Source organism: Xiphophorus maculatus, chromosome 3 (genome assembly GCF_002775205.1).
Source record: "Xiphophorus maculatus strain JP 163 A chromosome 3, X_maculatus-5.0-male, whole genome shotgun sequence".
In the NCBI taxonomy this organism is placed as follows: domain Eukaryota; kingdom Metazoa; phylum Chordata; class Actinopteri; order Cyprinodontiformes; family Poeciliidae; genus Xiphophorus; species Xiphophorus maculatus.
In genome coordinates, this window is record NC_036445.1 from 5,249,624 (window position 1) to 5,310,571 (window position 60,948).

The following is a 60,948-nucleotide window of genomic DNA, read 5'->3' on the forward strand; positions in this document are numbered from 1 at the left end:
AAAAGCTACAGCAGGTATGATATGTAATTATAGGGTGGTCAGAAAAGCAAACGAGAAAAAATATGGAGCAGGCACTATACACAATTAGGTTATGTTTTCCTTCACATAAAAATAGCTATGTTCAAACAAGTCTTGTATGGGGGAATTTAATTGCCAAAGTTTGTTGATTTTTGGCAGCTAAATTTCCCCACAGTTCAGCATCATATTTGAAGGAGCTTATATTTAATAAAGGTTTAAGTTCTGTGATAAGAAAAGAAGTTGCAACACTGATTAAATGTTAATATTTTCTCAACAATGACAGAATTGTTTCTGTAAGATTAATCGCTTAATGATCAGTATCGGCTATGCTGTCAGCTCAACACCAGTCGGTGTCCTCTTAGTGTATTGGTTCTAACACCAGTCTACATTTAATCAGTACCTGGCTTTCACATATGATACTTGAACAAACCATGAAACATGCTGCACAAATTATTTGTGCTTTTGCAAAACACAATGTTTTTATCAAAATACGTCTTGGGGATTTGTGAAAATACAAAATCTTAAATATTTATTTTGGTGAGCCAAGAACTGCCTCTTGTTTGAGTGACAGAGCTGAGTAGATACCATCAATGGAGAGACGGATATCAAAGGAACTTAAACAGAGAGTTGGAACTTCTGTGAAATCCCAGACTTGGACACAAAAGAAGAACAACAAACAGTACATGAATCTTTGTTTTCTCTAAATTTTTTCCAGCTGTTATTTGGGGGGACCGCATATTTTAAAAGCCAACATTTATCATATCAAGAAGACTTGAAGACCACAAAGGCCTCTTACACATCACAAACACAGATCTGTACTCATGCTACTTACAGTATTTTAATAAATTCCTATTTTTATGGAAAAAATTAAGATATTTTCATAACCACAAATATAGTAACAGTCAGAAACCTGTGCTTATATTATTTGGGTTTTCTGTGATAGACTAAGAAGTGGCCCAAGTAGTGGAAAAACAATGATACTTGTAGTTTGTTTTTTATATTTCTTCCCTTTTACTGTGATGCCTCTGAAAAAAATCCAATGCAAACGGTAGTATGTAAAAGTCTGAGCTGAGAACGGTGTTCCTCTCTGTGTAATTTATTCCCAGTATGAGTACTGCTGTAGTGTGAGGGCCTCAGATGTTTGTCAGAGAGCAGTAGTGAGCAATCACCATTATGAAGACCAGACAGGTAGGTCTGGTAAGGATGAAGCTGTAGAGAAGTTTAAAGCAGGGTTAGGTTATAAAAAATTATCTTAAGATTTGGCCAGCTCAAGGAGCACGGTAAAACTCATAATCTAAAAATGGAAAGAATATCAATCAGTCAATTTTATTTGTATAGCACATTTCAGCAACATCACAGCTCAAAGTGCTCTACATCAGCAAAACACACACACCAACAAAAATACAAAGTTGTAGAACACACAGTCGACAATAGTCAAGTTCCATCATTAAACACAATTTGTCAAGTGCCATCATTACACATCAAAATGTTTCAATGATTATGTTTCAAAAGCACAATTGGAAATATACCAAAAGGCAGACATGTGACTAAAATGCCAGTAAAACAAAAATAAGTGGTTTCTTTATGCATTGATGTTGATGTGTGAGGCTTCTAAGTGGATGGATAAGACTTGGATAAAATCATTTTTCATTAGATAGTATCACTACAAAACATCATACTGTATTAGTTAATGTTCCATTAGAAAAGCATAACTCCATTGATCAAACCATATAGGAAGCAGTGCCGACTATTTCCAAGCTCCTGCAATGTGCAGACGTGTAGATCACACATGCTAACTAGTCGTGCAATTTAAATATTTTTGCCCCGTTTAAAGTGCTCCTGCATACACAGAAATAGAAAAATTACAGCATTGGCTCAAAAACAATAAATTAATTGTAAATTTGGATAAAACCAAATTTATGATATTCGGAGACAATAAAAAACAGGAAAATAATCCAATTAAAATATCAATTGACAGTGTTAATTTAGAAGAAGTACATGAAATAAAATTCTTGGGTGTCACATTAGATAATAAATTCAGCTGGAAAACACACATCGGACAAGTAAAATCTAAAATAGCCAAGAGTGTTGCTGTTATAAGAAGAATTAACTTCGTACTAGACTATAAATCTTTGTTTATTCTATATAATACACTCATTGCACCACATCTGACATATTGTGTGGAAGTTTGGGGGAATACATACAAAACAAATTTACAGCCATTATACCTCTTACAAAAACAATCCATCCGAATATTACATAAAGTGGGATACTGGGATCACACAAACCAGTTATTTATTAAATCAAATATACTGAAATTCTGGGACCTGGTAACATTTAAAACTACACAATTCATGTTTAAGGTCAGACATCAAAAACTTCCACACAGTATACAGGAAATGTTTGCTGACAGAGAGGGTGGTTATTATCTAAGAGGTGAAGGATATTTTAAAAAACAACATATTAGAACAACCAGGAAGAGTTTTTGTTTATCTGTGTGTGGAGTAAATGTCTGGAATGGATTGAATGATGAGTTAAAACAAATTACAAATGTAAACCAATTTAAAAAGTTGATTAAAGCAGAGCTCATTTCAAAATATGCTGTATAAGATGTTTAATATCCAATAGGCTATAATGTAATTGATGATATAAATAGTACTTAAAATAAATTTGTATAGTTATACATGATGGAAAAATGGAAAAAATTTTCTTTTTGATGTTATGACAGTTCATTGTAAATACATTGACAAGTAGGAAAGGGGCAGGACATTATAAGATGTATCTTCTACCTGCTCCTTTTCGAACAGAAAATTTTGCATGTCACATGGGCATAATAATTTGTTTCATATTTTATTTCTTAAGTTTGTTTCATTACATTTTATTTTATTTTCTTTTTGATTGTTTTAAAGTCTGTTCGAAATAAATAAATAAATAAATAAATACATTTTTTACCATCTTCAGCCCTTCCAGCTGATCCTTTCCAGATGTGCATTGTGTGCGAGCTGAGTGAGGAAGTAGCAATTACCTTTTTCTGCTAGAAAATAAAAAGCCAAGTGAATTACATTTCATTTCATTGTTTTCCTGAAATACTATGAGAAGAACAGTTAACTTGTTTTCAAAGAAATAAAAAAAACAGGAGGACGTATCCCTGCAGCAACTGACTAACCACAGTCTGTGCGGCCAGCATAATCACTGTCATGAACAATACTTACATGCCCTTTTTTGATCGTTTACAGAAAACGTCTGGGCTTACTGCTGCATTCTTGAAAACATTCTATTTCAGCAGGCTCCCAATCAAATGAATAGTAGGAAAGTCAACCTAAAATTGGGATAGGGAAAACTCGTGGCTACAGGAAAATAGTCTTAACATTTTCTGCATGAGGATTTGTTCTTAAAATTCCTTTCACTGAAAAATGTTTTGTTGTTACACAAACAGCACATATAATGGAGTGGCCAGAATGTACTCCCTTTTTTGTCTATTGTTGTAAGATATAACCCGGCTCCGACATCATGAAGAGGAATAGATGAGTGCAGGAATGGACACAGGGAAGGTTCAAAATACTTCCAGGTATAAACTTCTCTGGCCTAGATAAAGCCCAATACAAGTACAGGTCATTTAGTAATGATCACATCAAACTTATTATTGACCCTTGCTGCGAGTTTTAACATAACTCAATGTTAAACAGCCAAAAGATTCTGCTGCACTTGTTTGTGTCTCTTTGTGTGTCCATTTTCAGTTAAAATTTTTGATTATTTTCCAGATTTTTAAAAATCTCTGGTTTCAGACAATTGCTCAACATTCATATAATTAAGTATTTATTTAAAAGGTAATAAAATAGTTATCAAGTAGACAAAACGATTATGAGTGTGGTGCTTTTCATGTTAGATGTGAGATTAACTACTGTCCATATAAGTCTTTCTTTTTTTTGATGTTCAGTGTATTACCACGAAGGGGAAACGTTTCAAAACAGCATCCAGAATTGAGAGAGTGGAAAGAGTGGTCAAAGAAATCTCACATCTATCGACAGCAAACTCAGTGGTGCACAAAGGATGGAATGTTTTTGAAAGCAGCTGAGGCATGAAAGAGACCATAAATAGGCCATCAGGCACAGGATTTGCAAAAAGGTTGAGCGCAACAGACACGGTGAGGGGAAAGGCAGTTCAAGCTGAGTTGGGACCTTACGCTTGATGTCAAAACTGCGGCTTCTGACAAAAATGTTAAAAGCTAAGCCAGTTCATTTAAAATTAGTAGACTTAAATGAGCTTGTCAAAGCTGTAACAGTACTCTAAAATGCATTAAGGGTAATATGGGTTTAAAGATATGGAAGATGGATGCATTCACTGAGTTCTCTATTAGATGCACCTTTCTATGTCAAAGTTGGATTACCTTTTCCCATCACAGCTCCATCAGTTCGTAATGGCATCGATTCAACAAAAGATCGTCAACATTCTGCAGATATTTCGGTCCATATTATCATGATAGCTGTGAACTATCTTGATCCATCATTTCCCAACAACACTTTCGTGGAGCTAAAATGGTGACTGGGAAAGCCATAAAAGGAGTTCTTTGTTATGCTCAAGGAATCAGGAAGAGGTGATTTCAGCATTAGAACCGATTATACTGCTTCAAGGGAGCATCAGGAGATGAATACATCATGCTCATACAACAGGAAAATGGTGATCAACAAGGTCTGTTTTGTGGGCTGTAATTTTTAAATGATGCTCAATTTGTACCAAGTTACAAAATGATTCACAACCACAGGAGTGGCAGCTGGTGTGAACTTCTACTGCGGTAGCCCATCTACTGGAAGGATTCTGACATGTGTTTAGGGATGGCATTAGTTATAACTTAGCTATTTTTTTCTTTCTATCATCTGAGATAAGCTTATCCATTCTCCTCTGACCTCTGAAATCAACAAGTTATTTTTATCCAGCTGACTGCTTTTGATGTGATCCCTTCCCTTTTTTGAACTTTTTTCTGTAAACCAACAACTATGTTTTTCTTTTGACCAGACAGAGGGATCAGTATAGTAAGTGATGTATAAAATTACCAGATATATTACATTCTATTGCATAACTTCAATAAACAACAGATTTTCAGGGTCGCCATAAAAAACATGAGACGTTATTGACAAGTCAACAGATTTTTTTCAGGAGGTATGCCGGACAACTGTGGAGTCTGCTAAATTAGCATTAGCTGTAACTGTGGGGTCTGGTCAGATCAAAATAGGATTGAGAATAAATATTCTGGAGTAATGAGCATGAGGTGTGAAAAGGCACCTCAGGCTCACACTAGGATTTGTTTTTTCTTCCAAATGCCCTTTAAACTTTGTTAGAGTGCTTGGCATCATGAACTATTTAAAATCTTAAGAAATTTTAAATGTTGCCAAGGAAAGTCACAGTACTAATAGAAAGTCTTCTATTAGTAAGAGGGTGTTGTACAAAGAATTGCCAGCAAAGGTGTAAACACATGTGACACTGGTGATTTTCAGAAAGAAAAAAAAGATTTTGGAAATTGGTTTTTCATTCAATTGTAAGTATTAACGAATCTGTCATTGCAGAGATTATGCCATGAGACCATCTCACATCTTTTGGCCTTGTTCTAACAATTTGAACAAACATATCACACATTTTGTGATGAGGTGGGGCAGTAATTTACAGATCCTCTTGGCCTCAATGCCAAATTTGCACCCAGTGGTGAATTGTTCCAGTCTCTTTCGGTCAGGTCAAATGGAAACCATTCAAGAGGAAATACAAGGCACACAAAGAATTGACGTTCAAGGTATTCTTGGAAAATCTGACATTCTCAAGCATGTCCAGGTCATTGTCATGGAAACATATTTTTTTAACATCCTCCCAATAAACCAAACCAACAGATGCTCAGTCAGGTAGGTAATGAACATGAATCTTTAAAGAGTAAAACCTAATTTGCCCAATTCAGTGGACTCAGGGAGTAGAATCAAACACAAAGACAAACATGGAGGTGGAAAAAAGGAGGGCCTGAAAAGAATGAGGACTACATGGGAACTAATAATCCCCTCACAATGGTCTATCCATGTGGGTTCCGATTTGCACCACAGAATCTCTCTAATATCTTGGACATTCCTTGAGACACAGGTTTAGTTCCTCCTGGAGACAGAAGCAGGTTGGCTGTTTCTCCTAAGACCCTTGTCAAAGCCAGTATTTCAGATCTCATATAGCACATGGCAGGGGGCTGACAGACTAACAGCTTTTAATGTCTAGGCAACTTTGAAATTTCAGGGATTTCCACTAAAAGGAGTAATTAAGATGTAAATAATATTAAAGAATTATTCACTCTTGAGGTTCTTCTCTGGGAAGACAACCTTTCCAATCCACTGAGCCGTCTGAATTTTCTAGCCCCATGTCAGAAGAAAGTCTGATGATTTTGTGTGTTTGATAACCATTCCTTTAATGTAAGTAAAATAAAAAACACAAAAATACCCTCCAAAACCACTTTGAATGTATCCTATTACATCTGTACAGTTACATAGACCTTGCAGTTATCATTTTTATTTATGAAAATAATGACAAAGTCCTATGATGTGATGTTACATTACACAGTTATGACCATTTCAGGGGTTTTACAAGCAGTAGAGGTTACATGCAATTTGACTGAGAGCAGACTCCATTCCTTGATTGGTCCATGATTGGCATCACTGCCAATCATGGACCAATTAACAAATAATTAGCAGTGCATAACCAGTAACATTGCAATATACTGGTAGACTTGTCGTCTGCGATCAGAGAGTAGAGCATGATTATGAGTTTAATCTTGACTTGTGTCAAGTTTTGAAGTGATTTCGGACCACATCTCTTTTATGAATGGATTTGCAATGAAGAAACGAGAAACAGTCGGCACTTTGTCAGATTGAAACAATTAGTTTGACATGTTTTGCATTTTATTCTTTGACATTTTAATATAAACAAAATGTATGTGCGTATACCACTTTAAATCTTTTGACTGATTCTAGCCTGGCCATTGACTTCCTGTGCCACTTTGCTTGGAAAAAAAGAATCTCGCTTACAACATAATCTGGGCTTTCTCCACTTAACTTGGATTGTCAAGAAAGAGAGGTTTAATATTTTTGAAAAAAAAATTCACTGAGTGTTTAGTTAAGATTTGATATTTTGTTTTGCTTTCCATCTGTACTCCAACCTTATTGTAAAATAAAGATTTCCTACTGGTGTGGTTATGTCCTGTAAATCATGGTGCAGGAAGGAAAGATGGGTTTTTGATAAATGACTGAAAGAGCAACTCAAGTTTATGATCGAGGTTGTACATATTTAAATCATAGAGGACAACTCCCTGTTCATAAAAAGGTGAAGAACAGGGCTCAGATCTCACTGAAATAAACAAGTGTTAGAGCTATAAATGACACTTTTTTTTATCTTGCGCAGTCCCCATAAATAAAATGCTAGTAATGTGGAGTGTAAACTTAACTCTAATGCTCATTCAGGCAGATTGCTCCTTTAAAGGTAATCCTTGAATCAAAGGGACACTTCCATAGACAAATGTAGCAACTACTGCGGACAAAGATTATTAAAGATCTGAGCTGGTGGGAGACAGACATTAATGTCTTTTTCCATTGGAATCTCAAGAGGGTATTAGGAAATAAGTTCCAGCAATGTGCTGTAAAACAAACATAGCTTCATTTTGCCAAGGTGTCACGGTTGGAAGCAATGGAAAAAGGAACAAACAAAATGATTAGGTCTGAACAATCTTACCTTGATAGAGTTTAGGTACACTGACTTTTTCCTAGATACAAGCGATTAACCATTAAAGTTTAGTCAATCTGAAACTACTCTTTTATTTCTTTTGATTAGAAACTACTGTGGGAAGATTTTATGCAAACTATTAAGTCTTTTAGCTAGACTGGAGAATACAACTGAGATGTAACATATTGTGATCCAGGGAGAAAAAACAGTAGTGGATGTAGAAAAAAAATGCATAAAGCATAACATGTCCAGTATACGAATAGACTGAGTATTGAGCTCAGTATGATAAAGCACATTTCCATCATGTATTGGTATGCACTGAGATGTTTTCTCTTGTTCCAAGAGCCCTGAAAAATTGTCTTTTGACATTGATACCCAGCCACTCTGTGTTTTACCACAAATGTCTCTTTTGTAAGCATCTGGTTTTGTACAGAAGAGGGGTACTGTATCTCCCAAGCCACACCATTGGCTCATAGACAGAAATTCAAATCAAATATTTTACTTATTATTGCCATAACCCTCTTTGATTTGCAGAATTTCCCAAATTGTGACATTTGAACAGCTAAAGCATTTACTTGAATTTGCCGTAGCCAGTGATCTCAAGAGACTTTGGAAATGCAATGAATCTTTCTACAAAATGACTAACCATTGTTTTGTTGCTTGGGGTATAAACAGTAAGGCTTCAAAACAAACAAAAACATTGTGTTTCTGGAACAGTTCTTAACAAAGATAGAACAGTCATGGTAAAAAAAACAACTAACCCCTATTTTATTTCTAGTGTAAGTACACCAAGATATACTATTAGTATTCCTTTAATTATACAAGAAAACCTCTTGAGACTTATGGTTTCATATACAAGAGAGACTTTTGTAAATACATCAACAAAAATAAGATACAGACAACAATACAATCCACCAAACACTCAAAACAATACCAATCATTGTCAATGGAAGTGCCCACAGATGTGTTAAAACAATCAGATTTGTAGCAGCTTTTAAAATGATATAGGTGCATGTTACCCTGCAACCTCGGATGGCTGAGGGTAATGTAGATGGTGATCTTCCCTCAACGTGTAATGCTGTGATATGGAAAAGACGAGACACACACGTTGAGCTCCTTTTAACTTCAACAGGAAGATTTATTCTTCTTATGATGACAGTACTCCATATACAACACTACATATGCAATATCAAATACTTCTATCAAATACTTCAGATATCACTGTATAACTTGCACAAATAACCCTTCGATTCATTACATTACAAATGACTGCAATATCCCTTTAAACCGAACAAGAATTATTTTAACATGCTCCATCATGAATTTTATTGAATGGCAAAATATTTTAGATAGCTTTTAATTATCCAAACCAATTAGCTTTGTTTTAACTCCCCTTTTCCTCAGACCTTTTGTATTTTTAACTGTCAAAATAAAAATACATGGATTTGCTTTTAACTATTTTAATAGCTTTTACAATTTTTATTCTGCACAACATATACTCATTGAGTTTGACTGACAACATTGTTTCTGTGTTTCTCAGCTAGCTCAACACGTGTACAATGTTCGCTCTCATTAGCATTAGTTAGCCTCCAGAAATACATGGACATTGTGTTTTCTACACAATGTCCATCCAAAGCTGTACAAAGTGACCCACCAGTTGACTCCCGAGTCTATGACCTCTTAATTCTTGGACACCACATTTATGCCTCAACATACATTTTTACTGAACTGCGATATGGAGAAGACGAGACACACAGGTTGAACTCTTTTTAACTTCAACAGGAAGATTTATTCTTCTGGTGTGCTCAATCTTTTCTTGGTCACCAACGCGTCAGCGCCCCTAGCGGCCATGTGTAGAATTGCACGGACTAATTGAAATAACACTACAGAACTTCTTACGATGAGAAATTAAAGATACAAAATGAAAAATTATGTTGGGGTGCCTATTTTCTTACTTCTTGGTTTTGTTTACTATCAACTTGTTTTTCACACCTCTACATGCACAAAACTTTCACATTTGTCATGTTTGGGGACCACAGAAAGGTTTTGGCATAGCAATGGAGATCTGTTTGGACAAGACCAGATTGTCTGAGAGAAGAAAAGGAAGAGATTCAAGATGGCTGGGATAATGAAGTTAATGTTCTAAAAATTAAAGTAGAGCTGGCAGAAGTGGAATATCATGTTGATTCGGAGGATCCTGATCAAAAACTGAGAATCCTCAGTTTTTGATCCTGAGGAGAATAGTATTGTGTCAAGGCTTGTTGATAAACTGGAAAGTGGACAGGCAAAGGAACTCAGAGGTACAGGAACAGTGGATGACATCTTCAGACTAATGTTTTTCTGGGGAGTAATGGAGAGCTTCAAGTTGAATTGGAGCAGGGAGAGGAGACTTGCTAGAAACAAAAAACCTTTGGAATCTAATGGCATGAGGATTCAGTAGATAGACTGGATAAGATCTGAGGGAACAAAGAAGACATAAGTCAAAGGAAACATGGAGATGTAATGTTTGGCTTGATTCTAGAAAAAGTTGTCCATATGGCACTGAGAGGTCATCACAAAGCTCCTTATGAACCCTGGTAGGGAATAAGGATATTGTTCTCAAGTACCAGAGCAAGCAGCTGCCTTGGGCACGCGGACCTGTCGCTGGAGGCAGAGATAAAAAATGGCCAGTCACACTCCACACCATGATAACATTGACATTATTTTTTCAAAAATGATTACGCCAGAAAGAAAAAGCCTTTTATGAAAACCTAAGCATATCTTATAATTCAACTGGTTTTAGAAACTTCATGTTTGCTGTGACCAACATGACTTTATCAGTCGCAAAGTTATAGAGGAACTATGACCTGCCAGCCCTTTTATCGCTTTGGTTTTTAGGGGTTTGTGGGAATTTATTTAAGATCAACTCTCTTGAGGTCTTTAACGGGGCTCTTGCAACAACCTGGTTCTTTAACTTATATGTTAGTGACTCCGTTGAAGATTTGTTCAGGGAGGGGCCCTGATTTCAACTGTTTGACAGATGACCTTATGTTTTTGCCTCTAGGATTTTATACACAATGACTGGAAGAGCTTCATGTCATGTGGCTGCAGGTTGTCTGTGCTGAATGTGATGTGTTTAGTTTTTACCAAGAGTGTGAAGTACGAACAGACATCTTCACTTTTGAAAAAAGTTCTGGTAGACTTACAGTTCAATAAACTACAGCTTTGCAAACCTAAATGCTGCCACATTGTTTTTATGGAAGAGACTTTCAATAAACCATTGTTTCAAACAAACTATATTTGGACATTTAAACACTGAACATGCTGACCAATCGCTGTAAAATCTAAGATGAAGCTTTAAAAACCATAGGCTTTAAAAAAATCTGAACACAGAATTATTTTTATTGACTATGCAAAGAATTAGACTCCAGGAGAGACTGGCAACTATTTAATAATGGTTAACTTTGAAAATAATGTTTCCTGCTGTTGAATGATGGCATTTAAATTGCCTTGGAAAAGTCTTACAAATTCTTCATAAATTGAACAGGACAGCAACTGTTTGTTAAGGCTATTACCGGCATTTTGTTAACACATACCTTTAAACCCAATGGCTGAAATACACATTTCCAAGTTGGTCATTCCTGCTGATCCTCAAGTAGAGTTTTTATTAAGAGTCCCTGATGATGGAGAACAGCAAGAGAGTATTTAATTGAGTCCCACACAACTTTTACATTTTGGCTTTATTTTTTGTTTAATAAATAACAACAGAGTATTTTGTTCACTTGAGGTTAAATTTAAATCATATTGGAACCATGTTAAGATCAGCTCATTAGTAGACTGGTAAAAATCAACCATTTACCCTAAGCTATTTGCTTCATACAGAGGGTTTGGGCTCTTGGCTGTTGAGAAACAATTGCTTTCTGGGCTGTGTTGAGGTTTTAGATTTTACCCTAACATTCGCCCATGACGTATGTAATGCACCAGTTCAACGCTGAGAAGCTTACCGGATATTGCCTGTGCTGTAAACAACCATCCTCCACTGCGAAGAGAAGTGTCAATCTGAACGAGGTGGCTGTTAATGTTAATTCAATATTTGGAACATGGGCTGAACAGCTTTGTTCACTTCCTTTGCTGCCATTGATAAAGCTACAGGCAGACTACAATTCTAAAACAGCACAGAAAATGAACCTCATCATTCATAACTTCTTCTTCTGTTTGCTGATTTACCCAGTAAAAATCTTCCGGACACAATCCATGTCAAGCGAAGAAAGCCCTGACTGTGGTGTAAGTGAGATTTTTTTTTTCTAGAGAGGAATTGCACAGGAAGGCAATGGCCAGGCTAGCTACTTTGATGTCCTGATACACAAAACTCAAGACTTGTAAAAAAAAGTTTACTTGCATTTTGCAGGCTTCCAATTATGACTACTTTCTCCTGTCACCAATTTTAAAAAATAATTTTTAATTCTATGGACAATGATTATACACAGGGAATTTGCTGACTGTTTATGGGTGAAACGACTACTTTACCCAGCTTTCAGGGCGGTCTTAGAGGACCTACCAGGATGTTAAGACAAAAGAGTCCAATTGTTAAGCTGTGGCAATCCACCCAATTTATCACTTGTCCACTGGGACTATGGTAGAGTAAAGCTAACTATTAGTGAGGCCAAGCTTTCAGTGTTTTGTTAAATGATTTGTTTTTGAACCAAAGCTTCCTCTACTTTTTTAGCTCCTCATCTACTTATATTGAAATATCTTACTAAAAGCCTAGAGAAATCAGACTGATAGTGAAGGAAGTTCTTCAGTAATGCAGCCCCTTTTCTCACGAAGTTCAGGATGGGAATGAGAGGAGCAGTGCTTCCACTCTTTTTTCCCAGAGTAGTTCTTACTTTTACAGGCCAAGTCCACTACCAAGAGGAGTTCCAGGTGGTCTCCAGGCTGCCTTTGATCCCCCACAAACCAGGGTCCCTTGAACACATCAGTCAATGCAATCACTTGTGTTTCAGAGTGCTTAGGGGAAACAGTAGTGCTCCATTTCCCTTTCATAGTATGACCTCAACAGTGGCAGCCACAGTCTTGAGGTGACACAGACCTCTGTCCAAATAGGCTTCTCTGTTGTCCCTATCTAATTGACAGAACAGCAGATAAAACAAAAGAGACAAGCGGCTTCAGTGAGCCACATGAAAAACTAGAGACGGATGGTGCTGCTCACCTCCAGTGAACACTATTTCAATTGAAGTAAGGAAAATTTTGGCAGAGAAACATTGGCACACAGCCTAACCAAAACTTGTCATGCAACATTTATTTTTAGCTGAACCTTTAGGTTTACATTGTTGGCAACAAACAGCTTTGTTAAGCCAAGGGCCATGTATGCATGGATGTACCCATCTGTGTTGATTTCATCCTCTGCAGTGAGAGGGATTTTGATTAGTCAATCAACACAGAAAAATTTAACCCCGCAAGAAAGTGAAAGGTGTGTTGTAGCAAATATATGCTGACTTGAGCAACAATTCAAAAGCACAATCAATGTCACAAATTAATAAGCCATCAAATCAGAGTCTATTTATGCATCTTAATGAGACATACTACAGATAAGCAGAATGCATCACAATTGAAAATGTAACAGCAGTATATTATGCAGAAATGGCACAAGATTAAGTTTTACATTTGGAAAAATTAAACTTGATAAATGCAATTATCAAGCATTAGTACTTATTTACTATTGCTTGTAGTAAACAAGTACTGACACCACAGCACTCTCTGTGCTTTATTTTAATCTTTTCATGCACACCATATTTTTTGAGTCTTAGTTCTTTCTGCATGGTGTGCTCTGTAAAACAGAAACAGTAGCAGGGGGGATTGTAAAGCTAGTGTCTTCCTACATACATCTGTTTGACTAAGATTAACCCAATGCTTTGTTTTAAGATGCTATTATTCTCCTCAGATGAAACATTGACTTTTGAAAAGAATTAACAGACTTGCTAAAAGAACAACATGTATGATCTTAGGTTTGAGAAATTACAATTAACATATAGGTACATTATTTTAAGATAAACATCAACTAATCAGCACATGATATTCTGATCTCGCCAACTATAATGGAACATCCCACCTTAAAAATAGTCAATTCCTCTTTGAACGGTTTTAAAATCATAGAAATATTGAATTCAGGTGTATTTTAATGTTGCAACTGTGAGACTAGAAGATTTCTGATTAACACCTGGCTTATTGTTCCATTGAACACCATGTAATTACTACTTGGATTCCTGACCTTTAAGTGCAATTCCATTATATGTCCATATTTAGCTTCGATGTCCCTTTCCCAGTCACATTTACTGGAAACAATGAGATATAAACCTGCTCCTGAGTGAACCATGGGTAATGTTTTTCCATTGTAGCAGCTTTTAACATCTTTCTAATAAAATTTCTTCAAACAGTTGTTACTTAGACTTTTAATTACTATGCGCCAGTGAAAATTTCCATCTGTTTAAAAGAGATGCAAACCTTATAAGTGAAAAAAAAAACGACTATGCGAGAGTATTTTTGTAATTCTTTAAGGAAGAGAATCTAATTTTTCCATGGAACTCATCAAGTGGCTAGCTTCAGCTGATGGTCTGGCACAGAGATTACTTTTTTTATTTTATTCACAGGAGAGATGAGTTAGAGTTAAACATAAACTTTGATATACTTTTGTCCTGTAATAATTGTTGTTTTTCAGAGCTTCCTGAGGACATCAATAAACAGTAAGTAGGTCCGTCTCTCCTTTAGCTTTTTACAAAAAGCTACAAGAAAGCCAGATTCACTGAGAATGCCTGCTCAGAACAGTGAGAGATCCATTTTCACCTTATTGCAGCTTATCTCTACCAAAAACGTTGGTTTACATGCCACAGATTAGCACTCATAAACACCATTCATTAGAGCACTCCTCCCTCAGGTCACTGCCAACAGATTATGCATGATTAATGTGGTGTGAAACTTGTGGCCATGACAAGCTGTGAACAAAACAAGTGAACGATTTAGGGTTGGTAAAAATAAACAGAGGATATTACGCATTAGTGAAGCATATTTTGTTAAAAAGCAACAAATTTCATCATTTCATCTCTGGCTTGGTTTTTCTAACAATGTCATTTATCTGTTCTGCCTTGGCTCTCTCTTATATTATTATTATTTTCTTTGCCATGTAAATGTTCTAAAACTGGCAAAAGCATATCTGTGTCTAAATGAAGTGTGGATGTTTTGTGATGACAAGATCCCCCTTATAAAGAGTGCGTTGGCTTTAGGAGTCAAAGCTTTGGCATTAAGCTGTTTATATTAAAAAATGTCATTTCTCTGTGTGTTTAGGTTTTATACAAAACTAATATTTAGAAAGTTTCACTGCTTTTAAAAACGGTAGGAACCACAGTTTTTAGATTGAGTCTGACCACAGACATCATTTTTTAAAAGCTAAGCAGGGTGGTTTGTTGCATTACACAACTTTTCACCACTGACTGAAAACAAATTAACTTAAGAGAGGGCCAGACCAGAATGGCTCCATGATGTTGAGTAAAGTCAGGTTCACATGGTTCAATCAATGACCATCAGAGACAAAATCTTTCATCATGAAAAAACTGTTAGAAAATCTCTGGTCATGACCAACATCAATACGTGTGAGAAAGTTTCTGGGAAAATGTTAAAATGGTGCACAATGACTTATGCTGTCATACTGCTCCCTTGTCTCTATGCTTTATGTTAAAAGATGTGTCATTAAAGTAAAAGACAACGGCAGGCATGGTTTATGGTCGCCATTTCTGTCCATATCCAAGGCAACGCATGTGGACTGGTCCAATGGTGTTTAGTTATCCATGTGGGGTCAATCTTTGTGGTTAGAGATGCATTAGAGATGCACTTCCCCTTTAGACTCCTCTTCTGCTGAATACAGGCAGATTGTTATTGCAGTTCCATCCACTGAGCTACAATAGTTCAGCTGAGCCTCATGTAAAGACAAAGATGGAGAATTTAAATGAGAACACATGAATGACGTATTACTGGGGTTAATGCAAAAGGACCTTTGAGAATAACAAATCGTGGTTAATTTGTTAATATAAAAATTTAAGTAGAAAAGAGGAAGTTGATGAAAATTAAAGCTCATTACTATTTTTTAAACTGCAATTCATAACACTGAACAGAGAAATATAATATCTTCCTTTATTAGTGTGTAAACCCCTTAATTAACTGTTGCTCACTTTGTCCTTATTTGTTTTCAATAATAACAAGCAAAACTGCAAGTGGCCTAGAAAGGATTCATTTGAATGGATTTAGATGACTCATAGTCCAATTGAGTTCCTTTGCATCAAGCCGTTCAATATCTGATATTTCTATTGTGAAGAGTACAATCACATCTGCAGTCATCTGTTGCAGAAGCAGCATCAAAGGCATTAAATTAAAAAAAAAGCTGAACTAACTGATAAAGGAGGCTGGCACTAGCCTGGTAAAAACCAGCCCTTTGAACTATACTTTGCTTCATACAGAGGTATTATCAGTTATTGAGAAATGCTTGCTTCCTTGGAATTTCGTCCCAGTACTCCAGCTAATATTACCAATACTGATTATTACTGTTGTCTTGAAATATTGTCATTTGATTATTTGGTGATTTGACTTCTTTTAATTGATTATTATTATGATAAAAGACAAAGATGACAAAGAATTTGTTTAAAGAAGTGTTCTTTTTTAATTATCTAACTACAATATAGCACAATGTTGCAGAATAGCAATAAAATTCTCTTTTTTACTTTCTACTACACACTATTGTTATTAAGACAACTGAGTCTGTGACTGCAATCTGCATGTGACCTAAATAGGAATATTATCTTCCCTTCAATAGTTATGTCATAAAAGAGTTATTACAATCAGCCATATTTATATTCTGGGTTTGAGGTATATTTACTTAAGTGTAACATGCGGAATCCAATCAGGACTGCATTACATTTGGGTTTAGAGATTATTTCCACCCTGTTGAGTATTAAATGTGTGAAACTGGTCTCAGATGATGCTCGTGAGGATGCTCTCGAGCCATTTTGTTTCAACTCCTCCTTAAATGTTTTGAAAATGCTTTATAAATTTCTTAAGTGCTTCTTACATGCTCTGAAAAATGCCTTGACTTGTGAATGTTTAGCTGACCAAGGAAATTTATCTGCCAGTATAGAATAAAAGAAATAGGCCCTCGTATTGTCTTCAGTAATATTTACAATGAATCCACTGGATTTCTTCCTCAGCATTGTGTACTTCTACTAGATCAGGTTGCCACCAAGGTTTTTTTACTGATATTTTTGTGTAGCCTAAAGTGCTAGCATATATTTGAATATAGGTCAGTGTTGAATAAATTAGTTTGGCACATAAGTGTTGCTTTAAAAGCACATGTATTCAAACTTGTCTTTGGACTTTGGTGCAGCCCGTTTTCTGCAGTACCTCAGGTCTAACTAAAGAGCAGCTCATGACACAGCAGTGGTTAGTAGCCCTCCTTTGAGCCATGAAACATTCTAAGCAGAACATTATCAACAGTGAGGCTATAAACAGGAGCACCCTTTAGGCCTTCATCAATTTCTCTGTTTTTGTTTAGTCAAGCCCATGGGCATCTGCACTCCATCATTTAGTTCCTGTGTTCTAGCTTTGACTTATCGTTTCTGCTCTCGAGTAAGCCACACTGACATATTATTCACAAATGCACAAGTTCATGTGGAAGCTTTAATGCTTTATCGTTGAGCTGTGAAATAGCATTTATCATACTTACTCTCTAACTGATTTCTGTCTCGCTGAATCCCTAAGTAACTTTAACCACTAAAAATCTTCTTCATCTGGTATTTCTCATGGAGAAAATTAGTTTGTAATTTCTGCCACAGCATATTAAATCCTTGCTGTGAAGAAATAATGACCTGATTGTATTGTTTAAAGTGAAACTGTGTTCTTTTTGGGTGCTTTAGTTTTACAACCAACAGCAAATTGGCTTCTGTTTTGTTTTGTTTGATGTTTTTCTTCTGGTTTTCCTAAAGTTGTATTCACAATTTTTTGTTCTTCTCACATCGCCTTATTCTAAATGAAAGTATAATGAGTTTGTTTGGTGAGAAATTTATTTTGATAAACTAAATGTCCAACTGCAACAGACTTGAAAAGGTTGCTGCAAATCTGTTCTCTGATTTACAGTTGATGAATTGTCAAATGTCTCTTCATTGGTATCTTCATTGGTCTTATTTCAAACTAGTATATTTTCACAGTAAAAATGTAATCCCTCACTAAATCCAAAGGAATTTTTCAGACATATGCTTAGGTTATCAATCTGTACAAAAGCAGATATTCTGTTTCATCCAATAAGCTCAACATTTTGGTTACAAGCTGTAACGACTGGAGAGGTTTTCGTTTGCCAGCTGGAAAGAAGAATCAGCTGATGGCTCCATCTAGACAAAAAAAATCCAGAAGAAAGCAGATTCTGAAAACTACATTTCTGTACAGATTATTATTTTATGCGTCTGAAAGCTTCTGGTTTAATTCACTCCCAATTAAACCAGAATTGCATTTTAAAGCAAATCTTTAAACACACTGCTTCATTGTATGACATCATGGACAAGTCAAATGAAATGAGCCAAGAACTCAGGAAGTGAATTATGGACCTTCACTAGTCTGGTTCTTTTTTGCATATATTTTTCAGATGCCTGAAGACGAAACATTAATTTATTCAAACAATAAAATTCAAATATGTCAAATAGTCAAACTGTCCTTCACCCTTTAAGCCAGCATGAAATGTCACGTAAAATTCTCTGACATAAATGACATTGCGCCCTCTTCTGGAGAAAACATAGTACAGCCAAATCCTGCTAATATAAGAAGTGCAGAAAGGAAATACGCATCCTAATAATTTATTATTGATTAAATACAACAGTACGTATTTTTAATATTGTTAATATTAATATTTGCAACCGTTTCTTTTTAATTTCCAGTTTTCTGATTGGCTGGTTCCACCCCTTCCTCTTGTCATGACGTCCTTCCTGCTTCACTAGAGGGACACGTGCAAGTTCTAACATCTCTGAGTCGAGGGGGAAGGCTTCAAACTTCAGCATTTATACTGTCCCGATAGGTGTACAGTTTTTATTTTCTTGTGAAAGGCTTTACCGAATAAGCAGTCAACATGGTAAAGCCTCAGTTTAAGGGGAAGAACTCGATAAACCCTTCTTCATCCAGCTCGAACCCCGGTAAGCTAGACAGTTTGTTTACACCTGTAGCTAACTGCAGCTAATAGCTTTAGCGTGCTCTTCTACTCACTGTATCCTGGATGTAAATGCTGCTGGTTACTTCTTCAAGTAACCATTTAATCCAAAATTTAGCTATGATAGTTTAACATTTTACCTCGCAGCCTTTTGGTTGTTTCATTGAAGTAATTTATTCCAAGTTGCAACCTCGCAGTTTCTCCCACTAGATTCACATGCACAGAGCAACAACATATAACTTATGCAGATGTATTTGCGGAGAGTTATTCATCAAACTTTCCCCTCGAAAGATCCAAGAATTTACATTAAGATATAGTTTGTTAAGGTTCTTCATTATAAAGTTGGAAAGAATGGACACAAGCAGTTGCGATGTTATTTTTATTGCGATGGCGTTATTTTTATTTTATCTTATGTTTTTTTTTTTATTTAAATGTATTACATTTATTGTCTATGCTATTTTTGTATATGTAAAGTTTTAATCTGCATAACAAAACTGTCTTGACCATTGGTTCCCCAGATCGAGCCAAAGGTGCAGGGGGAAACAACATGAGGGACAGAGCCACCATTAAGCGTCTGAATATGTACAGACAAAAACAAAGATGGTAATGACTGATAACATATTCTATGTTTGTAACAGGATTGTTTGTAGCTTTCAGCTTAAATATAAACATAAGTGCTATATTAACACTGATGGGCTGGTTCTATCTACAGTAACAACCGAGGGAAAGTTATCAAACCTTTACAGTACCAGTCTACAGTAGCACCAGGAACAGTTGCAAGAGTTGAACCCAACATCAAATGGTTTAGTGAGTATGTTTTCTTTCTATTGCTGCTAATGACGGAGAGATTATTATTTGTTCTGGCATTGTTTTATTCTGAATATCATTTATTTGTATTTGTGATTGATATTAAACTCAGAATGTATTTGCATGTTACATTTAGAATTGTCTCTATGTTGATATGATTTTAGTTTTACCCAAAAAATGGATAATTGTTCGAGTAATATTTCAGTCGACATATACTTGACTAACATCATTAATGCAATGTATATGATTACAAGTAAATATGCACCTATATTTTCAGGTATAGATAAGATTTACTTTCTAATGATATAATGATGATAGTGATAATAATTGGGGGGAGAGTTTCTGTCAAATATGTAGTGGTTGCAAAGTTATAGGCAATGTTTTAATTTCTGACAGGAATAAATTTTATGTGTTTGGTTGCTTTAGATAAAGTCGTATTTAAATGCCTCCGTAAATGTGATTAATTGCAAAATATTTGAACCAATTGAGCCTTGACTCATGTTTGGGTCTTATGTGTTTCAGCAAACACTCGAGTGATAAAGCAGTCAGCCCTCCAGAAGTTTCAAGAGGAGATGGGAGCAGTACAGAAGGATCCATACCGTGTGGTGATGAGGCAGAGCAAACTGCCCATGTCTCTTTTGCATGACAGAGCCAAAGCTCATGTGAGTAAAGTAGCATAGCCATAACACAAAATCCAAATAACACCAAGTCGTTTTAGTTGTTGTAACATTTAGTACAATCTCTTATGAAAAATAGACATCTTTTATAATCCACTAAAGATACCTTTAATCATCTTAAGAAAGTATTCATACCCCTGGAACTTTTCACATTAGAACCACAAATTGCTTTTCACTGGGGTTTTGGGATGAACACAGAGTCACACTTTATTTTCAAAGTGGAAAAAAGATGCTCTCTTTTCAATTGTTTTATGTTTTCCAAAAGAGTAATAAGAAAAGTGTATCATGTATTCATGAAGGAACACAGATGAAAAATAGGCTTTTGGCATTTAAAGAAATGTTAATGTGCCTTGTCCCTGCCAAATAAATTAATTTAAAAAAATTAATCAGCTCACCTGCCTATAATATTTCTATCAGCTTTGCACATTACTCTTTACAAAAAACCTCAAGCTTTGATTTAAACCACTGTAGCTCTGGCTTCATCCTCCACCCCATTCTAAAGTCTTTTGCAGCCCGTAAAAAGGTTTTATTAAGAGCATAGTCCTTTATTTAGCTCAATTTGCACATTTAAAACCATGCTAGTTGAGTCAGAGTGCTATAAAACATCCTGAAACAGGTAAAGAAACACTTAATAAAAATAATACAATGAGAAAAGCAGTGCTAACTTGATTTTAGAACAGCACCAAACTGTCAACAATATTGTGTTATAAACTAATTAACCATGTTATAAATTTCTTTACAATTTTATGATGTGTTTCTTGGGCTTCCACTTTGGAATTATGGACTACTTTGTGTTGACTCTAATGTGATTAAAATGTGAAACTCTTACAAGCATATAAATGTTGTGTCAAGGTTCTGTATGGATATTTTCTTTCAAATGCTGAGCTTTTCCTGGAAGCTGTTGTGTTTCCATTTTTATATAAAGGCCAGTATTTGATTGCTTAGATGAACTCACTTGTTCCAGAAAAAAGTCATGAATTAAAGGATCTTTCTGATTTCTTTTTAAGGGCCTTTGTTTGGGTTCTTGGCATGAGTATTTTCTGACAACCTCTGTAACCTTATTCTTCTAAAGAAATGTTGCAATAGAGGCATGGCTTTTGTTTCAGAATCACTGGAAGATTTGATTAGCACTGGCATGGTCTCAGGGTGTTTTGTTGGCTTTTTTGCTACATATTTGGGTGCTCTGTTTACTGTATACTTTTGTTCTGTGTTGTCTTAAAGGCTTGAAGGGCTGTATTGAAAATTTGTTCAAATTCGGGGGAAAGGGAGAATATATCTTTCACCAACAGCAAAAACTTTCCTTTATCGTGTCTTATCAGATATCTACTTTTTATCTTACAGCTATATACCATGCATTTTGTTCATTGTACAATACAACTATAAATACACAGCCATGCTCTTCGTATATAGCTTTTGTTATACACAGAATGGGTTGTAAGTGTTTAAGGACAAATATCATGTATGTATGCACACTACTATGTTTTGAAAAGCAAGGTTGTGAGTCTTACGTTCCGAACAATCAGTGGTCTTAATGTGTTTTTCTATACTCCTGTAGAACTCTAAGGTGCACATATTAGACACTGAGGGATTTGAGACCACATTTGGACCTAAGGCTCAGAGGAAGCGGCCCAATCTCCTGGTTGGAGATGTGAAGGATCTTGTAGAGAGAGCGGAGGCTTCAGCATTGAACTACAGTGCCGACAAAGACACAAACTTGGTGACAGAGGACACTGGTGTCCGGTATGATTTTTACTTATTCTAATCACAAAATGGAACTTTTTTAAAGTCTATGTATAGTTATATTTAAAGATAGTGACAGACTTTTGCAACAGGGAGGAAGTGCGTGAGGAGATTTTCAAAAAGGGCCAATCGAAGAGGATCTGGGGAGAACTCTACAAGGTAACACTCCTGTATACTTGATTAATGAGTCTTAGTATTAAAATATTGACAAGTATTTTAAAGAAAATAAAACTCCCTCCCCCCAAAAAGTGGTTGCTATGTAAATGTCTTTTCACCATCTTGGACATTTCATGTAGCTTTTTTGTTTTTCCCTTGCTCAGATACTCTTTTGTCTCCAAGTGCTGAAAAAAAAAAGAAACATGTTTAAATGTTCCTTGAAAAGGGAAAAAAGCAACAGGTGGAGGCTTTACCTGCTTTAGAACATATTGCCCATTAACCTATAGATTAATCAGGCTGCCATGGATTTAAAAAAATAATCTATCCTCTGGCAGCATCATCATAAGCCATCTAATATAAACCTCAGGGTTTTTATCCTCATAGTCTGAGGTCTTTAAAACGGGATGTCAAGCTGTTTGTGTTTCAGTCAGTGATCTAGAGTTAATTGGATTCATTCTGGATTCGTGTTTTAAAGGTGATCGACTCGTCTGATGTCATAATCCAAGTGCTGGATGCCCGTGATCCGATGGGAACCCGCTCCAAAAGCATTGAGACATATCTGAAGAAAGAGAAACCTTGGAAACATCTCATCTTTGTATTAAACAAGTGTGATCTTATCCCTACCTGGGTCACGGTGAGATGTTTAGAGCATTTTCACTTTGTTTTCTGGGTTGCTTTAACTGCTATAGTCTTTAGTAATTTGTCTTCTTGACTGCCTTTTCCCCACAAATCAGAAACGGTGGGTTGCCGTTCTGTCCCAAGAGTATCCAACTCTAGCTTTCCATGCCAGCCTGACCAACTCATTTGGTAAAGGTTCTCTCATCCAGCTCCTCAGGCAGTTTGGGAAGGTAAGCTAATGCTTCCAAATGGAAATCTACTTGACTTTTTTTTGATGCATAAAGCTCAAATAAAAGTGTAAAATGAAGCTAAAATCTGCATTTAGTTCAACAACTGGTCTGAATAATCTAGTCACAGCAATACAACAAAATAACAATTATTTAAACTTAATATATCATTAAGTTTAAGAATAATAATCTTGATTGTTAAAATCCAGATTCAAAAGATACTTTATTAAAAGTTTGTCTTTTAAAACATCAATTACTTCAGATGCCTTCAGGTTTTTAAGATGACTGTTCTACAAGGGAGGGTTTTATAGGAGCAAGCATTGCCTCAGAGAGGGTGTTTTGTTGCAGTAGTTGTATCCAAATGCCCAGTCTTGAATACTTGGCATTCAGATACAAGTACATCTGATAACTACATGTACTCTCAAATACAACTTTTGTTGTTATTTGAGTGGTATACTAACAGAGTTTGGAGGTTTACTGCAAATTTCTCATTTAAGATCAATTCTTCATATTCAGTTTTGTCCTCATTCTTGATTTTTTATACGTTTGATCTTATGAGATTGTCACATTAGGTTAACTTTGAATAAGGATACCATCATTTCAAAATGTGTTTACAAAAAATAAGAATGTCATATGAAATCTTAGTGTTTATTCCAAATAGAAAAGCAGCAGTTATTCCTGTTGCTATGAATATAATATAACATATATATTATCATGCATCTTACATTGTTTACCGGTAACATTTGTTCCCTATTGCAATTTGAATGCATTGACAGTTAAAACACTTAAATAAATACCTCATGAGTCATCAGTAGAGTTTACAAAAACTTGGAAAGCAGTTTAGTACACTTCAAAAAACCTTTTCTTTTAGTTTAAATCACCTTATCAATAACTCCTCATTCGTCTGGCTTTTTTACCTGCCCTTGCCTCGGCTATGCTTCCAACATGTTTGATAGATGAAGTGGAATGCTTTAAATTATGAGCTGTTTTCCTGTCCAAAGATTTTAGTTCCAGCGAGCTGACCTTTTATAAACATTTTCAAGCCCATGTTTTTTATGGACATTTTGTATTTGAGCTAAGCCTGCTTTGTTTATATTGGAATCAAAATGAAGAAAATTGTTTACTAACTTGAACTCGCATTTAAGTCGGTATAAAGCAGTGTTGAAGCGCCTCTGTATGATATTGCGAGTTTTGTTGTGTTTTCCTTCATGTGCAGCTCCACACAGACAAGAAACAGATAAGCGTGGGTTTCATTGGCTACCCAAATGTGGGAAAGAGTTCAGTTATCAACACTTTGCGCTCAAAAAAGGTCTGCAACGTGGCACCCCTCGCTGGAGAAACAAAGGTAGAGTCGACATTTGATCGCGCATGTTTCATCAGTGTTTCTTCTTACTCATCAAAGTTAGCATTCAACCCATACCTCCCACAGGTGTGGCAGTACATCACACTAATGAGGCGCATCTTCCTCATCGACTGCCCCGGTGTCGTTTACCCATCAGAGGACAGCGAGTCTGATATAGTCCTAAAGGGAGTGGTAAGTGATTTTTTTTTTCTGTAGTTCTGTGAGAAAATGAATTTGTCTGTGTTCTGAGTAATGCTGAAAATTAAACAATAAAAAAAAATAAAAAATTACACACAAATTACAGATTTATTTAGAATAGTCCAAGTGTACACAAGATTCCTATGAAGTCTAGAAAATTTAAATGGAATTAATTTTGGTTACAGACAGAGTCCACAAGTGGATTCATATTCACAAAGAGAAAAAGTAAAAATCTATGTTCTCCAAATATGTTGGAACTATTTTTTTCATTATGCTGCAGTAAAAAACTGAAATGAACTTCAAAATGTATTAAAGCAGAACACCGTTTTATCAGTTGGAACTTTTAAAGATATTCTAAGTATGATGTCTGAAACCTGCACATGCTTCATCTCAAATATTTAATGTCAGTTTTAGCCTACGCCTTTGTCTCAATATTGTTTTTATTGTTTTATAACCTCAACAATGTTCTTAAGGTTTGTTTACTAAAATAGTGTTATGCTGGATCTTCTTGTGTGTTCTTCCCTCCCTGCCAGGTTGTTATTGTAAATATAAATTTGTTATTAATAATTCAGCAGGTTAAATAAATCAATAAATGTAATTGGCAGTCTCAGTAAGATGATTAACTTAACTTTGAGACTTCCAGAAATATTTTTAAAGTACAACACGTCCCATGACATAATGATCCATAAAAGCTGGGACGGATAAAACAGAACAACCTTTCTGTGTTCTGTTCAGCTTTGGTGTTTACTTGTAGAAGTGTTGCTCTCTCAAATAAAATGAATCACAGACATAGATCACAAAAAGTCTCCTTTTGAATAGCTTTTTAAAGGTATCTGCTTTTTTTACTTTAATGTGAACACATTTCTCACTGGAAAAAAAACCTTTATTCTTTTTTATGATGTACTTTCACAGCAAACGGTGTTGTTGGTAACTCTTTTTGTTGTTGTGTTTACTGATCCCAAAACAGACAATTTCCATCTTGTCTGTTCACAGTCAGGGAGAGTGAAGGTGGAAATTTTCTGTCTGTTGTTTAGTTTTTTTTTCTCTGCACCTCTGCTTTTATTTTTTTAAAATGGAGCAATCCAGATCGCAAATATCTGGGGAAAAATCTCTTTATTACATAGAGTAATGAGGACCCATCCTCAGCAGTGTGTTTCAAGATTGGTTAAATATGTATTGATAATTAAACCCAGAAAATATTTTTGCAGGAAAAAACAAACACCTGTCTCAATTTTCTCTGAAAGGAAAATATTTGCAGTTTGCAGTGGAGTTACTATAACTTAAAGGTTGCACCTTCATATTTTACATTTCTTCTTTTCCTCTTCCTTGGTAAGGTTCAAGTGGAGAAGATCAAAAACCCAGAAGAGCACATCGGTGCGGTACTGGAACGAGCCAAACCCGAGTACATCCAGAAGACTTACCGAATTCCAACATGGAGTTCTGCTGATGACTTCCTTGAGAAGCTGGCATTCCGTACTGGGAAGCTTCTAAAGGTTTGATTCTTCATTTCTTATAAGATTTAAACACAGGGTTTGTAAAGTGCCTAAAACCCTTGAAAATGATTAAAACTTAAAATTTAACGAGAACATTTTTTAAATTTTTTTAATGACTTTTTTGTATATTGTGTTTAAGAAAGTCATTTACCTTAACACAATTTGCTTGGATTGTTTCAATGCAATGAATATTTATTATTCTTAACAGTTCAGCGACTTATTAATCAACTTATATTTTATACCGTATATTAAAGTTATTGATATTGGTGGATTTTGTGTTAAATGTGTCTGGCGTATTGTGTGTGTGGGAGAGAGAGAGACATTGCAAAACATACAGTTTTTCTATGTTTTAATTTACTTTTCTGTAGAATGTAGAATACTACCACCGAAATTTTTTTTTTTTATTTACGTGTGGTAAATAGTTTGAAAACGTATCTTTAAACTGCTTGAAAAGTGCTTGAATTTAAAAAGTGTATGAACCCTTCAAGCATATTTTATTCTCTCTATATTATTCAATAAAGATCACCTTTGCACATTAAAAGAGCTGTCAAGTTTTGGTATTTGAACTATAAACACTTTTTTTCTTATCTGTATTTTACAGGGAGGTGAGCCCGATCTCAGTACGGTCTCCAAAATGGTTTTAAATGACTGGCAGAGGGGACGGATCCCCTTCTTTGTGAAGCCTCCTGGACCAGAGGGAGATCCAGAAGTAAGAGTTTGCAAAGTCTTTTCCTTCTCCTTCACCAGCCTGTTTTTTTACGTAAATTACTGGGACTTCTGTAGGATGAAAAACCATGGCCCCTGGAAGGTCCACCGGCTGCAGAGGAGAACGTTCAGGAGGAACAGGCTGATAATCTGGACGGCGCGTCCGGAGAACAAGAGGAACAGCAGCAGCGGCAGAAGGAACAGGTCCAGAAGATCCTTGCTAATGTCCGACAGAACTTTGGCAAGATCAATGTGGCGCCTGAGTTCACTGAGGAAGATTTGATTCCTGTGGAGATGCCAGACTTGGACTTGTCTGATTTTTCTGGCTCCGACGTTGATGAGGACGTTGACAAAGACGAGGGAGGGCAGGAAGACGAGCCCAGTGCAGAGCCAGCTGATGGAGATGCTGAGGTCTCTGAGGACACACCATCTCAGACTGACGGTACCAAAGGCAAAAAGAGTTTACGGGAGGTAATCCGTGAGCACGATGAGAAAATTACGAAGTACAAGCAGTTCCTGGACCGAGCCAAATCCAAGCGCTTCTCTGAAATCCGGTAAGTTTTGGTGTCCAAATTTCTTACTACATATTTTCTTTGTCTTGGACTGGACTTTTTTTGTTCGTTAATGAGATGTTGGCAGACAGAGAGATGCCAGGCGCATCAAGGAGGTCCATGGAAATCAAGCTTTAAGGACTAACAGCTGTCATTTTGACTAATCGGTAGCCTGTTCCCAAAATGTATTTCATCGAGTTCCTTTTCTTTCTTTTTTTTTAATCAATTTGAGCCCACAGACCAAATTACAAATCATATCCAAGCTCTTCAGTTAGATTTAGTCCAATTTAGTTTATTTCTGCAAATCCCTGAAGAAATAAACTGTTTGCTTTGCTTGGAAAACTTAGTAGTTTGCTATTTTTCATCTGTTTGGACAGAATACCAAAGGCACTTTCTGAGAAAGTGTTTACAGACCTCAAGACCAAGCAAGAAGCAGCTAAACAAGCACAGAAGAGAGAGAATCCGTCAACAGGTACGACCATTTATCTCTGAGTTTGGCAATGGATTTTGAAATCGAGTCAGATGTGGTGGACATCCAAACGTTTTCAACAGCAAAACTCTTTGACTCAGTCAGGCTAACATTTAAATACTGATGGCTGTTTTTTTATCTGACTTATTTCAGTTACAAACCAGAAGAGCAAGAAGAGGAAAAGTGCGGCAGATGATGATAAATCTATTCCGCAGCACAGGCTTACATCTAAACAGGTTTGCAGCTTTTGTTTGTCTTGTGTCAAATAAAGGGTCTCGATTAACTAGTCACAGCCCTTCAACTTTTTTACGTTTTGTCACATTACAAAACATAAAGATGTAAAACAAAGACATTTGTGAACAAACGGCATCCCGAAGACCACGGAACAAGAAAACATTGTAGGGAAACAATCTTACAAAGATATAGCTGTCCACTCAATCTGATTAAAAGTAACCAAGAGGCCTGTGCTAAATCTGATGGAGCTGTAGGCAAAGTGCAAACTTAAAGAAATTTGCATCAAGACGTGAACATTCCTGCTTGCGGATGCTTAATATCTAACCTGAATGAGTTTGAGCTTTTTCACCAAGAAGAACGGGCAGGAATTTCAGTCTCAACATGTGCAAATATGGTTGAGATTCAAGCAGAACAATGTTTTGCAATTTTATAATTCCTGCAGTATCACTGTCACAAGGGCTGCAATAAATATTTGCTAACTAGTTAAGTGTTATGCAGTGATACTCTGAGTGTATCATTTAAAATTCCAATAAAATTCCTTGAAATTTGGTTGTCAAAGTTTAAGAGGAATGAATATTTTTGTGTAGCATTGTGGGCTGGTCTATATACACTGCTCAAAAAATAAAGGAAACACTCAAATAACACATCCTAGATCTGAATGAAAGAAATATTCTCATTGAATACTTTGTTCTGTACAAAGTTCCATTTGCACAACAGCAGGTGAAATTGATTGTCAATCAGTGTTGCTTCCTAAGTGGACAGTTTGATTTCACAGAAGTTTGATGTACTTTGAGTTATATTGTGTTGTTTAAGTGTTCCCTTTATTTTTTTGAGCAGTATATATAATATTAGAAACTGTTTAATGTTTTTGATGCCCTTTTTGTTCCTTTTTTTAATGTCTACAGAGGAGAGCACTGGACCGTGCTAAGAAGGGGAAGAAAGTTGGAGTGCGTTACTATGAAACGCACAATGTGAAAAACAAGAACAAGAACAGAAAGATTCCAGCACCGCCTGCAGAAAGTCGTGGGGCTAAAAGATCAAAGCACTAGACGGGGAATAAACACAAAACTATACATATTTAAACTGGCCAAATTGGCTACATTTTATTGAAATGACAAGCTAGGCAAAATCTCGAAGCTAAACATTGACATGTCTTTTTTCCGGTGGTCATGTGATACTTTATTTTGACTGCAAGCAAATGGTCGCACCTTGCCCTCTCAACTCTTGAACTACATGTAATTCCTCATTCACAAGTGAGCTGCTCTCTTGACATTCAAGAGAAATGGTCAGTGTGTTAACTGCTTAAAATATAGCTGTCATGCTCTACAAATAAAATGCTAAATTTCCTGCAGCTGTCAACTCATTCATTTATCAAGTGGAGAAAAAAAAACATCTTGTACTAAATCTGCTATCCGGTGTGAGAGGTTTCACTTCTTTGGATTTATCATCCCATCCAGTTGTGTCTGAAAGCAGAAAATTTATACACTATTAATGTTTGGACATTCTACACATCGCAACACATTTGTGTTGTTTTACAAGGGATAGATAGAAAAAGTCACCTTGAGCTGTTGATTGGTTTTCTTCAAGAACTGAATTTCCTCATTGAACTTTCTTTCCTCCACTTGTCTCTTCTCAGTTTCCCTCTTTTCAATTGCATCACATCTCTCCCTCTGTTCATCCAGTTGTCTCATGAGTTCCTGCTTCTCACTTTCCAGATCTAAAATCTACAAATGTGATGGAAAAACACAGGAGGAAGTTCCCAGTCTTTTCAATATCTGTAAAGAAATGGCGCTCTCTGCTGGACTTGTAATAACAGTGCAATTTAACAGTTTAATCAGTAAGCAAAAGGGACAAAGCTGTTTGAATAGTGTTTTTATTCAAATCTAACAACTACAGATAAGCTGATGCCCTTACTTTTTTTTCTATGTCCGCCTTTCCCTGTTCAGCCTGCAGTGCCTTTCTCATGCCAAAAGCAATGCTGCTTTCGTACAGTGTCTGGTACGTGGCAATGGTCATTTTAAGCTCATCTCTGACTCGCAGCAGAAGCAGACCCCTCTCAGCACAGATGATGGTTACCTGTCTGATTAATTCATCTTGGAAGAAAAAACAGATTTAAATCAGTTTGTGAGAACCTGTCTGTATAAAACATAACTAATGAATTTAAAACCCAGCTGCGTAAATCTCTAAAAATATATTTACTAGAAATGTCAGGAATGTTGTGACCTTACGGTCGCACTGCCTCAGCATGACGTTACCTCACCCATCTGACAGATAGTTAAATATTTTGAGATTTTAAAGCCTCATTTGCCTCAGCATTTTGGCCACAAAGCTCAGTTTTTGTCTCTTCATGTAGGCAATATTTTCTCCAAATCGCATTTAGTTTTTTCCATCCGAGCATCTGTATATTTCATTCATATTTCAAAGTGTTGATTTTGGAACTGGCTCTTGTTTTTCATCAGGACCTTCCTGGTCTGTGTAGACCATTTCCCAGTTTAACATGTTTTGGCTGTGATGGTTTCCAAATATCTAAATCAATTCATTTTATTCTGACAGCAAAGGTTTGGGACAGATGGTTGAGAATCGAAGGTGTTCCAATAGGACAATGTCCCTGAATCGATAAAATTAGCTTCAGAAGTCTAACATTAATCTTCCTGAACAACCTCTCCAAAGTCCTGTCCTAATCTCTAATGAACATTTTTAAACTCTTTTCTTTTTTATTGATTCCATCCTGGAAAACGTTCAAATGTACACTACTGTTTTTTTCCCCAGAGGACTGGTCAAATATCTAGTTGGAATTATGCTTGAAGCTTGATTACTTTAAAATGTGTGTGATCAAGCTACAACTTGCTACATTTGCCCAATTATTAGTGGAGCTCTATCTATATGTTTCTGAATATTTTTGAAAGAAATATTTAGTAAATTCTAACTTGAGCAATCAATTCTGGATATGAAAATAATTCAAGAGGATACATAATTTTTCCGCCCAGGAAGATCATTTCAGTTGCACCAATAAAGGACAAAAATTAATACAACTAAACTAATCTAAACCTCAGATTAGAGCATTGAGTTTTATGATAGTGTCATATCCACGGCCTACTTACCAAAACACTGAGAATAAAGCTCTCTGCGGATAGGACAGATGCCTGTGTGTCTGGCCTGTCTCTGCTCCAGCTTTGTGTCCAGCTCTTCCTTCAGGTGAATAATTTCTGGTCTTGTACAAGGTACACTGGATACCTTCTGCACCCACAGCTGGCTTCCTTCTGACCATTCCCTACAATATTGATGGTTGAGAAGGTTGAACTTAATGAATCAGTTTACTAAGTAAGAGGACGGGTATACCTGGGTGGAAGGATAGCATCCAGGATCTCCTCATTTTCCATTTTGCTGACATCACTGGTTGCAGGTTTTGATTTAGGAGACGGTGGAACTGGTATGGTGTCAGCGCCCTGCAGAGGGATCCTTTTTATTTGGCGCACCTGCTAAGAGACATATTCTGCAGTAAGTTCATTATTCATGATACAAGAATACTTTTATTATTCCAGATCTGTTGGAAATGCATTGAAATAATACATGAGCCCAGGGGTTATAAAAGGCATATTCCTTTTGTCTTATGGTGACATCTCTCCACTCTTGCTTTGTAACAATTTTCACTTTCAAAATCCTATTAAATACATTGTAATATAAGTCAAAGATGGGCACCAAGGCACTTAATTGTTTCAAAATGATGTTTTATGCCATTTTTGTCATATACATCTCAATTATGTAATCAAAAAGCACATTTATATAATGTCATTTGCAACAGTAATGTTATATTGTGCTTTGTACAATCATGGAAAAAATTCCTGATGTTTTCCACAAGCTGGTGGTCCAGAGTGTTGTAGCTAAGCACATGGGAAGTTGAGTGGAAGTACAATGCGTGGTAGGTAAAGACACAGATAACATGTATAATAATTGTGAGGCTACTACTGTTGTGTCCTTGTGTGAAGGCACTCTTAAAGGGACAATATTATGTATTTTCCAGGCATATAGTGCCATGTTATAGCATAGTCAAGTAACTGTTACCTTAAGTTGCTATACAAATGCTATATAAAGATCAAACATGGCAAAAGAAATTTGACTTCACAATTTAAGGCCTTGAAACTAGACCTTTGTTTCTTCAAGAAGCTCCAGCTCTTTCTGACACTCTGCCTTCAGCTCATCATCACAACATTTCTCCATTAAGCCTTTAACATTGTTCTTAGGAGTGTTGCACTGAAAAGTAGTTGGTATGATAAGCTCAGCAGATGTACAGTTCCAGAAATTTGCTCCTTACTGCTGGTGCTAGTCTGAAGGAGCAGCGGATCAGCGGAGGGAACCTGGGCTTGGAGACTTCTGCTCAGAACAGACTGTGAGTTTGTTCATACACCCTGAATAGTTGCCTCGAATCAAAGCAACACTCGAGGTATACCTTCGATGAAGGACTAACATCATAATATGATGTAAAGGAAAAAAGGTCAAGTTTACGTAGTACCCTTCTTTAAAGCAGACAGTGAGAATATTTTTTGTTATTCTTTTTATTTGATTATTTTGTTGGGTTTGAGGCACTTTTTTTGTCAGTAAGTCATAACTACTAAAAGGTACATAAAAACTTAAAGTATATCACTATTTAATCATTCTTAAATATCTGTTTGAGCATAATTCAAAGTTTTTCCAAATATTCATCTTTCCTTCTCGGTAGTTGCCACTTCCACCTCAGTGGCGACTTACCTTTGGAGATTTTTCCCCTGAGGTTGTCTTGACCAACGTTGGCGTATCATATTTCAGAAGAGAATCCGCTGGCGGAATCATTTTTTCTCTTTCGGTTTAAATAAAAAATAAAGCTATTTTTGCCTACTGACACGAAAATATCGTTGCTCGTTAAAACTGTTGATCATGTTGTCATGGTAACACTATCCTCGCGTTCTTTCTGTTCAAGTACAAAATAGGTTTGAAATGGTGTAACAAAAAAGAAGACAACTTACAAAGTGTCATATTTGTACAATACAGCCCAATTATTTTTGTATTTTGGAATAGAAACAATAACGGATCTTTTTTTGATAAAGATTTAGATGGGTAGACTTCGTAGATCCATAGAAACGACACGGTAGCGCGTTCGTCATCTTGTGAGTGGCAAATTGCCCTGGAAATAAAGAAAGAAAGACAAAACTGTTTATATTGATCTAATTTTAGTTATATTATATACAAGTTATATTATGTACAGTATTGGATCTCTCAAGAAATTCACCTACGAAATGTACCAAATCAATTAAGTTAATTCAGTTTCAGATATAATGTTTAAACTGCATTTTGTCATTCGTTTTGTCAATGTACTAAGTATTTGTGGATTGAAACAGTTTAATCTTGTTTTTCACGTACTAATAATATAAGTTTCTATAATGTTTCCTTTTGAGCGTATTTTAGCTTTAGGTTATGTTTTTTTCATGTACTTTATTGGCACCTATCGTAAAATTGAAGAGTTTTGTAATGATAGGTTACGAATATTTACTGCAGACTATAGTCATATAGCTGACGGGCTTGTACAGCTATTTCGCTTCTGTCGCATTAAAAAATGACACTCACAAGATGGCGGAGCCGCCGACGTACGATCCCGACACTTTTGCGTTTACACCGGAACTTAAAAAGAAACACGGCAAGCACATCGTCGAGATAAATTCTTTGTGAACCACAGGAACCGGAAAGGGTGATCACGACACAAGAGCAGAACTTTAGTAAGGGATTAAAGCTGTGTTTTTTTTGTTTGTTTGTTTGCTTCTGAGTAAATATGTACATTTAGTCGAGTTAAAAACGGATTGGTACATTTATTTTCTCTAAAAAAATGACCAAAGAGAAACGACATCGAAGAAGGGAGTCTCCTACGCGAGAGACCGAAGTAAAGATAAAACAGGAGAAACTGAGCCCCAGTAGGCCACAGAGATCACGCCGCTCGAGGTCCAGATCCGCCGGGACATCAACTCCACCGAGAAGAAGAGCGAGCAGGTGAATGTAATAAAGTCGTCATATCTGGTTGTATAAGGTAGATTGGAGGTGCAATGTTCCCTTGTTTTATATAAACTATATTTTAACTTGGAGATCGGCCTGGATCTACCAGGACATGGATGTGTTGGTGTTACTGAAGCAGGGTTTCATTCATGAAACTACGGATTAATAGTTAATGATCAATAATTCACAAAACCTGCTGTCTTGGTCACAGATCAATAACACTGAATATATTTTTGCGCTTTTTTTGTGATTGTATGCAGAATTGTAGGAAACGACGAGTAGTTCTGTTCGTTACCTGTTGCTACAGTGTGTGCTGCAGTTTGTTGAACCTGTTGTCAACACCAATTACTCTCGGATACTTAATTTTTTTAGGGCTCTGGAACTCAGACATTAAAATCAGATACCTAAAATTACTGTTCTGATGCTCAAGCTCACAAAAGTGTATCTCCCCTTCTTAATATTGTACAGAATGATACTGGAGATATTTGCGACCAATCATAGATTTATGATTGAACGAATCATGATTTCTGAGTGAATTGTGTGTCGTATGTTTTAAAATCTCTGTAGTATTGCTCAAGTGTCTGTTTTACATTTCATACAGATCACCGACCAAGGCAAGGCAGCGCTCACCAGATAGAAGAGGAACCTCTCCTGTTGGAACGAGCAGCAGATCTCCCAGAAACAGAAGAAGTCGCAGTCCTCATCGTGGCAGTGATGCCAAAGTGAAGCGGGTAATTCAGTTTGAACCATCAGATCAACACTGAACGCGGGGAGAGCTAGGCTTGAAAACTTATAAACCAGTTGGTCTCTAATAATCAAACTTCCTTATTACTATAATGGGTTGTACACATAAGTGTTCACACCCTTTGACCTCTTCCATATTGTGCCACAGAACAAATACAAACTTCAACGCATTCCACTGGGGTTTTATGTAGACCAACAAAAAGTGATGCATTAATGAAGAGACAAAAAATGGATTTAAGGTATTTAAAAGTTTTGCACATAAAACGCTGAAAGACGTGGCACGTATAAGTATTCACCCCCATTTAAAATGAAACCTCCCAATAAAATTCATTCTAATCAGTGGAATTTGTGGGATTAGTAAATGGAGTCCACCTCTATAATATGTCAATATAAACAAGCTGTTCTATGAGGGCCTCTGTCGCTTGTTAGAAAACATTAATAACCCGTTGAATTTTGTTGTTGCAATGGGACATAATGTGAAAATGTGTTTGACGTATGAATACCTTCACAAGGCATTGCCACAACATATATGATTGGTAAATCCAAATGACAGGCACATTCAAATATGGAAAATACTTTTTTTTTTCCATTTCCTGAATGTCACCTGTAGTTATTGAGTCACAATTTGAGTAAAGGTGTCACAAGTTGTTTAAATAATTATTGTTGCAAAACTGTCTTTTTACTATAACTAATGTAATTTTATTATAAACTGTGTTATATCCCATAACACATTATAACCACACTTTAGTTCTTAAATATGGTGATGATAATATATCACAACCAATCATATTTGCTTTGTAAATACTTTCTTTTTAAATGCCACAGGAAAAGGAAGAACAAAGGGGAAGTGGTGATGAGCGGAGAAGAAGGAATGAGCAATCAGAGGATAGACGGAGCAGGTGGGAATCAGACAGACCGCGGGACAGAGAACGCAACAGAGACAGGAATCGCGAACGAACCGCTCTGGCTTCTCAGCAAGAGGAGCGTCGGCAGCATGATGACCGACGCAGGGAAAACCGTCAACGGCGTGAAGAAGGCGGCGAGGAACATAATTTCGGAACCTCTGACGGAGGGAGTGACGACTCAAGACCGCCTCCGGCTGAGAAAGAGAAGCCCAACTTTGAACTGTCGGGCGCGCTCACAGAAGACACCAACACATTCCGGGGCGTGGTGATCAAGTACAACGAGCCGCCCGAGGCTCGCATCCCAAAGCGCAGATGGAGATTGTATCCCTTTAAGAATGATGACCCCCTTCCTGTCATGTACATCCACAGACAGAGTGCCTATCTATTGGGGCGCCAGAGAAAAATCGCTGATATCCCCATTGACCACCCGTCCTGCTCCAAGCAACATGCGGTATTCCAGTACAGGTGGGAAGACTAGCTGTCAGCAACTCTTATTTTTTGTTTTCTTAAGATTTTTTTGTCATATTCTTTCTTCCTCTACTGTGATCTATTTAACTTTAATGATGAATGTAAATGGTACGCTGTTCTGTGTTTTGCAGATTGGTAGAGTATACTCGAGCTGACGGCACCACTGGCCGCAGGGTGAGGCCTTACATTATTGACCTTGCTTCTGGGAACGGCACCTACCTGAACAATCAGCGGATCGAGTCCCAGCGTTACTATGAGCTCAAAGAAAAAGATGTCCTCAAGTTTGGCTTCAGCAGCCGCGAGTATGTGCTGCTGCACGAGTTCTCAGACACGAGCGAGGTGGATGTGAAGCAGGAAGATGAAGAGGAAGACGACGAGGGAATTGATGAGTAAATTATTCCCACATACTCGATTGTCCGCATATATTCAGGCAAGATCACTAAAATTGTTAAAAATGCAGAGCTGTCTGCTGAAAACAGACCTGCAAACTTGTAAAATGCAGGAATTAATGTCCCAAAAGTGAGTGGAATTGTATATTTTCTGTAAGTATTGAAGTCTTGCTTGAATCTGCCACAGTTGTCTCAAAGTAGACCTCCTTTTCTCAGGTTTGTGTGATGCATGATTGATCTTTCTGATCTCATGTAATGTGTCAGGGTACATAACATTACTGCGGTGTGATCCCTGGATCCTTAAATAAAGATTTCTTATTGACAGAATAAACATTGAACTACAGATTAGATTTATTTTTCTTTTGAAATTTTTGTAGAGCAAGCACAGGGAAAATGTTTGACTTGTGCATTTTTGCACCACTGCAATGTGTATTCAAAGACTTGCCATTTGCTTTTTTTTTCAGTTCAGATGCATTTATAGTAAGTGTTAATTTTTGTACTGTAAATAAAAGCTAAAAATTTAGATTAAACAATTGTTTTGTTGTTTTTTGGTGATTTTTTTGTATTCTCTACCTTCCTGTCACACATTAAACAAGAGAAAGAGATAGAAGTATACATATTCTGAGCTTTCATTACCTTTTAATAATTAAGTAAAAGCCAACTGATCATGTCATGGATTTGTATGCTTTGGATCAAATCACATCAGCTGAGAAAAATGGAGGCTGGGAAATACTGGGACACAGACGGCATCATGAGAAAAGAACATTATGATGAAATATTGAATCAACATCCAAGATATTTTCCAGGAAATTAAGAGCAAGGAAAACATGGGCCTTCTGAAAGGATATGTGACCGAATTAGTGCATAAGTGAAGCTGCTTAAGGATAATGGAGTGAATGTTTTAAAGAGGCCATGTAAAGCCTTTTAGTTTGAAAACTCGTGTGGATTCGCTCCTAATGCCTAACATATTCACAAATTAAGAAGACTGTCAACACAAAATGTGTTTGTTTTTTTTTTGTTTTTTTTTATCAGTTCCGACCAATGCTTTTGAAAGAATGCAATAACATAAGTTGTAGACTGACTAGATAAAAATGTTTTCTGCCAAATCAAAAATTATATGTAAATCACATTTTTACTGATTAACAACAAAAATAACTGTATTAAAGGACATCTTTGTGTTTTTGTCCAATTTTGAACATTATAATGTCCATTCATGTAATGTGGATATATTACTTGTTCATGATGTGTCGCAAATGTTTATAATTGTTTTGACATCACGGTAGTTTCGTCGCATAGACACTAGGCGTCGCAAAAGAGGCCACAAATTCTTCAAACCTACGTACTTTGCTCACTCTTTCCACATGCGGCCCCCGGATTGTTTGTGCGTAAGTAGGTTTCTTGATTTCAGCGTACAGGCTTTGAGTAGCAAATCCACGCAAGTCTTTGCACTTGAGTGCCCGGTTCAGTTTCGGTCTCAGGAGTAGGGGAGGAGGCCGGGGTAGAAAGGCGGATCCTGTGGAGGGAAGCATTAGGAGTGCTTGACGGGATGTGGGACGAGCGGAGGCGGCTGCGGCACACCTGGGAATTTACAGGAACAAGCAACGGTGTCTTCACTTTTCCACCACAAAACTCCCAAAACCAGGACATGCACTAACTTTCAGGCACATTCGGCTGGAAAATGTACACGACGGAGCGCAGGCGGATGAGCCTGCGTGACGGGAGGAGGAAGGATCCCGTGTGGGTGTCCGCTGGAAGTTTGTGGCAGGACTCTTCGGTGCTGGAGCTGACCGCCAGCAGCGGCGGGTCGGGCAAGCAGCTCGTATCCCCGCGCAGTCGGAGCAGAGCGGTGTCCGTGGCTTATATTGTCAGCGAGGACGCGTCTGTGCCGCAGACAGAGGAGAACCTGTCGCTGAAGTGTTTGAAGGAAGCCTGCGCAGACGCGCACGCCTCTTTCAGAACAATTTCATTTGGTAAAATTTCAGTGGGAACCACAGACATCCTGGATAATTTCTACAATACAGGCAAGTGCAGGCCCCAGCAGACTTGAGGGAAATATATTTTATTATGTCTATCAGTTAAACTCAGCCTGCCTGTTCATCTCTCTGCAGATGTAGCAGTCGTGGAGATGAGCGACTCTTTCTGCCAGCCTTCTCTTTTCTACCACCTGGCAGTGAGAGAGAGCTTCAGCATGACTAATAACATCATCCTGTATTGTTACAAGCAGGACAGTGATCTGCAGGCTCTGAAGGTAACGCGTGTATGTAATGGTCTGAAATCCGGGTAAAACTTTAACTAGAGCATGCAGCCATGCTGGATTACAAAACTGCTGGCTGGCTGTCAGACAAGACACGGCAAAGAAACATTGTAGATTTCATGACGATTGGATTTTAATGAATGTAAATACAGGCAAGTACATGCAGTGTGCTTTGCGAAAACCCTATTGTTATGATGATTATTTACTGGGCCATGATTTGTGGAAGGTCCAAAATCCAATTATGTCCATTATCTCTTATGAAACAACTGAACAGTTTTTTTTTCTAGAACGTGTTGTAGGCTTGTACGTTTTAGGGTGCAGAATAGATGCATCGCAGTAAGTGTATTTATTTTCAAGTAATTTAACCCAGAAAGAAATCACACATTTTAAATGTTCATCAAGTAAACTATTCATTTTGAGTAAAATATTTCAGGAGTTTATATTTTTCTAATTTCTTTAAAACAATTGTCCTTAAAATGCTTGAAAAGAGTACTGTGAACTGTCAAATGTTCTTTCCTATATCTATGTATTTTGCATGACATTTCTGCACATACAATCTGTCTTATTGGTCTATGGTAATATTCTGTATTTCCTGGAAAGCTGAATTTGGAAGTTTCAGTAATACATATGAGTTTCAGGTTTTGAATTGAATGATTGAACTAGAGGAGCTTTTCAATGAAATTCTAACATGTCAGATGGAGCTATTGTAAATATAAAACAGACACACTATAGTCAAGACTTTTGGGTTGTATAAGATTTTTAAGTTCATTATTTCGCAGCATAATATCATATTTGGGTGTTTCGGTTTAAAAAAGGCTTTTTTTTATTCAGACTTGGGATTATTTTGTCATTAACTTTCCAATTAAATGCCATCAGGCATGCACAGACATAAAACTGTTAGCCAAAGCCACGAGTGCTCCTCACAGTGCTTACTGATTGCCTGTTCTGTTTGTTTAGGAACAGTGTGGGAGTTACACCTTCATCCCGTACGTGGTGTCACCTCAGGGCAAAGTGTTCGCCTGTGATGCCACCATGATGACCTGCATCAAGGAGCTGATGCAGCCCAGTTTGCAGCTGGAGCCCCTTCTAACCCCGCTGGTGGAGAGGCTGGTGCACCTGTTGAACAATGTGCACATTCAGTCCAGGTCAGTTAAACGTCACAGTTCTCCAATTACTTGTTTTATCATGTCCCTGCATGCACTGTCAACCCAAATCAGTAATCATTACTAAATTCACGTATGGTTAAGTGACTGCATTGGGATGCCTAGGTTTTGCAAAATTAAAAACCAAACAAATCAAGCTCTGTTTACATAAAGTATTATGTCCAAGATAATGAATTACTAAAGAACTAAAGCTTTCAAAACTGTTTATGAGTAATTAGCTCAACCATTAATCATATATGTCAGTAATCGTTACGATTATCACTGTTTGTTACTTGTGTTATCAGTAATCATTATTCTGCATGATAACTGAATCAAATTTGCGCCTTACCATATGTCGCTAAACTGTCACATCAACATACTGACCCTGACTTCCCCACTTCATTACATTATTGTAATCAACAGGGAACCCATGCAGCCAACTGTCAGATGAAACATTCATTAGGCTCTCTGGTCTTCTTCTTCTTTGTGTAGGCATACGACTCAAATGTGCATTACTGTCACCTACTGGCTCACCTGTCTGGTGTTCACTGACAAATCCCTCCCAAAATCAGTAAAAACATGTAAATGAGAGGAGTCCCAGCTAAGTGCCAATACTACAGCAAATACTCGTTTTGAGTAGTTTACAATTCACATTTTGTTTAGTAATGATCTCGCCTTTTTTGCAAAATAATGAAAAGATTAGTAATAGTATATGTAGAGTACAATTTGGGTGTACAGTGTATGAACTCCCTGTAAAAACACAATTTTCCAAACTTTAAATTCCACTTGTTTTGGTTTATTGAAGATTGTGAAACAGTGGAACACTACCTACTTTCCTTTGTGTCTTTGCTAACAGTGAGTACTTCCGGGAGTCACTGAGGCAAGAGATCCGCTTGGCACGGGAGCGATTCAGTGGAAGAGCTCTGAGCGAGGAGCTGAGTTGCATCCAGAGTCGCCTGGATAGCGTAGATCTGCTCACGCCGGATATAGTCATGAACTTTTTGTTGTCCTACAGAGATGTTCAGGTGATCACTTTATGAGTTTTGTCTAGTTTTAGTATCTGTACAAATTAAAATGGTTTTATTTGATAAAACCATTTTGTAATAATAACAGAGGAAGGTCACCATGTCTTGTAAAAAGATGTGTGAATTAAATATTGAGATTTAGCTGATCATAAAACCATTTTTCTTAAATTTGAAAAAAAAGGCTTATTATGAAATAGTTTACAGGTTCTTAGCACATAGTGCCCAAATTTCCTATGCAATTGATACAGAAAGACACATTTTCTCCTTAATTTTTGTTCCTACTTTGTTACTTTTCTTTAGGATTATGATGCCATGATCAAACTGGTGGAGACTCTGAACAACCTGCCGATGTGTCAGGCAGCAAGGCATCAGAATATCAAGTTTCATTACATCTTTGCTCTGAACAGGTACCCACCTGTTTGTGTAATCTACAGTACATAATTAAACATTTGTAATCACCTCTTTTGTGGTTTCAGCCATGTGTTTAGTAGTATTCTTTGCACATGGCTTTTATTTGTTTTGTTTGCATTCAGTCCTCTATAGGATTTAGTCAAAGCTGCCAGGCTCCAAATATAATCCCTTTATCCCATTTTTAGGAGGAATCATCCCGGTGATCGAGCAAAGGCTCTGAAATTAATCTTGCCCATTGTGGAGTCGGGGGACAAAGTGGCATCAGACGTCTACTGCCTGTGTGGACGGATCTACAAAGACACGTTCATGAGCTCTGGCTTCACTGACGTATCCAGCAGAGACCAGGCCTGTTATTGGTACATCCAGTTTGTGTGTTTTTGGATCCGGCCATATACTGGTGTTTCTCAGGATATTAAAATAAGCATAAAAAATTAAACTCTGAATCATTACAAGAGAAAGTAATGTATTTCAAGTGTTTATTTCTATTAATTTTGCTGAAAGGAGCTCACAGTTAATGAAAACCCAAAATTCAGTTATTGAGAAAATGAGATTATTGTATTCAAACAAAAATTTTATATTTTAAGAAAAAAAATGCTATGCTAAGGCCAGCTAAATCACAAAGAGAGCTGCTGACTTGACAGTTGTCTGGAAGATTGTTTTTAGCCACCGCTGAGGGAGGATTATAGGTCACAAAAGGTCACCGGTAATACTGGACAAATACTGATAGTCAAGAAGGTGGCTGTTTACAGTGATGAGTGGAAGGAAAATTTGTTGTAGAAAACAGAAACCAAAAGAAAAAACAAAAGCACAAACACATGTTATAATGACTAGGGCGTTTCGCTTCTTACTACACCACTTGGATGCAGCAATTCATGTAAAAGCATCGAGTGTCTTACTTATTAGTAAGGTGGGGTTTCTGTAAAAATGCTAGAAAAAAATAATTTTCCGTATTATTTTGCAATTCAGACAAAACAAGTTTGAGGTTTTCATCCATGGATTTTGATGAACCCATCAAAATCTAAACAAAAATAAAACCACTTGAAATTTCACTCGGTGTGTATCTGATGTATTAAATTTGTAACTTTTTGAGATCCATGTGTAAGAAATCCAAATTAGATGCAGTTCAATGTTTGAATTATTCAGTGTTTTCCAGTAAATTATGTATGTTTGACTTTATAAAAAATATTGTATTCATCCTTAGGTATGGAAAAGCTTTCGAAGCAGAGCCAACCTTCCACTCGGGGATCAACAGTCTGGTCCTTCTGACGGCAGCTGGACATGAATTTGAAACCTCCATTGAGCTGCGCAAAATAGGTGCAAATCTACTAATTCTCAAGACTCTTTTAAGGAATTTCATAATGTTTTTTTTTTTTTAATGAACATATACTATGATAAATGACCTAAAGTTTCTACATAAAAATATTTAGGTGTTACCATAAGCACGCTGCTCGGCAGAAAGGGCAGTTTGGAGAAGATGACAGAATACTGGGATGTAGGATTCTACCTCGGAGCAAACATCCTCGCTAAAGAGTTCAGGAAAGTCATAGAAGCTTCTGAAAAGCTCTACAGACTCAAGGCTCCTGTTTGGTGAGAATTAAGCACAAATTCTTGAACTCGTTCGTTTTTTTATGTTTCAAAAGCATTAAGCGAATATTTCAATTGTAACTCCATGTGGACTAATCATTGTTATGCGTTTCCTTTAGGTATTTGGCATCCATTATGGAGACGTACATCCTGTACCTCCAGTTTGCCAAGCCTCCTGAGGTGAGGTCTCCCAAAGAGGATACGGTGGACTTCTGGATGGAGTTGCTCCTGCAATCCTGTAAACCCACCGTCTCGACAAATCGCTGCCCAGTAAGAGAATACAAACTACGCTGGCATACCTCACAAAGATGTGTAAAAAGCTTTTATAAAACATTTTATTCACCTTTTGTTGCAATAGCAGAGCCTCACATATTTGTTTCAATTTTAAAAAAACTGTTGTAGTACAGTTTTCTCAGATTTAAAAGAGTTACATGTTAAGAAGTATTTTTGACACTACATCTAATGACATTTTTTACAATTTCTGTAATAACAAGATAAATGATTTTGAATTTAGATATTCCTTATATCTTTTTTGTTTAGTTACTAAAACTGTAACTTAAAAAAGGAAAGTTGTATTTTTTTCCCCAGCATTATAGGCATAGACGATACTGGGACTTTAACTAGAACTGGATGCTTTGGCTAGAATAGAACAAGCGTAAATGTTTTGTTAAAAAAACTTTAGGTGGATTCAGTGTGGAATAAAATACAAATATGTGGAGAAAAATTGGACATCTTCTGAGGTGTGAGGTGAGGAGTGTGAGAAGTGATGATGAGGTAACGTGGAAACTTTATTCTTAGGGTTCCGAAACACGAAGTGTTGAGAAAACATCTCTAAACTATTTAACAATTAAAAAATGGATGGCCTTTATCAAAAACAACTAAAATTGATCTTTTATCAGGACAGTGATTCAGAATATATGGTCAAAAAAAAACATAGAAATGGTTCAAAAATCAAAATTTTTCTTTGGCCAAGTCAGTTCCTAGACCTAAATCACATAGCTGAAGAGAAAAGAGCTCAGGACTCTAATAGTTTAGAGATTATGCAAAAAGGGATGGACAAAGATCACTCTAACACTGAACGCAATGAGAATAGGTGTTGTGTTGACAAAAGGGGGTTGTAAATATATCAACTCCAGATGTGCCAAAAAGTATTACAGTGAACCCTCGCTATAACGCGGTTCACCTTCGACGGCCTCGCTGCTTCGCGGAGTTTTTTGTGCAGTTTTTTTTCACAGTGCATTGTGTTCTGCGTCCTGATTGGCTAAACAGTTTCCGCGCTTCTTTTCTACCTGTGTGCCAATATCGTTACGGTATTTAAATATACAGGTTGGCAAATTTTGGCAAATATTTTTGCCCAGAAGAAAAAAGAGCAAGTACCGATAACTATGTTGTTCTTTCGAAAAAACACACCTGCACCTCAGGCTTCAGAAGAAGAAGACACTAGAGAGCGGAGTCAGGCCGCAGTGTCACAGGTAATTACTTCACGGATTTCGCCTATCACGGGTTCTTTTTGGATGCAACCCCCGCGACAAACAAGGGTTCACTGTACACCATTTACCATTGATGTAAGATATTTTCTTTACTAATTTAGTTTACATAAATATTTATATGTAAGATTATGTTGCAAAAACACAGTTAATCTATCTTAAAGCTTTTACTGACCTTCAGTCTGGAAAAGTTAAAATAGAAAACAATTGATTCCTGCTGGATTTTAACCGACATCCACTCCTCTTTAGATCCTAATCTTATCAAGTAAGCCTAATTGACAATAAGACAAATTGCATTTCCTCCAAAAATCCACTGTGAATTGGTAAGATGATATGTTGGAGAAAGCTCATCTGATGCGGAAATGCGTGTTAAGGACCACTAATTCTCAGAAATATTAGAGGAGCAAACATTTTCAAAACAACACACTGAAGAATTACAGTAGATACAAGGGAGGGATAGATAGTATAAGATGAAACTTGAGCAGAAAACCACTGAAAGCTGCGATAAAACCAAGCCAGCCAATTCAGTCTGCTGAAAGTAGCTTTGGACCTAAATAATCAGCAGTGAACACACAAGAGAAATGCAGTAAAACTGAAATTCTACAGGGTTAAAGGTCTTTACAAAAAGAAAAGTGTGTAAGCTAGTTGTAGCTACCTGTAACGACAGTGGTTTTTGTGCTACCGTTAGTAAAAGAAAATCATACTGTTAGCATATTGGCTAATGAAAATCTCATCCACCTCAATAAAAAAATCCCCTTATATCTGAGTCATGCAATTCAAATTCCTTAAAGCACAGTTATGATACAGATGTGTGACTTGTTGATAAGTAAAAGGTATGAAAATAGGAAGATTTTGTTTTCAAAACTGAATTGGAAAAGTTTAGCCTGGCAGTAGATTGGATCATGCTATAGCTTAGGTGGAAAACAGGAGTATAAAACCAAAACGTTTATCAATTTTAAACTGGGATTTTATAAGAAAAGGGCAAAAAATATTAAGAAGTTGAATTATTTATTATTAGCCCATTTAAAGTTTCAATGACCTCACTTGGTGAAAGTAAAAGAAAAGCAAAGAATCTCTAGAGAGAACGAGATGTTGAATGATTTGAACGATTGTCTCATTGAAATCTACATGATTTAAAAACTTTGTTTACAAAAGTGTAGTTAAATAGCAAAGTTCATAGTCATTAATGTTGAGCTTGAAATAACTAAATATTTTTGATATTTGAATGGTTGATAATGCACAAACATTGTAGAAGTAGAAGAAGAAACTGTATGGAAAAACATCAGTACTGGTAAGCTCTCAGGAGTTTGAATCCAATAAATAAACAGCAGATTTTATCATGATCTCAAAAGCTATAAACATACTATTATTGAATGTTGATTGAATTTGAATTTGTGTGTCAGGTGCTCATTCTGGAGCCCAGTAAAGTCTTCCAGCCGTCTATTGTGAGTGTGAGCGAAGAGGACGAGAGTCGCACTGTTCAACTGAAACACGTCACACCTTTGAAGGTTGGAGCTTCTCCATATGTCTTTCTGTTTGTTCATATGTCAGAATACAATATAGGATATGCAGTGCTGCTTTTATTACTGAAGTTATTTAGCTGATTAATGTTAGCTTGAATGTTGACATTAGTGCAGTGTATGAGCAAATACATGAGGGAAAATATTACTTTTCTCATGCCACATATTCCACACAGATTTATTTTTCTTCCATTTATGCCTTCATGCAAATGAAAACTGCATGAAGGCATAAATGCAGTTTTCATTTATGCCTTCATGCAGACACACACCGCATGAAGGCATGTGTGTCTGCAACCAGCTTATTTTTTCCCCCCCATATTTTCCCTTTTTATAATTGATTCTGCAGAAAGGCTTACACCAGTGGACTTTCCCAGCAACTAAAATCCGAGGAGTGAGGTAAGATGTGTTGTTGTCAGGGAACCCATAAAATGCGGGTTGTCTGGGGAAATTTTGGCTCGCCCTCACATTTCTGTTCCATCAACATGGTTTCAGGTTTGACCTCTTTCTTATTTATTTGTTGATTTCCCCTGTGGCTGCTGATCGGTGTCACAGTGCTCTCCAGCATTATCTTAGGTGCTAATTTAGGCCATTTTGAGCTAATACAGCAGCGAGCTGCTGGGCTGGTAATGATTTTATTAGGTTTCAGTGTGATGTGGAGTGATTTCAACTGGAGTTGAACATGACAATACCCACCCTTCTCCCTTTGCTTGGCCTGAAACAACAAAATATTAACTTTACCCATTGTTCCAAACAGAGATTAGATAGTATACCAAAAGCAGATTATATTAGTGTGTCATAACTTATGAGAAGAATCTTTTTTTTTCATTTGAATTTAACAAATAAAGAACATATATTCGTATCTATTTTCCCTAAAGTGCATCAAAGAATGATGAGCGTAGCTGCTTCCTGTATGTACACTACAACTCTGATGACTTCCAGCTTTGTTTTCCATCAGAGATCCACTGCAAGGGGTGAGTAATTTGTGTATTTGAGCTAAACAATGACTCGCTTACTGCCAAACTGCCTGAACTGGCTGCGCATATGAACAGAGCCACCGGCACATTGTGGAGGAGGATCATAAGGAGATGTTTTGTCGCCAAGTTCAGGCAGTGACCTGAGGAGGCGATTGTGATGAAATCAGTTTGGGTGACTCATGTTTCCTTTGTGCCTCCTTAAAAACACTGATCCTTTCAGTTCTGCTTCGGATGCGTAAGCTCCCGTTGAATGTAGGAGCACACATTTTGTTTTAGTTAGAGATAAAAATGTTTGTGTTTCCTCAAGAGGCCTTAATACAAGGCTGTGTTTACTAATGCTCGTGTTACTTGGGAATGCTTTGAACTTTGATTGAAACTGAGAGTCTTTTTCTCTTATTATTTTTAGATGAGGAAGCTCTTAAATGCTTTGGGATATATTTTTATATGGATTAACTTTTTTATTATTATTATTTATTAAAATGCTGCCAAATTACACAATGGAGATTAAGTGGTTTTTATTTAAAAAGTTGTTTTCTATGCAGGTTATTGTAACAATGGTTTAAAACAATTTTAAATAGAAGCCAAAACCTTAACCTTCCCTTTATATTAGTAAGCATTCCTTTCTAGAAGTGAAAAGTAGACAACAGCAAGTCAACAGCTCTCGGCTAGAAGTTGAAGCTTGTTAAAAATGACAGGATCTTCAACGTTAGCGTGTCCAATATAACATTTCTGCATCATAATACAGCATGAGGAAATGCTAACACATAAAGTTTAAAGCTGTTCTGACAGACCTCTCAAATAAAATCTAAAACCTCAACAAAAACAAATTTTTAAAGGTGTTTTATGGATATTTATTTCCATTTGTTTATTCATCTGCATAGTTTTTTTTAGTAATGCACTTTGACACCTTGTCCTTTTTCACTAGTTGTTCAATCAACAAACTGTAATGTACTGTATTTTATTGGATTTATATATGACAGACAGATGCAAAGTATTACATGTCTATGAAGTGGAAGAAAAATTAAACATGGTGTTTAAAATAACTCTTAAAAAGTGAAAGCATTTATTCGCTCCTTATCTGGAATAATTTTTTTTAAAACTGAAGGTTATGATCATTGTTTTTACATCAGGACTAAAATAACTAAAAATAAGAGCTATTTAATTAAGATATATCTTTATTTGCAATTTTGTTTTATGTTCTCTCACTAGTTTCTGCGAGTTGGTGAACTCTTTGCTTCACCAGGCTGAAAACCCCACACACGACCCCCAACTTCTAACGCAGGAGATACTTGAGGTCAGTTACCGTCTGTACTTCTTTCCTCTGACGCAATGTTCTCTCTATTTTAGGCCTTTCCTGGCAGTGAAACAAGAAAAATAGCAGCAGTTTTCCAAGAAAAATGCACAGTGTGACTTTTCCCAAACATGTTGTGCTTGTGTGCTATAGTTAGAACAAAGATTTTAGTCAAAAAACTCTCTGAATTGCCTTTTTCATTCTATACCTGTAAAATTCCTCACAATCCTGCTTCTTTCCTGGTTCTCAATGTTTCAGTTCATCTACGAGACCAATGAAAATGGCGACAGAGAGGTTCTTGGGAAAGGGACGTATGGTGTGGTGTACGCTGGTAGAGACCTCAGCAACCAAGTCCGCATTGCCATCAAAGAGATTCCTGAAAAGGACAGCACGTATGAGATCTTTATTCACTTGATACATTTAGCTTTTTTTTCCCCCGTCAGCTTGTTTTGCTGACACAAAGTGACAATATTTTCAAATGTGCAAGACATTGTAATGTGTATTCTGATACAAATATGAGAGAAAGAAGTTGAAGTGAATCAAACATCTTTCTTAGGACAAACTTTAATAGAAATTTTGAGCACCTAATCCCTCTAAATGAATATGCTTCCTGATTGTGTGACTAAAGCCAATATGTAACATGTGTTGCTGAATTTGTGTTACTCAGGTACTCGCAGCCGCTCCATGAGGAAATAGCTCTACATAAAAGGCTCAAACACAGGAATATTGTCCAGTATCTCGGCTCCATCAGTCAGGACGGTTTCATCAAAATCTTTATGGAAGAAGTCCCAGGAGGTACAAATTCACAGATAAAACATATGACACTCACAAAGCAGCCTCCGCACTTACTGTCAGGTCTGGTTAAAATGTGTATAAACCCTTACAATGATAAATTCATCTGATATTGTGTCAATGTAATTTGTTGAGGACATCCTTGAAAATAAACCTGGGTATGTTAAGAAATAAGCTGAATAAATCCTTAATTGCTGTCAAAGCTGTCACTACAATCTATGTCTGGGAACAGGACAACAGTTAGTTTTTTTATTTATTATTATGTTTCACAAAATGAAGCATACAGAGGGAGGAATCTTTGACCAATCCCAATGTCTCCAGCCATGGATCATCGTTTTTGCTCTCTTCCCTTCCGCTCACCCTACAGAAAACCTAAATACTACAGAAAGCTTGTAGGATTTAGTTGTAGGGACTGAGATGGTCATGAAGAAGGTAGATTTTTGTATCTGTTGGATCTGATTGTATCAAACAGTCACAATCCTGCTATCTTATTTAAAACTATTAACTCTCTTCTAAATTATCCACATAGTGGTTTTATAGAGACTTCACCTACTATATGTGAAAGCTTTTACACTTTTTTGATGAGAAAGTCTTCTATTAGGGCCCAGATCATCCCCTCTGCTTATGACCCTTCAGTCGTTGTGCCTTGTTCTGCTGTTTTACACAGCTTTGAATGTGAGACCTTGCAGTCATTGCAGGAGGTGGTTAGTCACTTAAGGCCAACTGGTTCTCCGGATGATGCTATTCCACCCCAATCATTTAAAGATGTTTTTCTTACTGTGGGTCCTTCTGTCCTTGCTATTGTAAATAGCAGCTTGTCCTCAGGTGTTGTTCCTAAAACTCTAAAACATGCAGTTCTGCAGCCTCTACTTAAGAAACCAATTTTGGATCCTACTGTTCTGGCGAATTATAGACCTATCTCTAAACTGCCTTTTATTTCAAAAATTCCTGAGAAGGTAGTCTATAATCAGCTAGTAATATTCTAGAGGTTTTTCAGTCCAGTTTTAAACCATTTCATAGCACAGAGTCAGCTCTTTTAAAAGGTTTTAATGATATACTTTTAGCAACCTATTCTGGTGACTGTGTTGTTTTGGTGCTGTTGGATTTATCAGCTGCTTTTGATGTAGTTGATCATGGCATCTTACTTTCCCGTCTGGAACAGTGGGTGGGCGTCGGTCCCATAGTTCTGGATTGGTTTAAATCTTATTTGGCCAAGTGTACTTTTTCTGTCTGTCTTGATGCCCATACGTCCCCCTCTGCTACACTGTCGTGTGGTGTCCCACAGGGCTCAGCTCTAGGCCCGCTTCTTTTCTTGTTGTACCTCCTTCTTCTTGGCTCTATTTTTAGAAAATATGGGATTTCTTTTCATTGTTATGCAGATGACACACAGACATATTTACCACTAAAGAACGCAGACTTCACCTCTTTCCAGTCTCTGTTTTTATGTCTGGAAGATTTGAAGGCCTGGGTGGCCCTATATTTCTTGAAACTTAATGAAGATAAGATGGAGGTAGTGATTTTTGGCAGATCCACTGTAGATTCCCTGACCAATCTTGGCTCTTTGGCCCAGTATGTCAAGCCAGTTCTTACAAATTTAGGGGTCAAGATGGATGCTGGTCTTAAGCTGGAAGCACACAATAGAGTCGTTGTAAAATCCAGCTTTTTCCACTTAAGGCAGCTAGCCAAAGTAAAACCTATTCTTTCCAGACAGCACTTCGAAACAGTGATCCGTGCATTTGGATAATGCTGGATAACTGTAATGCACTTTATATAGGAGTCAGTGATTTATATATTTCCCAACTTCAGTGCTGCTGCACATCTTTTAATAATATGGTCAAATAAAAATTTGACCATATTTCCCCTATTTTAGCCTCCTTACACTGGTTGCCAGTACATTTTAGGATTCATTTTAAAATCCTTTTATTTGTTTTTAAAGCTCTTAATGGCCTTGCCCCTCCCTGTCTGTCTGAGCTGTTACATTCTTACACACCCTCTCGTTCCCTCAGGTCAGCTGATCAGTTGCTTGAAGGTGCCAAAGACAAAATGCAAGTTCAGAGGGGACCGTGCTTTTTCCGTGGCAGCTCCCCCTTTCTTTGGGCATAAGACAGACCTCTTCACTTGCTGTTTTTAAGTCCCTTCTTAACACCCATCTTTTTTCTTTGGCTTTTGGCACAATCTGAGAGGTTTCACTTTGTTTTATTGTGTCTGTATATTAATATGTATTCTATATTCAATCTTTTATATTTTATAATTTCATTGTATTTTATGATTGTGTATAGCACTTTGGTCCTGTCGGTGTATAAAGTGCTTCATAAATAAAGTTGGTTACTAGATTCCCATTTCACTGGAAGAGAAACAGACCCACAGCATCACAGATCCTCCACCAGAGCCAACACTGAGTATGAGAGGCTTTCTCACAGTTTCATCCTTGGTTTGATGCCAAACCTACCTGTGGTGCTTGTTGTGGAAACATTCAACTTTAGGCTTATCTGACCAAAGCAAATCTGTCAGCTAAGGATCTAGCTGAGTTAGCAAACTCTACATGTTTGTGTTTGTGATGGTTTCCTGGAATGTGTCCCAGACAACCGGTTGGAATGTGGATAAAAATAAATGTTTTTTTATGGACACTTTGCTGCAGTTTGGAACTTTGAGTTGGATATATATATTTTTGTACCTCCATCCTCCTCATTGTGCAATATGTTAAAACAAAAATGGGTCCTTGTTACTCAGAGTTCCACCTGCTTCAGGCAATTTCATTATTCCTTTGAATGTAGATATGAGCAAATTTGTGAAGCCTGATTTATAGTGTTCAACACTCGCCACACACACTTGATTGACATTTATGTTATTAGATACCCTGCGGGCTGCATGGTGGAACAGTGGTTGACATAGTTGCCTTAAGGCAACAGGATTTCTGCATGGAGTTTGCCTGTTCTTTCCATGCATGGGTGCATTCTCTCTGGATAAGTTTCCTCCCATAATTTTAAAAACATAACTGCTGGATTAATAGGTCCAGCAGTTGCCTTGTAATGATGTGATGACTTGTCCAGCGTGTACCCCACCCCTCAATTGGGTTTTGAAATAGTTTCAGCTTGAGATTATGCTGCTGGAATCAAGAAATATGGAGCACACTGTGACAGACAGTAATATTTAGTCATTGTGGGAAACTATCTACTCTGGAGGAGCAGAAACTTGCTGCTTAGGAATTTCCAGAACAAGCAGAGCCAAGTGCTTGTTCCGACTCTGGCTGTTTTCTTTCTTTATTGCGTTGCTTTTGACGGATTGGTGCCTGTCAGGGATATAATGTGTTCAAAAGAACAAACACATGTGATGAATCAACATTCACAGAAAACCTGTTTTAAAGCTATTAGTCATTCTAAAAATATCCTGCAAGAGGAAAACATTTTCAGACTATGACGTAACTGTAATAACTGAAACTAAACATCAAACCTGTCTGATCGGACACACAAACAATTCGAATGTTTAAATTTGTGAGTTTTCAATGGAAGCTTTAGCCTCTAAAGCAAATATTGAAGGTTTTTATGCTTTGCACTTTTTCAGGAAGTTTATCTTCTCTCTTGCGCTCCAAGTGGGGTCCTCTGAAGGACAATGAAGCTACCATCATTTTCTACACCAAACAGATCTTGGAGGGACTGAAGTACCTTCATGACAACGAGATTGTCCACAGAGACATTAAGGTGAAAAGTTATTTCCTTTGACTTACCTTACCATTGTTAAGTATTTGAAATTTTCCTGGATCTCCGGAAGGAATCATTTAAAAAAAGCATATATATTTAAACTGGTATAAAAAAAACAATAAGATATATACATAAAGATATGTTGACTTATAAAACAAGCCTACAGATCAGATCACAGCAGGACATTTTCATAGATGACATGATGAGCATTGTTTATATTTTTTAGAGGATTTTTTCTGTCTGTAGGAGGAGAAACTAGAAAATGGATACATTTTTAAAAAAATCACAATACATTTAATTTAGTAAAAAAATAAATAAATAAATTTTGTTTTTTATATTTGTGACGCCAGCTGCTAATGGTTTAAAAAAATAGCAGCCAAGTATTGCACACTTTCTTTGTTTAATTGATCATTACAATATCCATCCTAGCCAGACTGGTAAACCTGGTGCAAAATGTAACTATTTTCTCAGGGTTGTAAAACACTGGCGGTTTAGTTAATCTAACACCACTAGATTGTTTCACATTAACTTTTCCTGATAAGTTATTTCCCCTGTGGTGCAGGGCGACAACGTGCTCATCAACACCTACAGCGGCGTCCTGAAGATCTCTGATTTTGGGACGTCCAAGCGGTTAGCAGGGATCAACCCCTGCACTGAAACCTTTACAGGCAAGAATCATGGGATTTGTAGGCTTTCTAGGAACTGGTTAAAATAGAGAGCTTTAATCACTGGCCTCTTTTTATTTATTTTTATTTTTTTAAAGGAACACTTCAGTACATGGCTCCAGAGATTATAGACCAAGGGCCTCGAGGTTATGGGAAGCCTGCTGATATTTGGTCCCTAGGGTGTACTATCATAGAAATGGCAACAGGCAAACCTCCTTTTCATGAGCTGGGAAGTCCTCAGGCAGCCATGTTTAAGGTAAATAACAAACACATGTTTTTGTTGGGGTTTAGTGGTGATAGTTTATCGTGCAGACATTATACACAATATTTAATATGTGAATTGGATAAATTAGCAGCTGTCTTACTCTCCTTACTTTATGCTCAGCAATGTGATGCTGTTTCACCATTTTTAGTTTAAAACATTTTTATTATTCTGGAGCAATATTCTCATCCTCGATGTCATGGTTTTATTAGCTGCAGGCAGAAAAACATCCTAATGAGCAGAAATTACTGTCTGTGAGTAATTAACCAATATAGTTTGCTTCACGTAGTGAACTGCATATTGAACAATAATAACTAATTTATTGAATATTTGGGTACTATCTATTTGGCTTACAGTTGGATTGTCACCATATTTCAGACTAACCATCGAAACATTAATAAAAATGTATCTTTCAAGGATCTTCTGTCACATGTGCTTATATTTTTTTTTTTTACAGAAATCAAACCAGAGCAATGCAACGATGCATTACTCAACGATGCATTGCTCTGATTTGAGGCATTGTATCACTATGTTGCATTTTAACATGTTAATCTTGAATTTAAATCAAAATAGACCTCTAAAATAAATTATTTTACATCTTCTGGATTTATATCATCTATCCAATTTTAATGTTTTATAAACATGATTAACTCTGTGATTATCCCATTAAGGTGGGCATGTTTAAAATCCACCCGACGGTTCCAGAGAACATGTCAAATGAGGCCAAGGACTTCATCATGAGCTGCTTCGTGCCAGACCCGGACGACAGAGCCACGGCTACAGAGCTGCTGAATGACTGCTTCCTCAAGTCATCCTCCAGGAAGAGGATCATACCCCCAAAGGTCTCAGACTCGAAAGATTCAAGTCATTCTAGTAAGGCTTTATCTGAACTTCACACATTTGTCTTATTTTGTTATGAAAACTAATGAATTCTCTTAAATGTAACCTTACTTGTTTTTACAGCTGATTATTATCGCAGTTTATCAGTGCCCATCTCCATCCTGGTGGAGGACACTGATTCGGACACAGGCTCGGTTGACCTGGCGTCTTCTCTGGACATGAGGAAGCACTTGTCCCCCCTCAGAGTGACAGCGATCTCAGAGAGTCCGCCCTGCACCAGTGGCTTTCTGTCGTGAGTGAAATTTTTGTTGAGCTGATAAATCCGAGCTGTAACTGTATTTCTGTGGGTCATTGCTCGATCAGAATCGAGCAACTTTGAGGTTTTAGTTTTAAGGTCAGGTCAAGCTGCTTTCTTTTTAACAGAAAAAACACAGAATTCTTTTTCCTTAAATCCCACAACTGTGTATAGCTTTGGAAATAACCTACAAACCCCACTTTTTTTATTTCTCCAAATGTCATCATCGACTTTATTACCACATCCTGTAATTTTCATGATATTCCAGTAATGTAGTTTTATCTAGCTGACTCACTTCTTTGTTCTGCTGTACAGAACACCATATGACTCTTCATCAGACATGTCCAGTCCAGCCTCTTCGGAGGAGAACATCGGCCTCTTTTTGCTGCGAAAGGACAGTGAGAGGAGAGCGACGCTCCACAGAGTCCTCACCGACTACATAAGTTATGTTGTCACTTATTTACAGGAGTCAATACTGCAGGTGTGTGGAGCAAAATTCAGACAGAAGATTAAAATGTTTACAGATGAAGTTGATATTAAATGTATGCACAATAACTTTTATTGTGATGTTTATCCTATGCAACATGTGTCATAATTGTGATGTGGTCAGCCTCTCTATTTTCCATTGACCAGGTTTTGTAATGTCATTGTGGTTTTCTTCACTTGTTAATAATTGATTTTACTGTGCTGTGGTATATACATAATGTTGTGGTTTTTATGCCCTTCTTTTGGTGAATTAAATCAGTTAAATTCCTTTCTGCAAGCTTCAGCTTCAGCAAAACATTGCAAATTTGCTAATGTCAGAAAAATCTTAGTAAGACAGTTGAATTTTTTTATTTGTTCATATTTACTTTAATGGTCTTTTTTGACTCAAAAGACTATTAAAACAGGATCAAAATTTAATTTATTAAACTGTTACTTTAAGAAAGTTAACATTTATTCAACCATTGTTGTGCATTTTTAAATCTGTAATTATTAGACTCATTCTTTTTTAATTGCACAGATTTATAGTTTAGAATTATTGGGAATAAACAGTAGAAATAGTTTCCCCTTTTGTTTCAAAATTTCTCTTCTTTAAAAGTTGGATGAGGGATCAACACTTAGTGAAGACCACATCATCACACTTATCGCCTGCCTCCGTCAAAACATCCGCTCACCAGACAGAAAGCAGCTCGCCACCAGCCTTCTGGAGCTTCGCTCAACTCTGTTAGCAGCAGCAATACCTCTGAACAGCCTGCAGACGGTGCTCTTTAACTTTCAGGATGCAGTAAGTCACTTTTTCTACTTGTATATGCAACATAAAAGGTACCTTCATGGACTCATATTTAACATTTGCTGTGTGTGTAGGTGAAGAAGGTGTTGAAGCAACAACAGGTGAAACCTCACTGGATGTTTGCTCTGGACAATCTGCTGAGACAGGCTGTGCAGGACGCCATCACTGTCCTGCTCCCAGGTACAGGACTATTTCACACTTAATTTCCTTATCTGTGTTTATACAACTGCTACTGGGTACACATTTATTCACAGCTCTGGTGATGATGTTCTTCATCTTTAAAATCTTTAAAATGACTTGATCTCTAGTCATGCTGAACACTCAAAGCGCTTCTAGACTACAAGTCTCATTTTCCCATCTCCACTAAGTGTTCACACTCCTATACATCAATATGCAGGTCAGTTGGCCACCTAGCGGTAATTAGCTCATCATTATTTGAGTAAATATTGAGCCCACCCCTTTCCATTTGTAAAATGAATTCTCCTGCAACATTTCCAAAGTCACCTAAACAGTAAAATGTAGAAACATTTTACCTCTGTACATTTATTCAGCTGGGTTAAAACATTAATGTTAAAAAAAAAATGCTGTAGTTATTTAAATTATTCAGATTTGCATATAAAACAAATGTAACAGGAGCATTTTTTTACCTCATACTTTACATTTTTTAAGTTGATCAGAATCTAGGAAGTTTTAATTAAAAAGCTATAGTTCTGTTTTTCCTTTGGGTGTAAATGTGACATGACTGAAGCTAATTTTATGCTCTAAAATGCAAAAGACAGAAGAAAATACATTGAATCTGAGTTGACTAAAATTAGGATTGCTGTGATTATGCTTCCTGCTAGATAAATTTAGCAGTGCTATGATGCTCAGATCATCTCCTACTGGTTTACGGGGTATCAGTTTATGTGACACAAATATCCTCTGCACACAGTGATGCACATTAAGGAGGATTTAATGTTTTCACCTGATGTATTTCCTTTCATGTGCGTTCACTTCTGATCTCCTCGCCTCTTAGAGCTGAAACTCCATCTGCAGTTGTCGTTTGAGACCGAGGACAGCATCCCCGAGGAGCAGTCTGTCGACCCAGACACTCCTGTAGCTCTTGTCCCCGACCAGCCGATGGCGCCAGTAGACAATCGGCAGGCAGAAACCGGGAATGAGAATGGGACATCAGCCAGGCTCGGCCCCCCAGATAAGGTCTTATTCGACAGGAACTGTACGCTCAGCGAGAAACTGAAAGACATGAGAGTAGAGACCAGGAGGTATCCTTCAGCTCTCTCCACTCTTATTATCGAAACAAATAAGAAAAAATTCATAGAGCAATACAGTAGAGCAACGGTTTCGCTTTTAAAGTGTGAAAAACCTTTACAGGTTTTCCAGTTTGGCAGACGGGAGCATAAAAAATGTTGCATGTTTTTAGTGCTGATGGCTTTTTGTGTCATGTGTCAGACTGCTGACTGAGCTGAGTGAGAAGGAGAGAGAGTACCAGGAGCTGCTGAGGGCCTCTGTCCTGAAGAAAAAGGAGCAGATAGATGAGCTGAGGAAAACGTTCATCATCGAAGGTAAAACTTGTTATGAGTACAGAGACCAATGCATTCAAATGGATATTTGTAATGTAATCCTTGTAAGTAAAAGGTGAATTTATTATAAATCTGCTTTGCAAGTTGAAATCAAATTAGCTTTAAAATATCAACTTTGGAGGAGCTTTGGACTAGTTTCTTTTTTGCCCTACCCACTTAAGTTTCTCTGTCACACACAAACTAAAGTTAACTGATAGTAGGCATTTCATGATAACATATTTTGTCCAGAAATTATTGCAGTAACCAATATTATTGTTGTTTTGAGACCACTGTTGACTAGTAGCATTAAAAAACATAATAATGCAAGTACACTTACTGAAATATCAATTCACTTATTTCTATAGAATATTTATCACAGGATCTGGAAAACATTTGAATATCCAAAATAAGTAAGCAAACAACAAATAAAATGGATTATGAACATTATAAACACACCTTCAGTGAGGCCCTTCAAAATATATTTACTCATTAGGTTCACACAGGGAAAACAGGCAAAAGGGCCAGTTGGGACTTTTTTGAAAAGAGAAAACAGTAAAACTCACTACTGTGTACTGGATGTCAAATGTTTACAGCACTGTGTTTTTGAATGCTGGCTTTTCAGTGACATTAAACTGCATGACCTCAGAGGGCCAAGCCCTTTTGGTCATCATGAGTGTTGCTTCACTGCTGCAGTCTCTACCACGCCTCTGTTTCAGGCATGTTGCTGCCTGGACTGGTTTCCCTCTGAGGCGTGGGCCACAGATCAGAAGCTTATATGCCCAAACTTGATTTGGAAGTTTGAATAATGATTATACAGTCTGCTTGCAGAGGCCAAAATGTTATATTTAGGTGTAAGATTAACATCACTTAATACTCCATGAATCTAGTCTGTGACAGTTTTATTGATAATCTTACTGTGGTACAATCTCTACCTTACAGAAAGCGAGTTGAATTCAACTAAACTCTCTAATGCAGAGACTAAAAGTTTGGTTTGCTGGCTCCAATCTGTCCCTGTGAATCAAGACACCATCAATAAGGTAAATCAAGTTAGGGTTTTACTTTTGGTGTGTAGACCTAAGGCATGTCAGTATTACTCATCTGCTCTCCGTTCATTTCATCTATCCGCTCTCGTTTTTTTAGCTACTTGCTCATGAGTTCACCTTGGACTGTCTCCTCCACATGGCCTCCAGAGATGACTTAGTGTACTGTGGATTAAGGTAAACTGTCTCCGCACATCATCCTCACACAATCTGTCCAGGCAGAAACAGGCACACATCATGCATCATTCACAATAACAGTTTTTGTATAATTGATGCCCTGGGCAAGAGCCTACTTCTGGTGCCCACAAACAAACACACAACCACACACGCACACAACTAAGCAGGTTCTGGATTTTTTTTTGTCTCACTTCTCCATATTATTAGGAACTAAAATATACTGAACTCATAATAAATGAAAACTTGGTAGATACAAATTGGCAAGCATATTGGCTACTTGCTTAAACTAGGATTTCAATATTATTTTTTTAGAACATTTAAAACATGTTGTTTTTTTTCTATGAGTTTAATAAGTTCATTAGGATAATTATTCAAAATCTGACCAATGCAGGCTTTACTATTCTCATGCTTGTCTAGGTCTAAGATGTTCTTAATGCTAACAAGTTTTTCTTTTTTGTGTTTTCAGGGATAGAAAAAAAAGATGTGTTTTGAAAATAATCCTTGTTCAGTGTAGCATAAGACAGTCTGGCCGGTCAAAATAAGTCAAACCTAGAGGCAGAGATGATCAAATGCAATTCAGTCTCCTTAAAACATTAAACTTTATTTATTTATTATTTATTGACCTTTATTTAACCAGGTAAAAATCTATTGAGACCAAGGCCTTAATTTACAAGGATCACCTGGTATTTAAGTCGGTTTCATCATCCATCTGCTGTTTATAGTTGTATTATTTAGCAATTGCACTATGCACACTACATGTAATTTATAAAAATATGCAATCTTTTTTTTGTTTTGTTTTTTTCTTTTGTGCTGGTACGCTCCCCAAACTGTGCTGCCCTGCTCAGAGAGCCATAGTGTCGTACCAAAATGATTATATAGTTTGTCTGGATCTGTTCTAATTTGTCCTACATTGCTGTTTCAGAGGTGCAATGATGTGTCGACTCTGGACGGTCATCACAGATCGAAGGAAGACTCCTCTGAACACGAGTGTCAAGGACAGTGAGGACACTCGGCTTTAATTGCTGCTGATGTTAAGAATCAAAGGACAGTTTTCCTGACAGGCTGGCCCTGTGTGACCGGGAGTTACAAGCTGCTGATGTAGACAGATTTTAGTTACTGTGAATTTATCTTGTAAATGCACTGATAATGTGTCTTTGTGCCTGTTAGCAGAATCTAATATTCTCCTATGTTTTATACATTCTCTCAGGGCTTTGGTATAAGGGATTTATTTTGAAGAAAATGTAGCCTAGAGGAGCATTAATGTGTAGGGAAACAGACAAACTTATTTTTTAACTTTTTCAGACACATTTTACAGTTTTCCAGAAGCTAGCTTAAGTTATTAACACTTTCAGGACAAATGCTCTTTATTTGTATTTAACAGGATATAAAAATAAAATTGGAAAATAAACAGGAGCGTCTCTTACTGTTTTGTCTGCATGCAGCTGTTGATTTGGTTGTTTTCTGTGAGTGATGTTGAATGGAAGGACTGAAGCAGTGAACAGTCATGACATTCCACGTGTGTGTTCTCATCTGTTTTCTAATGTTGACATCTCCTTAGAAACAGCCACATGAACTTTGTGTTTCAGTTGAAACCAATGTGTAGTCATATGCATGTCATCTCCTGTGTGCAGTAGGTCTTTCTGTTTCAACATGACGGGTAAATGCATACGTTGTACAACAATACAGACATTTATAAATTTCATATATTTGCCATTAATAACTGCGTATAGAACACGATCAGAACATTTGGTGTTTTAGGTCTCTTAAAACTGTAAGAGACCTTATTGAATTCATTTTGTGCATGCAATAAGGATGTTTTGTTCCCCAGTGTATCCTCACTGAGTGCCCTCAGAGACCTTAAACTGATAAGCTAATGTTTGGCCACATGCATATAGGCTCCAGTCTTTGTCCATAGTGAGATTACTTCATTGAGGATGTGGGTTTGGCTCCATGG

The 60,948-nt window shown here is 36.9% G+C and overlaps 4 protein-coding genes across 5 annotated transcripts; 3 read left to right on the forward strand and 1 right to left on the reverse strand.

Annotated features, from left to right (window-relative positions):
- Window positions 1-18,755: 18,755 nt before the first annotated feature.
- gnl2 (G protein nucleolar 2) lies at window positions 18,756-29,528 on the forward strand. Its single transcript, XM_023331545.1, has 16 exons — window positions 18,756-18,950; window positions 19,483-19,567; window positions 19,677-19,771; window positions 20,294-20,433; window positions 22,004-22,188; window positions 22,281-22,347; window positions 22,820-22,978; window positions 23,079-23,192; window positions 24,406-24,534; window positions 24,619-24,723; window positions 26,064-26,222; window positions 26,824-26,931; window positions 27,006-27,481; window positions 27,856-27,950; window positions 28,101-28,183; window positions 29,087-29,528. The coding sequence occupies exons 1-16, from the start codon at window positions 18,887-18,889 to the stop codon at window positions 29,228-29,230; spliced, it is 2,208 nt and encodes a 735-aa protein (XP_023187313.1). The 5' UTR covers window positions 18,756-18,886; the 3' UTR covers window positions 29,231-29,528.
- Window positions 29,430-33,278, reverse strand: dnali1 (dynein axonemal light intermediate chain 1). 2 transcript variants are annotated; one of them, XM_014472445.2, is made up of 6 exons: window positions 32,928-33,278; window positions 31,521-31,657; window positions 31,283-31,452; window positions 30,096-30,274; window positions 29,741-29,905; window positions 29,430-29,644 (listed from the first exon to the last, which is right to left on the reverse strand). In XM_014472445.2, the coding sequence occupies exons 1-6, from the start codon at window positions 33,006-33,008 to the stop codon at window positions 29,609-29,611; spliced, it is 768 nt and encodes a 255-aa protein (XP_014327931.1). In that variant the 5' UTR covers window positions 33,009-33,278; the 3' UTR covers window positions 29,430-29,608. The 2 variants fall into 2 exon arrangements, with proteins under 2 accessions (XP_014327931.1, XP_023187314.1); XM_023331546.1 differs by having other exon boundaries at window positions 31,521-31,660; window positions 32,928-33,277.
- A 613-nt stretch (window positions 33,279-33,891) lies between these two features.
- snip1 (Smad nuclear interacting protein 1) lies at window positions 33,892-37,027 on the forward strand. Its single transcript, XM_005795955.3, has 4 exons — window positions 33,892-34,196; window positions 34,801-34,930; window positions 35,769-36,313; window positions 36,448-37,027. The coding sequence occupies exons 1-4, from the start codon at window positions 34,036-34,038 to the stop codon at window positions 36,707-36,709; spliced, it is 1,098 nt and encodes a 365-aa protein (XP_005796012.1). The 5' UTR covers window positions 33,892-34,035; the 3' UTR covers window positions 36,710-37,027.
- A 1,048-nt stretch (window positions 37,028-38,075) lies between these two features.
- Window positions 38,076-60,395, forward strand: LOC102232260 (mitogen-activated protein kinase kinase kinase 5-like). The gene is made up of 28 exons (XM_014472236.2): window positions 38,076-38,726; window positions 38,814-38,953; window positions 39,917-40,104; window positions 40,958-41,126; window positions 41,427-41,533; window positions 41,723-41,893; window positions 42,739-42,851; window positions 42,965-43,124; window positions 43,241-43,391; window positions 46,012-46,116; window positions 46,475-46,524; window positions 47,004-47,099; window positions 48,312-48,396; window positions 48,652-48,785; window positions 49,061-49,188; window positions 52,747-52,883; window positions 53,446-53,551; window positions 53,647-53,804; window positions 54,482-54,683; window positions 54,774-54,942; window positions 55,261-55,426; window positions 56,027-56,212; window positions 56,293-56,398; window positions 57,234-57,480; window positions 57,668-57,780; window positions 58,717-58,814; window positions 58,918-58,994; window positions 59,917-60,395. Exons 1-28 carry the CDS (start codon window positions 38,384-38,386, stop codon window positions 60,011-60,013), a joined length of 4,002 nt encoding a protein of 1,333 aa, XP_014327722.1. The 5' UTR covers window positions 38,076-38,383; the 3' UTR covers window positions 60,014-60,395.
- The last annotated feature ends 553 nt before the right edge of the window (window positions 60,396-60,948 follow it).

Excerpts from the sequence above, each read along its gene's own strand:
- LOC102232260 (XM_014472236.2), top strand. The coding sequence starts at position 38,384 with ATGTACACGACGGAGCGCAGGCGGATGAGCCTGCGTGACGGGAGGAGG. Across the intron at positions 41,894-42,738 it reads AGAGACCAGGCCTGTTATTG|GTATGGAAAAGCTTTCGAAG; the intron begins GTACATCCAGTT and ends ATTCATCCTTAG. Across the intron at positions 58,995-59,916 it reads TTAGTGTACTGTGGATTAAG|AGGTGCAATGATGTGTCGAC; the intron begins GTAAACTGTCTC and ends TTGCTGTTTCAG.
- snip1 (XM_005795955.3), top strand. The coding sequence starts at position 34,036 with ATGACCAAAGAGAAACGACATCGAAGAAGGGAGTCTCCTACGCGAGAG. Across the intron at positions 34,931-35,768 it reads GTGATGCCAAAGTGAAGCGG|GAAAAGGAAGAACAAAGGGG; the intron begins GTAATTCAGTTT and ends TAAATGCCACAG. Across the intron at positions 36,314-36,447 it reads CATGCGGTATTCCAGTACAG|ATTGGTAGAGTATACTCGAG; the intron begins GTGGGAAGACTA and ends TGTGTTTTGCAG.
- gnl2 (XM_023331545.1), top strand. The coding sequence starts at position 18,887 with ATGGTAAAGCCTCAGTTTAAGGGGAAGAACTCGATAAACCCTTCTTCA. Across the intron at positions 22,348-22,819 it reads TCTGGGGAGAACTCTACAAG|GTGATCGACTCGTCTGATGT; the intron begins GTAACACTCCTG and ends CGTGTTTTAAAG. Across the intron at positions 26,223-26,823 it reads GTACTGGGAAGCTTCTAAAG|GGAGGTGAGCCCGATCTCAG; the intron begins GTTTGATTCTTC and ends TGTATTTTACAG.
- dnali1 (XM_023331546.1), bottom strand. The coding sequence starts at position 33,008 with ATGATTCCGCCAGCGGATTCTCTTCTGAAATATGATACGCCAACGTTG. Across the intron at positions 31,661-32,927 it reads CAGGGGAAAAATCTCCAAAG|CAGGTGCGCCAAATAAAAAG; the intron begins GTAAGTCGCCAC and ends TATGTCTCTTAG. Across the intron at positions 30,275-31,282 it reads GCTTTATTCTCAGTGTTTTG|ATGAATTAATCAGACAGGTA; the intron begins GTAAGTAGGCCG and ends TTTTCTTCCAAG.